This window comes from Calidris pugnax, unplaced genomic scaffold, assembly GCF_001431845.1.
Source record: "Calidris pugnax isolate Ruff unplaced genomic scaffold, ASM143184v1 scaffold107, whole genome shotgun sequence".
Taxonomy (NCBI): domain Eukaryota; kingdom Metazoa; phylum Chordata; class Aves; order Charadriiformes; family Scolopacidae; genus Calidris; species Calidris pugnax.
In genome coordinates this window covers 1,956,965-2,027,647 of record NW_015090901.1, presented here as the reverse complement: position 1 = coordinate 2,027,647, position 70,683 = coordinate 1,956,965, and the positions used below count along the sequence as shown (strand labels likewise).

The window sequence follows — 70,683 nt, the reverse complement described above, 5'->3', positions numbered from 1 at the left end:
CAGGAGGGCAATATGCAAAAGAAGGTAAATGGGGGATCTTCAGTAGGAAGTAGATGTCAAACTGTGATGTGTCCTCAGGGGCTTTGTAATCAAAATCTAGTGGTAGAATCTATAGTGATAACAGTCACCAGGTGACTTTTTTCACCTGGTTGCCACAGAGTTTGGCATGACACTTAAATGATAAAAGTAACCAATTTCCTTAAAACGGATCTTTTGAATGGGTGGGGAGGAAAAAAAGAGGCCTTTTTATGTGGTTCCTCAGAAATGTGGAAGGGAACCTGATGGGGAAGAGGAGGCAGGTAGCAGGAAAACAAAACTCTAGGAAGATGTGTCAAGGTGGACATTGGGCGTTGCCAAGGAAGCATGTTTGGAATAATGTGGGGCTTTTGGGAGACTCGTGAGGGTCACCAGAAACTGCCATCACCTGTCTGTCTCCTGCTTGTCCCATTATTTTTCCCAGTTCAGCTCCCTGGTTCATTTTTTGTGCTCACATTTTGCCCTTCTCCCTAGTTGGACTTTCATTTCGGGATGTGGGGCCTGGGGAAAAATAAGCTAAAGGCAAAAAAGAGACAGAGTTGTTGAGATGATACATCTTGAGGTTCAACAGGACATGAAATTTTCAGATAGAGAAATAAGAGGGGAGCGAGCCCTGATTTCTGGGTGACCTGTAAGTAACAGCATCCGGATGGAAAATGATACAGAGATTCCAGCTTCAAATGATCATTTATGGTGTGAAAAAAGCAGTAAGATTCATGGCAGTAGGATCTGGTTCAGCCAGATCCATCGGTTGGGTTGACTCAACTCAGCTTTCTGCTGAGTCCAGGAGATCATGAATTAAATTTCTTTTAATTGCCAGCTGAACAACTGATTTTTCTTCATCCTGTTCCTCTATGTGCCTTTCAGGATCCTTTCATAGCGTTTCATCTTGACAAGACACTAGTAAGAAAGTACATGAGCCCGCTCCTGATTGGGGAGCTGGCACCAGATCAACCCAGCTTTGAACCCAGCAAGAATGTAAGTATCTTAAAAACTTGGTATTTGGGTTGAAATGGTGCTATTTAAGTTCTCTTACTGCCAGCCGGAATTCCTAGTACATAAAGTGATGGGATCTCCCAGAATCACTGTGTTGGTCTGAAGCTTCCCCTTGAGTTTATGCCATTATTTTTAATCTTAGTGAAGATTTGTCTCCAGGTGACCTTCAGCTTGTCCCCGTTGCCACAGTAGCTCCTTCAGAGGGGGAACTGAGCTCCTTTTTGGGTTCCTGAGGCATTTTCAGACCAGCAGACTACTCTTGGATCTCCCCACAGAAAAAGCTGGTAGAAGATTTCCGTGAGCTCCGTGCGACCGTCGAGAAGATGGGGCTTCTCAACCCCAACCGTGCTTTTTTCCTCCTGTATCTGTGTCACATCTTGCTGTTGGATGTTGCAGCCTGGCTCACCATCTGGTATTTCGGAGCATCCACGGTGCCTTTCCTCTTCTCTGCAGTGCTCCTAGGCACCGTCCAGGTAAGGGGCTGGGCAAAAAGAGGCCCCAGAAACACCAAAAAGCCAACCCTTGGAGATTTGGGTGCTCGTTGCCAGAAGTAGAGGAGAAATCTTATCTTGGTGGACTTCCCAAAGTTCTGTTTCTCCCTGAATTCCACCCAAGGGGCAAAATTACAGTGCCCAGGACATGCTGCTTTGGAAGAGCAGGCTTTGCCTTGCTTTTTCCTTCCCGTAGTCTGTCAAAGCCCTCCTTATTCCCAGCCTTCTTCACGCGGGGAAAGCCACACTCTGCTTCTGAGGTCCCTTGTGCCAGAACTCCAAGGGGCTGTGCAGGGGCCAAGCCTCCCTGTTCCCATGGGAACTCTCAGCTGAGTTAGAGGAGAGGGCAGAGCAGGGCTCAAAGCCCCAGCTATTCCTCCGGTGGCCAGATGATCCCCTTGGAATTACAAGTACTCGGAGGAGGCAGCAGCAAGCTGCTCCTTAAAGGAGACACTGTTGCCGGTTTCAGTGCAGTTTTGTAAGAGAATAAATGCTGTTTCTGAGCCCTACGACTTCTTTTTTTATTATTTTTTTTCATGATTTTTTTTTCCTTCTTCATGAAAACAACTGTCTGGGACTAAAAGTCATTAGGCAAAGTCTGGATTGCCCTGTTATATAGCAAAAGAGAAGCGTTTGGGTTGGGTCTCAGCAGTGGAAGTGCTCTCAGTACCCAGTTGTGAGGAGCGTGGGAGTGGGAGAAGAGAAAGCCCTTTTCAGAGGCAGAGCCTCCTGACTCTTCTTTTTCCCCCAGCAGCACTGTTTTGTTTTTTTTTGTGTTCGTTTGTTTGTTTTTAATTCCAGGCCCAGGCTGGCTGGCTCCAGCACGATTTTGGACACCTTTCGGTCTTTAGCAAGTCCAAGTGGAACCACTGGGTGCACAAGTTCGTGATCGGCCATCTGAAGGTGGGCATTCGGTGCTGAGATGGGACTGCTAGAGCCTTGCTTGGGATGCTCTGCACTCAAAAACCAGGCTCAGTATAAGAAGAAAACAAATGCAAGGAACTACTGGGGAGGGAGGACCAAGGGCAGAAGATACAACTTCTTTACGGCACTCTTCTTCTCACCCCTTCCTGCAGGGAGCACCAGCCAGCTGGTGGAACCACCTCCACTTCCAACACCACGCTAAACCCAACTGCTTCCGAAAGGACCCCGACGTTAACATGCACCCCTTATTTTTTGCTTTGGGAAAAACACTCTCTGTAGAGGTGAGACCTGGTGAAGGCTGGGAGGTTGCAGCATTAGGATTCCAGTTTGGGAAGCTGCAGAGAGGTTGGAGACTGGTGACCGGTTGGTTTGGTCAATGAGTTGTCTCCGTAATTCAGAAATTTAGAGAAGGTGCAGCTTGGGATTAATGACCTTTGAAAACAAGAAGAAAAAAGATCCTGATGCATCACTAAATTCCGTATACTTAATGTTGCAACTGGTGTTTTAATGTTTTTCTTGCCTTAACACATTCTTGCTCTGGGTTGAAATTTTCCAGATTTATTCTGGAGGTTTAAACCAAACCACCAAAACAGCTTCTGTAAAATGTGAAGTGCATCCATGGTTTGACTTGCCCTGCCGTTTTATATACTGCTACTTTGCCTGCCAGTAATCCCTAATATTCCGTAGTAATACTCCAATACTTCAGAGATTTTCATATTCTTAAAATTTCAACGGAAGTTATTTTTGCCCTGTTTAAAAACAAAAATGAGTCATTTGTCACAAGTTCATATTTCTCTGAGGAAGGACTTGCAGCTGTGTGAAGATAAGATTGCAAGTGGTTCTCTTTACCAAGATCAGCTTTGACTAATTTTAGTGTTTTGGGAAACAATGCAGCGGTTGGCAAGCGAGGACTGACTGGAACGTTTACAATTTGTGATCAAAGAAGGTATTTTGGCGGTCTCAGCCTGACAGTGGGTGTCAGACTGCGTCCCATCTGGAGCCCAGCTCTGTTTCTGGTACAGCTCTGAAGTTAATTGAGTGGCTTTAGCGTTTGCCAGTCCTTTAAAAAAAAAAAAAAGTTGTATAAATTCATAGTGGCACCTGACTTAAATGCTCTGATTTGCATTGCAATTAAGGGAGGGCTGCTATGTGTAATTGGCTTGGACGTGTACAGGGGTATAATGGAGTTCCTCAAGGAAGTGAGTGATGTGATCTGTCATGTTTATACAGCGAGCACTGAAAAATTAGCAGTCTAAGAGGGAGGATAATCCATTCACTGCTGTTCCTGTGGACACAGTTTAATGCCTAGATGCTCCTTTCTCTGCTTTGGAGATTAACTGCAAGTAGATGGGAGTCCTAGACATCTTTATTAATAGTCTAGAAGGTTTTCCTTTGTGTTTTTCTGAAACTATTGGCAGCAAACTGTTCTGGGTGACTCATGTGGGTTTGGATTTAAGTGTTGTGAGGTGACTGTGCCCTCTGTAGGGAAAGAGCCTCCAGTGCACGTTGTTGTTGGTGGCTCAAGGGACTACCCAGCCTTTTCGGGCATCCAAGGCAGGGATGAAACCTTAGCTCAGCAGTCCTAGGTGGAAGTTCCAGGGGATGATGAAGCCAATGGCATGGTGGAAGCTGGTGTGGTTTGATAGGACATCTCTTTCAAAGCTTAGGAGGTCTCTTACGTACACATTTCTTCAAAAGCATAGGTAGGAGGGTATGCACAGATGGCTTTAGCTGTCTTCATGGCCTGAGTCATTTGCTTATTTTAACAGCTCGGTGTGCAAAAGAAGAAATTCATGCCTTACAACCACCAGCACAAGTACTTCTTCATCAGTGAGTAACCCTACCCTTCCACAGCTTTCCCCCAACCCCTTTCTTTTCCAGTCCGTCCCGCACAGGGACACAGTTCATGTCTCTGCAATCTTTTTCTCCTCTCTAGTCGGTCCCCCAGCTCTGGTGCCTCTTTACTTCCAGTGGTACATATTCTACTTTGCCATCCAGAGGAAGCAGTGGGTGGTAAGTCAGCTCCAAGTTGCCAGTGGTGACTTCTCCTTGATTTACAGACACATTCCAGCACAAGAAATTACTGGGAGGAACTCTGAGCTGTGTATCTCAGTGACTAGGGGCTGTGGGTAATAATGTCTCTAATGTTCTGCCTTAGTCCAGGGTGTGTGAGTGTCCTTCAGGTAGCATGAGAGTGTAGTTAAAGGTAGAAGTGGTCCTTCTGGCCACTGTGTTATATTTTTCCAAACCAATACAATAAAAACTTGTGGGCACAGAAAAAGCGGGAATGTAACAGAAATCAGAGGGGGGTGGAGGAGGATTTAGTTCCTCTCCATTTTACAAAATGATATATTAAAAATGGAGTAGCTTTCAGGTAGGCTGAAATCTGGATCCTGGCAGTTCAGTGTGAAGAGGAACAGGGGATGTGTGGTAGACTTCTGGAGTTCTTAGGAAGAGAGTTTGTCAGGGGAAAACCTAGAGCTTTGAGGAATAGCGTGGCTTTTAAAGGCTTTAGTAAAAAAAGCAGAGAAAAAGATGTCTGTTCTCTGAGATGTGGCGATTGGAGACAAGGCATCTTGCTGTTTTATTCTTGCCGGGAGGTGGGACAACCAGGAGAAAAAGCACATGAGGGAAAGAAGAGATTGCAAGAAATGTAAAAAAGAACAAAAATGAATGAGATGGAGGCAAACCAGAGGTCTTTATTCTCTCAGTTGGCTAGGTTTTTAGTTTTCTCACTGCTTGCTTTCTCCTTAGATCTGGAGGAAAGTGTGATGCTTTACAGCATGTCCTCTCCAGTGTTTGCCCTGGCTTGGGCCTATAAGAGCAGGACAATTCCGAGCATGGGAATGGCTGTGTGTCAGATCGCTTTGTGATGGGGCCAGGGAGGAAAACATCCATCAGTAGAAGATATTATGGGAGGTTTTAAAGGGAGTGCCACCTGGAGTGGATGGTAAATTCAGAAACCAGTAATTCTTCCTCTTAATGAAGTTTTATCTGTTCCCTATACCACAGGACCTGGCCTGGATGCTGAGCTTCTACATCCGATTCTTTCTCACCTACTTGCCCTTACTGGGGGTGAAGGGTATCCTGGGGCTTCACCTCTTAGTCAGGTATCATTCAACTCCTAAATCCTCCATTTTTTTGACCCATTTTACATCGATCCTTCACGTCAGCTTTTCTTCAGCCTTCTGGTTGTCTTTCTAATCGGCTCCTTATTCTTCTATCTCCTTACACCTTTCAGCAAGACAGTGGTTGTTGTCTGTCAAGCGTGTGTCTTTAGAAGGTGTGCGTAGGTCTGATCTGCTGCTCAGATGTTTGAGGTTCCTGGTGTTCATTTTGTCAAGCAAGGACTAGTTTGTGTGTGTGCAAGTGTTTTGTACTGACTTGTTACCCCATCGGTGCGAGGTCAGTAATGGTTTTGTGTGTGTTTCCGTGCACAGGTTTATAGAGAGTAACTGGTTTGTCTGGGTTACACAAATGAATCACATCCCGATGCACATCGATTATGATAAGAATGTGGACTGGTTCTCTACCCAGGTAAGACCTTCTTTCCAGACATCCGTGGCTTTGAAGGTGAGAAGTTACAGTTCTGGGTATATAATATCCAAGAGAGCTGATTGCAGAAGCGATGGGAACTGGGAGAGGAAAACAGAATCATAGAATTGTCCAGGTTGGAAGGGACCTTTAAGATCATCTAGTCCAACCATCAAGCTACCTCTGATAAAAACCATCACTAAACCATGTCTCTAAGCACTATGTCAACCCGTCTTTTAAATACCTCCAGGGATGGTGCCTCAACCCCTTCCTTGGGCAGCCCATTCCAATGTGCAATAACACTTTCAGTGTAAGAATTTTTCCCAATATCCAATGTGAACCTCCCCTGGCACAACTTGAGGCCATTTCCTCCTGTCCTATCACCTGTGACTTGGGAGAAGAGCCCAACCCCTGCCTCTCTACACCCTCCTTTCAGGGAGTTGTAGAGAGTGAATGTGAGCAGCTTGTCCTCACCGTGTGGAGTGAGTAATTAGTGCAAAGGCAGAAGGTGCAGAAGTAGGGTGGAGGCTTCAAACGCTGAGCACAGATGCCTCAAGGAAATTAATTAGCGATGCTCCGATGCTCTTCAGATAGAAAGCTTTCTGTGTGTGAAGGATGAAGATCTCTTGAGTGGTTTGTCTTTAGTTCTGAAGCCGTCACACAGTTTTTTAAGTGAGGGAGGCGAAAGTCATGATTGTTATGGCTTATCTCACTGGGGAAGTCAAGTCTGCTCTCCTAAATTATGTTCTCAACAATTGTATGTCACAGCAGGGCCATCTCGTGTTGACTGGAGATTGTTCTTGGAGTTGCTGTATTCAGCCAGAAGACATGTGATGATTAGGAACTTGTACCTGCTTACTGTTGTGTTTGGCACATAGAAGAGAAGGGATATTCCTAAAACAACACTTAATGTTACTGTTTTTTTTCTTTCAGCTCCAGGCAACCTGCAATGTTCATCAGTCCTTATTCAATGACTGGTTTAGTGGACATCTGAACTTCCAAATCGAGCACCAGTGAGTTGAAGCATGGATTGGGGATGTGAGGGAATTTCAAGGAGTGCTAGTTACACTGGGTCTGAAGAGCGTACGAGATCCCTGTCTCTCTATAAGCTAATGCAAGAGCAACAGATAATGTGGGTAAATGTTATGCTTTTTATGCTGGGGATGGAAGGGGAACCCCAAGTGATGGGTCAGAAAATTTTTGGAGCACCAGTGAGTACCAGAACCACTTCAGATGAGTAGCATGGCACAGGAATTAATAACAATTAACAATTAAATTATATAAAAATATTAAAAATTAATAACCAGGAGAATTCCCAGCCTCCTGGTTAGTTCAGGTACTGACTGAAGGAACATGAGAGGGACCACTACAGGTTGACTAATGGCTACAGGCACAAGGGGAGGTTGAGGCACTCCCAGGCTTAGGTGCAGAAGAGGGGCAGGAATTTTGTGGGGTGGTGACGGCTGCTGTTGAATCACCATATTCTTTTCCCACAGCCTTTTTCCTACGATGCCAAGACACAACTACTGGAAGGTGGCCCCTCTGGTGAAGTCCCTGTGTGCCAAACACGGCATCAAGTACCAGTGCAAGCCCTTGCTCACTGCCTTTGCGGACATTGTGCAGTACGTATCGACCCGCTGCGTTCCCAAAGGGAAAGGGTTTCAATATTACGGAGTGAACAAAGGAGGGGTGTGGGAAGGGGAGGGACAACCAGGTTGGGTCACAGAAGTTCTCTGGAGAACTATAGATTGTATAGTTGGCTATGAAAGGAGTCAGAAGACTGTCCAGCCATGGCGCTGGTTTCAGTAGCAGCAGAAGGTGTCCATAGGAATGACCTAATGGAGACCTCTTTTTCTTCAGCTCTGAAGAGTAAGAGGTCAGTAGGATGCCAGGTCTTGCTCCAGGGAAAGAGGTGTTTTCATAAAGATGTTTGAATTGCCATTCATTCTTTTTTCTTCCTTTCTTCCCCTCCTTCCCCCCCCCAGATATTTTTTTATTCCATTGAATAGTCACATGGTTCTCTTCTGCCATGCTTGTTCCTTTTTGTTTTCATTCTAATTCAGTTGTTTGCTTTAGCCTTCCAGTCTCTGTCTGATGTAGCCCAGTGGTTTGGTGGTCCTTCCTGTTTCCAGGGATCTGTAGTCTATATTCGTTTGCCTCTGAAGGTCTCCGAGCAGCCTGATCTGGTTGAAGATGTCCCTGCTCGTTGCAGGAGGGTTGGACTAGATGATCTTTAAAGGTCCAGTCCAACTGTCCAACCCAAACCATTCTATGATCTCCTTTGCTTATTATAGATGGGAATTCTTCCCACCAGGCTCTGTTCTCTGGACTTTCTATTTCATTACCTTGTGTCTAAGGAAATGTGGTTCTCTCTTGGCAGCTCTTTGAAAGATTCAGGGGAGCTCTGGCTCGATGCCTATCTGCATAAATAAGAAGCAGTGGATCCTTACAGAGGAATTCCCCACCCTTGTTGCCTCTTGTGGTGATCACCATGAAGACACTGCGCAGAGGAGAAAGAGCTGGCAAAGCCAGAGATGGGGAGGTGGCACCGCTTAATTCCGTTGATGAATGTGATTAATATGATTTTATTTTTTTTTTTTTTTAAAGATACGTTTCTTAATTCTTCTTGTGCTTCTTTCATTCCTCTTCTCTGGTGCTGGGTTACAGGGAAAAGCTGAATGGAGGAGGTGTTTTGTTCCACCAAGCTGGAGGCAGCTGTGGGACTGGGAACAGATTCCTTTCTGTCTGCTGATACGTGATTTGCTGAGTATCTAGGAGGGAAGTCTCTTCTCTAACATAGGCTTTTGCGAGGTGGCTCTCAGGAAGGTAGTAAGAAAGTTGAGACAGTATGAAATCAAAGAACACGGGAGTTAGTGAAATGTGGAAGCAATAAGGAATTGTGTAGGTAACAGTGTTTTCAAATACCTATTTGTAATTAACAATGGCAATAGAAGTGCCCAAACCAAGGGAGAGTGGGGAGGACGTGAGAGCCCAAACCAATTTATGTGTGCGTGGGTGAGAGAGAGAAAGGTGCAGGCAGCAGTTCTGTAGGAATAATCATGAGGAAAAATATACAATTAGAGCCCTAATTAAGGTAGAGAAACAGGAAAGTGGAGGTTATTCTGCAGGCATGTAGATGGGAGATCTCGGCATGCCATGTTCTGTGGCATCTCTTCTCCCATCTCTTCTGTGGTGAAGATGCTCGTTGGCAACCTCCCATGGAGTCTCTGCAAGGGGTTTCCACAGTGCCGTGCTTCTGGGTGTTACTGGACCCATTACTGAAATTCCAAAGGGAACAGAACTATGGCACGTCCATACTGGTGATCCCTAGAAGGGCGAGGAAGGAAGTGAAAGGGTAATCGGTCTGTGGTCACCTGAAACTTCACTCTTTTTGGAGTGGTTCATTAAGTGGAGAGAACTCATGACTTCTGGCCCATGAAGCACGAGCTGCAGACAAGTTTAACAAAGTTATAAAAGTGTTAGGGGTTGGGGTACAGTTTCAATGTGCTTGACTTCGATTGGCAGAAGTCAGCACACCCACAGGCAGCCATCAGCCAATACATTGCTGGTCTTCCTCTGTTGGATGATGTGCCTTCAAAGCACACCCCACGAGGGCCTGTACTCTGTCATTTATTGGAATGGGAATTAGCCTTTTTGCATTTCCTGGTGTCTTTTCATTTATTGCATCAACATTACGGGTGCCAAACAGAAGATAGCATCTGGCATAAGCACTAATGAAGACGGCTCCATCACCATGTCACCTCAGTGACATCAGGGGTTTAGTCTCCAAGCAGGATGGGTTGATTTTTGAGGAACATACAGTACTTTTTCTAAACGACATCCAAAAAGAGGGTGGCTTGTGAGGCAATTGAAGAAATGCATCTTCCCAGGCCAAGAGTGGTGTTAAGCACAGGGTAAAATTGTAATGGAAATAATAAAATAATCATTAAATCATTGATACCTGTTGATAAAGACCATGAAGAAAATGGGCCTTAGTTACTCTTTTACCTTCCTTTTTCCTGCTCTGTTTCTTTCCCTCTTATTATTTGAACTGTTGATGGAGGAAAGTCTAATAATAAAATTATTTGTCTTACCCATTATTGCTGTCATCAGAGTGAAATATGTGAGTGCAAGAGCCTGCACTCTCCAAAACCAGAGCCTGAGCTGCTCTGGTTGCTGGATACTCATGTCCCAGCTACGGAGATACTATAAAAGTGCAAACTTCCAACATATTTTGGAGGAAGACAGCGAGGCTTCAGCTCGGTTCATGAAGCTGTGAAAGTCCTTACCAGAGGGATTGTGGCACATGAGGTAAGCAGAAGAAATGCCACGTGTAGGTCAAGTGGGTGGTAAGTGTTCAGTGATGGTGAAGTGCTCGGTGTTGCCTGGTTTTTTTGAATGCCCAGAGTCAAAACGTTCATTATCAGGATGTTTAATATTGAAAATGCAAATAAATTTGAGGGCTAGGATGTCCTGACAGTTTTCTAAAAGAATAATGTGCCTAAGGCTTTGGAGAGTCTTGTGTTTTCTCTGCCACAGTAAAGAGGAAACAGCCACGATACAATAAACCAATTGCCAGTCTAACCAGGAGAAATAACAACCTGTGAACTGATTCACAGTCCTAAAGGGTAAGACTGAAAGAGGACCTGAATCAGCACAAGCAGATCTGCATCTGCTGAGTTTGCTAGAAGTTCTCCTTGTGTGTGACAGCTGCAGAGGAGAAATAAGCTGTGATGACTTCCTCGGGTTCTGTGGTTACTTTGGGCTGTTTATAATTCGTGGTGACAAGTTACTCTGAGACTTCTAAAATAGAAATTTTACAATATTATTCGAACACGAGTCCAAACCTCCTTTCGGGTTCTGGGAATGTGCATTGAGGTACACCTTTTTGGAACACCACCAGCCTCAAATTTGCCATTTTTTGGAAGTCCTTTGGCTTCACAGTTCAGCTTTAAAACGTGGAACATGAACATTGTGAAATGGCCACAGGGTGGCAGGCGGGCATCAGAGGGGAAGGAGGACATCCAACCTCAGGGGGAACTGGAGCGTGGGTGGTTAAAGGTTCCCATCTCCCTTTATCTTACTTTTCTGTTCACTTAAGGGAAGTAAATATGAAATTAATGCACAGCTCAAAGCAGCTTTTGGCTGATGTGAGAATGGAACTCCTAAAACTCACTAACCAAAGCGTTATATCTCCATCTCACCCACTGTGATGGGTAAGACTGAGTTAAGGTAAGTTTTGTCCACAGCTTGTTGGGCCTTTTGGATTTGGGTTTTTATTTTGGTTCAGCCTAAACACTAGTAAATGAAAGGTGTGCTAAATGAGCAGTACAGATTTAACAAATGTGAAAATTCATTCTGAAGATCTCTCAGGTGGATCAGATCGTGGCGTTGGAGAGCCTCATTAATCTTCTGCTGTTGGTAATTGTTCGAAGCCAGGTGACCCCTAAGACGGTAGTTCTGAAGTTTTGTGTGTTGCATTTACATATTCTGAGCTTAGATGCTCTTTTTCTGCCACAGTTGTGACCCATTAGGCAATGAAGTACTTGAATTACATGGTGTAAGGAGAGGTTTAATGAATGGGGGGATTGTTAAAAAAAACAAACCAAAACCAGCACAGTAACAAAGCTTATTTAGGGATGAAGACAGAGCATTTACACCCAAGGTGAAGCCTGTTAGTCTGTTAGTTTTCAGCTCTCCATGGGATTTGGGTATTGGGAGAGGATATAGTCCCCGAAGACGTTCAAAGGACAAAAAATTCATCAGACATTTGCATGGGGTCCTAAAAAGTGGGTCTGAGGTCCTAAGGCTTTGAGGATTATCCAGTTCAGTGGAGTATTGTTGGGCAAAGAGGTGGCTGCAGCCCAGAATAAATCACTTTTTTCAAATCAGGGAGGAACATTCTATGAATCTGTGGTTTTTCAGCAATGGAATTGTATTTTATAATATTTTTCAGCAACTGGAATTATAAAAACGTTAGGGTGATGTTAAAACAGATAAGGGTGATGGGCCAATAGGAAGAGGAAAAAACGCTGTAGTTTTCCCCTTCCCAACACCCACACGTTTTAACTTGTTAATGAACTGGCCTCACGATCCTTGCCCAACCCATGTGTGCACTTGCTTCCATTATCCTGAATTCCTCAAGAGGTGAACTGTGGTGTTTATAGAATTTTCTCCATCTTTAGAAAAGAAGGAGAAGTGAAGATGATTGTACATCCACACAGGATAGATAATGGATGCAGACGAGCTGCTCAGAAACAGGATGATTTGTTGCTTCCCAAGATAGGTTCTTTTATAAGGAATATAAAGGGATTTCTTAACAGGTCAGGTGAAGAGGACTAATGTATTAATGCAACACGACTCATGGGTGGGGAAAGAAAGAGGATTACATTACACTGGAAGAGAGTTCATTGGCATGAATGCGGTTTCTGTGTGATTTATGTCTGCTGCAGAGACTAATATTAAGTCTTCAGAAAATGGAGAAGAATATCTACAAAGAAAGTTTTGAAACAGCAATAAAAAATAATGCACCGATGAGTGCTTATTTGAAAGGTTTATATGATGGTGTCCTTTAGGCAAAATGGTTTGCTTCTGTGAGAAACAGCAGATTTGTAGAGTTGGAGGATCAATTGACACAATCCTTTTTTTTTTTTTTTTTCCAAGGGAAATTAGCTTAAAAATATAACACAATAAATAACCTATCACCTATGCACCTAATGTGCAATTTTAATTACTGGAATCCTTGTCTAAGGACAAAAGAGTCTTTAGAACATCACGTTTATGTGTGTTCGACACCTCCAGTAGATGTTCTAGGAATACTGTGGAGACATATTCAGTCATGGTGAAAATTGCCCTTCCTTTTTGGTTGCTGGAGGCTTCGTTTCGCAGGTTCTGCAACACAACGGTACCGAACGCGTGATGTTTGCCTGCCAGCGACTAAGTCTCTTAGGTCTTGTTGAGATGGGAAAGCTGGAAAAGGTCTCGTGTGTTGAAGGCAAACCAGCATTTGCTCCCCCAAGGCAAAAAGAGATGATGTGGAATCACTAAAATAGAGGAAGCTCTCAGGCCATTTCCAAAGGTCTGACTGATCCATAGCAGTCTACCTTGTCTTTGGTCACAAGAACTTGCTTAGCTCTTTGATTTTTGCAGCTCTTGCCAGTTTGGAGATTTTTTTTTTTTAAATATATATACATATATATGTTTATTATTTATGTTTTTTGGAGGGGCAGTCCTGCAGGCTTACAAAGAGTGCACGAGCAATTCAGTTTTCTACAACAAATTTGATTCCTTGCTTGTTCACAAGTAGATTTCTTCACTGAGTCATCCACCCCAAGAAACAAGGTCTCTTTGGATCCTCTTAATCATGGTCACTATGTCTTGAACGGTAGGTTATTGCTGTTAATGCATAAAAAGGAGGTCTAACGTTTGTACCACTAAAAATAGAAAGAAAAGTGCTTCATACAGCTCCAGTTGGTTTTAAGTAGGTTTGTCACTTGTCTGCTGCTCAAAAACCTACTTGATAGCTGAGCATGTGAGCAGAAGCACGTGGCCTGATGCTTCCCCTCTTAAAACAGGGGAATTTACCAGAATACTTTTTGTGATTGCTCCTTCAATTCCATCCAGAACTCCTTTCTGGAGGCTGATTTCTCACTGTTCTGTCTCTCCTGCCAATCTGGTCCCTTTTTTTCTACCTCCTTCTTCCCCCTTACACCTTTTGGGATGAACACGAGCGCTTCTAAAGCAATCGTTTCGATAGGTAGCCAGATAGAATGATAACTTCTTCTGGCAAGAAAAGATACAAATGTCTTAGCAATTAAGTCTGAATTCCTTTCCAAGATCATCTCGCAATCAGTTATGAAAAGGGAACAAGATGAAGTAATAAATACTGGATGTTGCCCAAGTGAAAGAAAAGGAGAATGAAGATGATGCTGATAAGCTCAGGTTATGTCTTGGCCATTCTGAGGTTCTTTTTATTTGAGTCACCCTCTTATCCCCTCATCCAAGAGGAAGATCAGAAACACGTGACTTCGTTTGCAACTAGAAAGCTACAAATATTTCTGTCTTGAGTAAAAATCCCAAAGTTACCAAACTAGGGGAATAAATAGGGGAAAAGGCCTACTGGAATCTAATTCAGGTTCAAGAATAGACATTCTGAGTAGCTGGTTCATGTTATGGTCTATGTCTTATAGAAAACTTCTAATTCTTGAAGAAAACTTTTCTTCTGAGAGAGCAACAACATCACTTTTACAGAGATAGTTGCAACCTGTAAGTGCTGTGAGGCAGAACATGTCAAGGCAGGGATAGACTAGGATAGATTCCTAAACTTTGTGTCATCAGATGCAAGACCAGAGGCAGAACATGTGATATTATTTTTTTTTTAATATAGAAAACTGAGAATTTTCAAAGTTGTTGAAGTCCTATCAGGCTCATCAGGATCCTCTTCTGTCTCTCCTCTTCTGTTCAAGATTTCTTGTACTGGAGGAGCCGAATTCATGGTGTACTCCAGCCTGTTGTACCTGCCAATGAAGGACTTGTCAAAGAGAACCAGGATGATGCCTGGCCAAGGAAGAGAAGGAGTTAGGACTTTCTGTAATATGGGAGGAAAGCAGGATTGCCTTGGCAATGCCTCAGGCCCCAAAGGCTATTTTAGGGGGGAAGAAATTTTTACTCATGCTTTTGAAGTATGAATAAGACTCGTGCTGGATCAGCCCATTTGCTGTAGAATTATCCGTACTTGGGAAGTTGACTACCTGACAGATGGATGTTCTAGTCTCAGAATTGAAATACAGAATATCTAGAAATGGGTCCAGAATTCATTCCGTCTTTGTCTGAAGTGGCAGAGTCACTTGTGGCTAGAAGTTATGATCTGCCACCAGAGAGAAAAGAACTGGCAGGTAGGAGTATATGTGCACCCACATCAGTGTGGAGGAGTCTTAGAGGATAGAAACTTTGTGGACTTACATCCTCAAGTTGCACAGGGGAGGTTTAGACTGGATATTAGGAAATTTTTTTTCACTGAAAGGGTTATCAAACACTGGAACAGGCTGCCCAGGGGAGTGGTTGAATTGCCATCCCTGAAGGTATTTACAAGCCAGGTAGACATGGTGCTGAGGAACATGGTTTAGTGGTGGTTTGGGCAGTGTTGGGATGATGGTTGGACTCAATGGTCTTAAAGGTCCCTTCCAGTCTAAATGATTCTGTGATTTTAAAGCAAGTAGCAAAAGCTTCTTCAGCCACATAAATGAAAAATATGACTGACTTCCTCATGGAGAGGGTAGGATGTAGAAGTTTAAGGCTGATGCACGTCTCCGAGTCAAAATGCTTGTGTTGCCCTGCTGGGAATATGCACCGCACTGTGTGTCTGAGGAAGGAGGGTGCTGAAGACAGATGGTGAAGCCCAGAGAACTGAATTAAGGTCAAGGAGTGCAGGAGGCAAGTCGTTGCAGGATCCCTGCCTTGTATGTTGCAGAAGTTGGAAGGCGGCCCAAGACCCACAGGAAGGACAGAAGGAAGGTGCTCTGTGTGTAGGCTGTGGAACCACCGTGGGAGTTTTAATCCCAGTTTATATCACATTGTTCCTAATTGGTGTTGCAAAAGTCATCTATTAAAAAAGCTTTCAAGCACGGTCACCTTTTGGGGAGTTTTTTGGGCACCATTTCAGATAGCCAGAGCATTCAGAAGTGTGTCTGTAGACAGTGAGTGCTCTCCACTGAGCACAGAAAATGCTGACTAGTCTGAAAAAAACCAACCTCAAATATATGACAGTGGGAAAACAAAATGGGTTTGTAACAGACATTTAACAATTTTAGCTTGAATCATGCTGTGTTTTATTTCTTGTTTGTAACAATACATATGTTTTGCTCGCGAGAGCGGCTTTTAAACAGCCGTTAAATTTTGAATTTATAATTTTAGATCAGTTGAATTTAGATCTTAAAACCACAGAAGAGCCCCTGGGATTCTGATTTCTGTGAAGCTGGAGGATTTGAAGGGTGTATTTCATAAGAATTGCAGGTTAAACGAGACCCACAAACCAGAAAGGTACTTGGTGACTGTTAAAGGAATTAATATTGGCCCTGTTTAAGAAGAACTTGGGGTGTGTGATTACAGGTGATGTATACGTGTGTGTGAGAAGGTCACATCAGAATTGCAAGAGCAAATCCTGTCAAGTTTTACAGCTTCATTGTGCAGCCGTGCAGCACCTTCTGTGTAGGGGGTTTACTAACTTACTCAGAAGTGCGACAGATTTATATAATATAGTCCAGTGCCTCAATGCAACTTATTGTTCTGTGGGGAATTTTACATAAGAAGGTTCACAGTGCTTATAACAGAAACTAATTTTACATCTCATTATTGTTAACATGGCATCCGTCTTGGTTCTTTATTGTTTACTCATAAAATGCAACCCAATGGTGGGAGTGAAAGCAAAGTTTGCTATTTCACAGGTGGTTTTTTTTCTCTTTTGCAAAGGATATTAGGATTGCTTGCACAGAGGAAAAATCCCACGTGTTAGTTTACTACTCATATCTGGATTAAGGAATGAAACAAAGTTAATCAAGACTTTTGATATCTGAGCAAATTCAAGGCAGTGAAGAAGAGAGGGCCTCCATTGCAAACTTGACTCTGTGTCATACAAAAAAGCACTTGGTTTTGATTTTGGTGGTTTTTTTCCCGTTTCTGAAAGTACATGATGTTCCTGAGAGGTAGCCCCAGCTGAGATATACAGGGTCATTTCCTATTCATTCAGAATTTATTAAAAAAAGAAAACCTGGTTCTTTTCTCCTCCTAATTGACATGATGTCTTTTAATGTTCTTATATGGCAAGTAATTACTGGACTTCTTTTTTTCCAAAACAGAATTTTAGAATCATAGAATTGCCTAGGTTGAAAGGGACCTTTCAGATCATCTAGTCTAAGCATTTGCAGTCTGCAAAAGTTATTGTTTCTTGAAAAGACTGAGGAGATGTTTTGGAATGTAGCCTAGTCCTGAATTATGGATTCCTAATTAGGTTTTCTGCTGGAGAGAAAATAATTTCAGTTTCCTTTGCTGTTTGGAAAGAGACATGTCATAGAAGAGCAAGTCTTGAATGAGGATCCCTGAAACCCAAGAAGGAGCACAGGCTGTGTCTACAGGAGTGGGAGCAGATGGATACAGGTCAGAGGCACTGTAGGGCAGAGCATCCACAAGTCCTCCACAAAGGCAAGGTACGCCAGGGGGGGTTCAGGTTGGATATTAGGAAAAATTTTTTCACCGAAAGGGTTATCAGACATTGGAATGGGCTGCCCAGGGAGGTGGTTGAGGCACCATCCCTGGAGGTGTTCAAAAGACGGGTTGATGTAGTGCTGGGAGATATGGTTTAGTGATGGTGTTGCTTTTTGTGTGTTGTGTGGGTATTTATTTTTGTCAAAATTAGGTTGACGGTTGGACAAGATGATCTTTAAGGTCCCTTCCAACCTAGAAGATTCTGTGATTCTGTGCTGTTCCAGCAGGGCTTCAGACCAGCCAGGGCAGGGCACAGAGACTCAGGTCTGCCTACATAGGTAAGTGCAGCTGTAATTGTAGATGCTTACCTCCAAGGTAATGCTTCTCCAACTCTCCCTGCTGTTGACATCTAACCCTGGAGACATGTATGACCCATAGTTGTCTGTCTTAGATACAAGTTGTCCTTCTGGGTGAGACTGTACAGCTCATAAAGTAGATGTTCTTCATCCAGTCTTGCTCAGGAGCCTCACTTGATAGTTAGTCTCACAGCACGTGTGACAGGCTCCATGCAAAATCTATTTTTTTGTAGAAAAGGTGGTCGAAAGAACCGTAGGTGGCATCCTGTATGACAAAGTTAGTCCCAACTTAGAGGACTTCTCTGGAACAAGAGGTTTTCTTAGAAACAAGATGCTTCAGTGTATCGTAGTGGTAGATTTTTTCTGGATCACTCTGTGCTGTGCCAGTTTATCTCCAGGGGATTAAGTGCAAACATTTATGCAATTATTTAATAATACTGGATAAAAATGTTGATGCCATAACTACCAGTTCAGCAGTCACGTACTGGCTTTCTGGAAATCTGGAAAACTGTGTCAGGTGCCTGTGAAAGGAGACTCTTAGTCACAAAAGCAGCGACGTAGAAGAGCTCTGTGCACGTGTACTACCTCCCAGATGCATATGACATGGATTTTGGCAGCTGTGTGGGTAGTTGTTGCAGAACACCGAGTATGGTGTAAATTCACGTTAACAGATTTCCCAATAGTTTCCCTGGGTAAGCATGACTGTGGCTTTCACTATCTATCTGAGCTTTTCCATGCAGCTCTGACATTTGTTTGGTGACCTGGATTGTGTAGCCAGACACAGCTTCTGCTTTCAGATGGGGAAAGGACTTGTTTGAGGCTTTTTTAATGTAATATGATATGGATGGGCACTGCAGCACCCTCTGGATGGGATCTGGTGCCGAATAAATTCAGCCATGAAATACTGTGCCCTCTGTTAATATGGAGGACAATTATCTTTGAATTCCCAAACTTAATTATCCTAAGTAACAAGAGTGAGTTGGTGGATCCTGGCACTAAGAGTGTGTCACAGTGGAAGTCAGGATTACTGACTGTGTATATGGGCAGAGACATCCCGTATTTGTTCACTCCAGTTTGTTCCTGGCTCTGTATTCTCCAGCTCCTTTAGAGCTCTGTATTCTCCATTTCCCAGTAGACCAGAATCTAAACCCAAATTTTTATCTACTTCTTTTCAGGTAGCTGCTGTGTTTACAGGTCTGCATATAAGGCAGTGGGAAGGGGTTTTGTACTTTCAGCCAGGTATGGAGTCTTGCATCTCTATAAAAAAACCACATATGCAGAAATTTGCAACAACTATTGCATATTTTATTACCAACACCTCAACACTGAATGAGATTTATGTAAGACTCTACACAAATTCCACGCTAGAACACGAAGGCATCATTAGACTGGACACTCATAACTTTTATTGAGAGCAAGAGAAAGGGTTACAAAATGCAGCGTGACAGCACAGCAGAAATTATTCCTCCCATTTTTTTATCACTGCCTTCTAATGAATACCAATAGCCACATTTCTCTTTCAGTGAGGGTGGTTCACCCATTGCCACATGTCAGGGACTTTAAACGGTTGTTTTGGGCTTGACTGAACGATTTGCAAGATGCTACACGATTTAAAGAACTAGAATTGCATAATTTATGGTTGTGTGTCAGCCAGAAAGGCTGCCCACTCCACGCAGGGCCAAGGGCAAGGCAGGTGTCTCTGCTGTGTGAGGTTTCACCTGTCTTTATCCAACTGGTTTTGGGCTACTGGTGGTTCACTGGGAAGCACAAGGAAGACAAAACCCAAGAGTTTGTTTGGCCAAACTTTTGCCACTGTGTTTGCAGCCTGAGACTTGAACAGTTTGCTGAGAAAAATCATTGTAAACGGAGAAGTTTCACGGTCACTTATGTCACAAATACCCTGCATTCCAGAGTCCCTTAGGGACAAACTCTTCAAAATGAAGTTATATTATGTAATTTAAATGGTGCTTTTCTCCTGATGCAGAAGCCTATCGGATCATTTCTGCTTTGATCAGCTCTTGCCCAGGTTTCTTGCGAGCCATCTGCTTGGGAGACAGGGAACACAACCATCATTTCACCTCAACCTGCTGCCATGCCTTGGTGAAAAGTATAGTTTTGTTTTCTGTCCTTCCTGAAACCTGCAGCTCCAGCTGAGTCTTTCCAGTCCTTCTCAGAACTGGGAGCTCACCACGACAACCCCTTTTCTTTTCTTTGAATCACATTATGTGAATTGTCTGCAAAACTTACCGTTACAAGGGAGAGTTGAGACCTAGAACTTGTGCAGGGACTGGGCATTGTTGTAGATGATATTTGTGATTGTAAACATAATAAGTTTATAAACATAAATATAAAGTTTGGGATAAGGTGGGAAACTCATGATTTGGGATTTAACTCGGTATTGCATTATAAAGGGATAGGACAGAAACCTAATGAGGATAGATTATTGTATCTGCCTACAGCTTGTACCTTCCTCAAAAGCACCCAAGGCTAGTAATTTTGGATTTAAAAAAAATAATGCAAGATTAAAAGAATCCTAAATCTGAAGTAGAGCAATGTTTCATATATGTGGGTTTAGTTTCTTCTGGGTCACCTGCTACATTGGTGTGACTTCATAGGAAAAGTGGCATTGCCTTCTCTTTGCTGTTTATTACAACTGAGAACTCTTACCTCTTTACTGCACAGCAGATCCTCTCTCAACATCAGAGATATTTAGACTTTGGCTCTACAAGACTAATATTTAAGTAAGGTTAATTATGTAAACAGTGCCGTTAAACATAGTTTTAGAAACTCTTAATCTACAGCCAGACTTGCTGTTAACATTTGTTGTTGTTATTACTATTATTATTATTAGTCTCAACCCCAAAATCTTTTAATGCCTGTTGTTGATTTATGAACGAATTACTTAAACAATGAGATGATTGAGTGATTGGGTTATACACAGGAAACTCTGAAAACAACCATATGCCAGTAAGTGTTGCCAACGTGCAAGCTAAATTAACTGGAGATAAAGAATATTGTCTTGATGTGTTCTTTCTTTACTCTCATCTGGTGGTATTTTGATCAAAAATGCTTTCAGTCAATAAAGACACGTGAATTTAGGCTGCCAGGGTGTGAACACAGAAAATTTCAAAGATCCAGGACAACCTGAAGTTTGGGAAGCGGCGATACTGTCAGAGATTCCTTGTGGAGAGATTGCAGACCTCGGGGCACTCTGCTGTTTTCACTCTGCTAGAGCACCAGGTGGCTCGATGCCTTGAAGGCAGGAATTACAGCTGAAGGAGAGGTGTTAGCAAACATAGGTAATAGCAGCTTTTGGCTCTCTGCAAAAACTCCTCTACAGCTTTACCTTTTGGCGCCGTACGACACGATAAAGCTCCCCTATACGGTAAACACAGGATTTTCTGACATTAATGCCTGATTAAAGGAGGATTACAGGATGCTTCAGCTTTCTAAGGAGGTCACTGAATATTGCTGCAGAAGAGCTGCCCACAGCCTTGCTCAGGCTTCTCTTCTGGCCAGCCCCTGTATTGACTCAGCAGTATGGAAGCAAGTTAACAGCTTACCTTATCCAGTTCCTAATGCTCTATGAAGGTGCTCACTTAATAGTCCTTTCTGTCATTTTGCCATCCCATTTAATTGAGTAACAGATAATCTTCCTAAGTTTTTCTATTTATGCACATTTGTAGTTCAGTGAAGCACTCTACGGCTCTCGTGAGACATCAGACCTTCCAAAGGCAACTCGGAAAGGACAAGAAGGAACAGGGCTTTTATTCAAGGGTGTGTCGAAGCGTCTGGTGTGAACGTGGAAGAGGAGGGAGCTGTGGAAGGGTGTGTTTGGGCAAGGGGAGCCAACCAGCCCTAGAAGCACAGGGAGTGGCTTGGAGTGGGACTGTATAACGGGCAGGCGGAGATGGTTCACCCTCTGCCTGGACATGGTGCGGCAAAGCTTAGACTAGTGAACCTCCGTGCCGACTGCGCACCTACCAGCACGGATGGCTCCACAGACCGGCTCCACCGAGAAGAAGACGCGACCTGTTTCAGCCTTTCCCCAGCTTTTCACTTGGGAAGAGATCAGAATCCACAACGGCCGCGGTCAAGGTCGGGAGCAATGGCTGGTGATCGACAGGAAGGTTTACGATGTCACCACGTTCGCCAAACGGCACCCGGGAGGCAGCCGAGTTATCAGCCATTACGCTGGGCAAGACGCCACGGTAAGATCCAGGAGGAGGACAGTTGGAGGAAGGTGGTTCCATTTGTCAGGGCAGGATGGCTTGGTGGGACTTGGTGGCTTGGTGGGACTCCAGTGGAGGGTGCTTGTGATGGTGCGGTGCTTGATGAGATGACGCGGTGGACATGCCTGTGCCTTCTGTAACCCTTCTGGTTACCTTCAGGGCCGGTGACCTGCTATGCAAATTGTAAAGCCGTGTTTTGGTTCGTCACACACCCTGCTGTAAACAAAGGACTATCCATGCAGGTTGTCTTTGCCACCAGGCATGATGGGGCAAGCTGGCTTCCAGATGCCTGGAAAGTGTCTCTCTTGCCGCAGTGTGGAAGGCAAGAGGGTAGGAAACAATATGCTCAGCATGTTTTTTTACTTTAAAGGCTGTTCTTTCTGCATAACAGGGATGTGATTCGGCATAAGCAAACGATAATCAAAGATAGAGCAAAGGTAAACAGATGAGATGATAGATAAGGAGGAGATATTACCCAAACATAAAGTAATTTGGGGGGTCAGTGAAGCAAGAGAAAGGGGTACTCAAGGAAGTGATGCTATTTTGTACAGGGGATGGAAGAAAAAGAGAGTCTTGAGCAAAAAGGCTATTTCAAAGGAGCGGAAAAAAGAAATAAAATACAGGGAAAATGGCTGAGAAAGCAGCAGAATGACATTTGGCTGCGGAAGAGGAGGAAAAATTCTACAAATAATCACTATTTGAAAATAAATTTTCCAGAGGTTCCTGCAAAACGCTTTGATTTAGGGGATTTCTTTAAAATTCTTTGTTGCTTGTTGACAGAAATAATAATTCTAAGCAGATCTTGCAGACTGTTTGCTGAAAGCAGGTCCTGTGTTTCTGAATGGCCAGAAATATGTGCATTAGAAACATGACCAGGATTAGGGCATAAACTTGTGACGTGGTAGACCCAGATTTAATTCTTGTCATGACAAGGCTTTTTGACTTCTAGGAAGTTGCTTAGCCCAATTCCTCAGCTTTTGGTTTGTAAAATGGGATAGCGCTTCCAGACTGACAGTCCTCTGTCCTCTTCCAGGGATTTAATCCCAACCAGATGTGTGCAGAATATTTTTTGTGTCATGATCCCCCACATTGATTTCCAGAGCCTGCCATTGATTTCCAGTGGCTGCTCAGACACTGAGGATTTTGTTTGTATGGTCAGCCTCTGTACCTTTCTCCTGGAAAATTCACGGAGGACATGAGCTAAAGAAGAGTTTTAGTTTATCTGGAATTTCATCCTTTATTCCATAGTTTATAGTTGATTTTGAAACTGGCGTTTCAAATGGTTCTTGGACAGACTCTTTTGAGTCACTAGTGTTACCCAATACCCCAAAACACCCAATTAGCCTCAAAACTTACAGGGAACTGTAAGGTACGCCGTTTAGTCCTGCTGTGTATGGAGCTTCAGTTTATGATTCCTATGGCCCTAGTGTAATAAAGACAGGATTTTAAAAACATTGTCTAAGCATGGCAAAGACACACCTCAACCATTGACATGTTTTCCTGCTCCTGGGTCCCATCCTTAGGGCAGGGCTGCTGGCTGGAGCCTTCTAGGGAAGGACTATGCCGAAACAGGCAGATGAAAGAGCATGTTTCTCTCTGCAAAGAGTTTTTCATCAAACACTTTCATGTTTATTACCAGCCTCGCCCAAGCACTTTTATGAAATCTAGTTTCTTGAAACTCCTCCAGCTTCCTTGGGCCGAGCTCCAGCCGATGGCAGACGACTACAGGAGCGACCAAGGGGTCAAAAATCCAAAAGTCTCTGGACAAACGAAACTGGATGATGTATTATATCAAAGATCTGGGAAAAGTAGAGGCTCAGCACTTGGTGTTCGGTCTCATACCCTTTTCTTATCCCCTTCCTTTGTGTGTTTCTCAGGATGCCTTTGTAGCATTTCACAGTGATAAGTCTCTGGTGAACAAATACTTGAAGTCTCTGCTGATTGGGGAGTTGCCTCCGGATCAACCCAGCTTTGAATCCAACAAAAAAGTGAGTGTCCCAGAATCCAGCTGTGGGAATGGCTTGGGGTTCAGCACGGGAGGAGAAGGGAAACAAGAGCAGAAATAGTTTCTGAAGCAGCGTGCCTGACACCATGCCACGGGCTGGGTGGTGGGGATGCAGCAGGCAGTAGTTGTGCATGGAAGCATGGGCTGTCCCAGAATCACTAAATCCACACCTGGGTGTAAGGAATGAGCCCCACAGCCCAAAATTCTGTTCATTTCTTCCCGCTGTGATGTCTCAGTAAACACAGCCTGCCAGCAACTGGTTTTCCCCTGTCAAAGTGAAGCCAAGGTCTGTTGATCTCATGCTCATTTTTGCACAGAGATCCACCTGATAGAATATCTCCACTGGCTTCCATGGCTGCTTTGGGATCTCTGGGTCTTCTGTGTTACATTTTCAAAGTAGGCAGTGCATTAATACTCCCTTTACCCACAGAAATCACTTTTAGAGGATTTTCGTGAGCTGCGCTGCACTATTGAGAAGATGGGACTTCTGAGGCCAAATTACACCTTTTTCTTCCTGATTTTCCTCCACCTCCTGGTACTGGATGTGGCATCCTGGCTTGTGGTCTGGTACTTTGGGATATCCTTAGTGCCGTTCGTGATTGGCATGGCGTTCTTCACCACTGCTCAGGTAAGCTGCTGACAGCTCCTCAACACTGCAGGCTTGGTTGGTGCTTCCAGATGGAGAGGATTCATGAAACGTTCATACCCCAATCATTGCTCTGCTGCCTCCTCTTACATCCTGTAATCTGGCTGAAGACAGCAAGGACGTTCCATGTCACAATTTTTATTGCCTCCAGCAAATCTCGTTCTGCTGATAAGCTGCTCGATGGGGCTGGTGGGGTGTTGTGGAACTGGCAGTTTCACAAGGTGGGATGAGCTGATCTAATCACTTACCCCAGCAAAAGAGGGAACATTTCATTCTCACCTCCGCTTTCAGTTCCATGTTCCTGCACTTCACTGACTGATGGCTCTGGTGTTTACTGGCTCCTTTGTGAGCCATTTATACTCACTATTCCCAGATAGTTTTCTGTTGGTTTAGTAAACTGAATAATAGAAGGAGATGATACATGTCAGGGTCAGTCTAGGGAAGAAGGGAAGAGGACTTTGCAACTCTCAGGATTTTCTTAGCAGCACTGAAACGTTAGGTTTGCTCAGACATCCATGGAACAAGTACAAAGTCACTCATTTTTTAAAATAATCTGTTCTATTTGCCTAATATCTGCTAAGGCAGATATTCCTCCAAGAGCATTCTTGTATTTCCATGGCAATATGAAATGCAATGAAGCTATGGATTTGGAAATTCGTGCACTTTCTAGCTGATTACTTGGAAATTATATCTTTGCAATGGGAGCAGAAGACTTCCATGCTGTAGCAGTCATATTAATTGTAGTGATGCTTTGCTGCTTTCCCTTTAGCTGCTACAATAAAATCAGTATCTGGTATTGAGCTTTAATGGACAGTAGCCTGGAAGGAAGTTCTCAGCACTGAACATGTAAGACAGCAGGTTGAGTTTCTTCCCCAAACCAGAAGGAAGATGCACTCACACTATGAAGTTACAGAGACTCCCAAAGCAAATCAATGCAATGCCACTGTCGCTCTGTTACCTCAGTTGCCCTTTTGTCTTCCAGATCCAGATGGGCTGGTTCCAACATGATCTTGGGCACTGCTCTGTCTTCAGGAAGCCTAAATGGAATCGACTTCTGCAGATCATTGTGATAAATGTTCTGAAGGTAATTGCCTTATTGTGGGAATTTTCTCCGGGGCTAATCTGGACTACGCAACAAATGGGAGTGTCCATAGATTCAATCAATATTGCCTTTGAGGGAAGCGTAGTGCAGCCATCACTAATAGATCGATAAATAGGGATGTAATTGCTGATACTGTTTGAGTTTGAATCCCTGGTCTTTAACTTCTCCTACAGGGGTTACCTGCCAGCTGGTGGAACCACCTGCACAACCAGCACCATGCCAAACCCAACTGCTTCCGCAAAGACCCCGACCTCAACATGCACCCTCTCCTCTTCAGCTTGGGAAAGACACTCTCCGTGGAGGTGAGCGAGGGGATGGCTGGAAAAGCAAAGATTTCAAAGACAGAAAGCTGTAGAGTGAGGTGTAACCATAACCCAGGTTGTGCCGTCCTGCATAAACTCCTGGTCATTTCCAAAGTGTTCCAAGGTTGGAGAGTCTCGTACCAACTGGTTATCATGATGCTTAGGCACCAGCTCCTGAGAAGCAAAGTCTTAAAATCAGTGCTTAAGTTCTCTGAGCTGCTAGAAGAGCAGGGTGAGCACCTTGAAGGCAGGCCAAGGAATGAGTCAGTCCACTTGCAATAGCGTTAGATGTTCTTAGTGATCCTGTAGATACTGAGTCAGATGTTCCCTCTGGGAACATACCTCTCCTTTTGGCTGTGGGAGCTGTTTGGCACCTAAATCCTTCAGGACCAGTATAGCTGCTATGCAGAAAACACAGGCGTAGCAAATTATTTCTTAATCACAAATGTTATGGCTTTCATAAAAATAAAAAACATGAGCAGGCCCTCTCTTTATCCTTATGATTTCTGATATCATCAGGATAGGCAAGGTCTCTTCAGCCTTTTCTTTCCTTCGCAATTCTTTTTACTCATGGGGTGATGAAACGGCCTCTTTACTAGATAACCAGCCTCTTAAAACAAGGTCTCACTCTCCTTTAGCTGGTAATAAGAAAAGCAATCACAGCTCTCCAAGGCATGTGGAAAATTCCAGCCCTGCTGTCTCAGAAAGACTCCTGCAAAGAGTGTTTGTACAAAACGCTTATTCATAGAAAACTGAGCTGTTACTGAGAAGGATTTTGTCAATGGTCTTCTGAAAGATCTCTCATGGCTATACATATATTATATATATTTTATGGCTGAAAGATCATGGCTATATATTAGGATGAGCATCTAGGGTGGGGTGGCTGCGCCAGATGGGGTTTGATGGAAGTGCAAATGTAGGAAATTAGTTCTCATGTCTTCCTGCTTTTTAGCAGAAAAGAGTCAGGATGAGTGACTGAGTCAGTGGATGAGCAAAATGGATTTCAGGGGTTTCATTTAGTCCAGTTCATTTGGTTTGTTTCAGTTTTGATCCAATGAAGGTTTCTTTGAGGATTTTTTCTCAGTAATAAGGGAGCTCTGGAAATAGCTCGCTTTATCTCCTTATTATTTTGTCCTTTGAAGAATCATAGACTACAAAATTTGCACATTAAGTTAAGAATTCTTTTGAGAAAATAGTGAAAAACTAAACTGTGAAGAAATAAACTTATTGTCCTTTTTGTAAATTTTTCATCTCTTTGCTGTTTCATGCACCTGAAAGCAAAGTATCCTTATAGAGTATTTACTACTTTGGTCTCATAGAAATCCAGTTACAGTAATTTTAGGATAGTATCCAAAGGCTTATTTAATTTCTGACCACTGTCTCCTTTATTAATTTGAGATGTCTGCATCCCATCTAATCTGATACAGAAATTCAGATGTAGTTTTCACATCAAACACATCCCGCATTCATCACCCACCAAGTTTTCTGTCTTGGTTTTCACGTTAATAACCTGTTCCTCCCTGAGTACCCATAGTCTCAGCACTCTGTGATGAATACATGGAATTGGTTGGATTGGACTTTCATTACCACCACTAGAAACTTTTCCTACAAAATTCAAATGACTTGTGAGCATTTTTGTGATTTTTGACCATTTTTGTATGAGTTTTAGAACTCTCCTAAAAAATGTCTCTCTTCTGACGTCAGCATAACATTGATCCCTGGATACAGAGCTGAAATGAAATCTGTTTCGCTTCACTACTTTGGAACTTCAGTACCTGCTTTTCAAGAAGAGGGTTGAATTAGAGAGATTAAGAGGTAGTTCTCAATTTTTTTAATTAGCCAGGAATCAGAAATGCTTTATGAAGATTCTCAGGTCTCCAACTGGACCGTTACAATGTCTTTTCATTTTTCAGCTTGGAAAAAAGAAGAAGAAGTTCATGCCTTACCATTATCAGCACAAGTATTTCATCTGTGAGTATCCCCACTTCCTTGTAGGGCTGTAGGAACTTCACCTACAAATCATGACTGTGTCTCCTCCCCAAAATAAAGGATGTAAAGCTCATCCCATTGAAGTGACAGCTTCAAGAAGCTTCCTTCACATTAAAGAAGGTTCAAGTGAAGAAGAATTGTCCCTTATGTCTCAGCGAGGATTATGTGATGTTAGGTACTAGCTAGGGGTGAATCAAGGGTGAGGAAGAAAGGGGTGGGAAAGAAATGAAGAAGTGGTGAGATGAAAAGAGGAAGAGATTATGTGGACACATGAAAATTAGTGTAAATGGAAGACAGCAATTTCTCTTCCATTGGAAAGAAGAGTCTTTCTTCTTACAGAAGAATATTCTGTAAGATTTATGACGCAAGATTTTGTAAACGTCTCTCTGTTTTCTTTCTCCCCTTCAGTATTGGCCCCACTTGCTCTCGTGCCCTTCTTCCAGCTGTCTATATTCTACTTTGCAATCAAGAGGAAAAAGTGGTTGGTAAGCACTACTTGCATTGTCTAGAAGACTTTAAAAAAAGGTCATCACTCTGTGGCTACATTAACCTTCACCTCAGGGAATTATGGGGTTTAAGATAGAAAAGGACATTTCTAAACTTGCTGCAACAGGAATGTAGTCACAGGGTCCAGGGAAAGATATTTATAAGAGGCTTTTTAGCCTCTTAGCAGCTGAATAAAAGTTAACAGAGAACTATCAAATGTAGGCAGATGTGATTACGGGGCTGTTTGCTGGTCTTTAATTGCTGATGGTAAAATGTGTGCTGTGGGAATAGTTCAGGGTACACTCAACTTAGGGCAGAATGGTGGTGAGGAACTTACTCTTTGTAAATAAGAGATCAATAAATAAAAACATTTTTTATGCTGCAGTAAAGGGGAGAGGAGGGAGTAGAGGGAATTCATCAACAAACGCTAATTTTCATCTTTTTTTTTTTCTCTTGTTTTGTTTTGGCTTGTTTTGTTTTTCTACAGGACTTGTTATTGGTTGTGTCTTTCAACATCCGAGTCTGTCTCATGTATATTCCTTTAATGGGATTTAACAACTTCATGGTGTACTACTGGCTGTCCAGGTAACACACTACATACCCAGAGTCCCCATGAGTAATATTTGTAAACAGTATTAAGCTTCAATGGAAATAGACGAAAACCAGTCCTACTCACTACAATTTGCTCAGAAATAACTAGTCAGCCAAGAAGAAACAGTATAACTTCAGGGTGGTGGTGGTGGTGGCTGCTCAGGGACATCTGCAACCACAAATTAAGTCCTTCTTAAAGGAAACTCCAGAAGTTAGGAGGCAAAGGGGTGGAATAAAAATCCTGAATTACGTAAAAGTGCTCTTTTACTTAAGATGAGACTCAGGAAAGTGTTGTAATGGTAAGCTTGGATGGGAATAGAGATACGATAAGAGTTTCTGTGTTTATCTGCCCAGGTATCTAGAGAGTACCTGGTTCATTTGGGTGTCGCAGATGAATCACATTCCAATGGATATTGATTATGATAAGAACAAAGACTGGGTATCTACTCAGGTGAGAATCTCCTTACTTATGGAAAAGTGGGTCTGCAGTTCTGAATTATAGGACGATGCCAACGTTGTTCTTCTCTTAGCTTTATTTATTAATGTTAATAATTTATTTATTTATGTTAATGAGGGTTGTCCTTGCTGTTTGTTAAATAGCCATGCATTTCTGTAGCAGTCAAAACATTTTAAATTTCAGTTGGAAAACAGGACATCAAAATTAAAAAAAAAAACCAAACACCACAACTATTTTTAAATACAATTTTACTCTCATCTATACTGCCTCCAGCAATACAATACCACATAGTGGCTTGTAAGCATTTTTCCTTATATTAAGGAAATATATATTAAGCCTGGTATTCAGCTGACCAAATCTGGATGTCTACATCTGAACACCTGCTACATTCATTGGAGAGAAAGAGCCATTTCTAGAGCATGATTCATCTTACTCTGAAATAGACATCTAAATCAGCTCAGATGAACAGCACCGTAAAATTTTCCAATTTTCTCCAGTGACCCTAAAGTCATGAGCTCAGTTGCAGATTTCAAACTAAAAGGGTCTAAATTAGGTGAGATGAAGTCCATGTACACAAATGTTTGTTGGCATACTTTTGCATCTGACTCCACTTGTACTAGTTGGAGGAAAACCAGAAGAATGTTTTTTGTTTCTTTATTGGGCATCTTTTTCCGTCCAAGTGCAAGATGTGAGGAGAACCTCAAAAGAATCACAGCTGGGGTTATGTGCAAGGCAGTGAAGAAGCTTTTCTGTCTGAGCAAAGAGCTAGCTAAATTCATGTATTTCAACAACCCATTTCAATCTAGACTTTGTTTCATTCTTCAGGGCAATGATGGCTATAATCCCTGATGCTAGACTACCTTTTATGCTAGATGAGGGTGGGTAATGATTGCTGGGGTTGAATTATAAGACTTTCAGAAAAATTAAAACTAAATCATGTATTTCTTTGGTCCTTTTTTCTCCCAGCTCCATGCAACATGCAATGTGAACCAATCCTTTTTCAATGACTGGTTTACCGGGCACTTGAACTTCCAAATTGAGCACCAGTGAGTATGACTGTGGAGAGAAGAGTGGGAATAATATGGGTCACTTAAAAGTGAGAAAAGCCATGTAGTCTCATGAAACCATCTCAGGAGACGCTTTGCTCTCCTTTTGGGGAAGGGCAGGGAAATATTTAGAACAGATGGAACAGAAAGTGGTGCAAGCAAAGTCTTACAACAACTCTCTCTCTCTCAATTCTCCAGCCTTTTCCCCACAATGCCTCGACACAACTACTGGAAGGCAGCTCCTCTGGTGAAAGCCCTCTGTGATAAGCATGGCATTGAGTATAAAAGCAAGACGCTACTGACAGCCTTTGTAGATATCTTGCAGTAAGTATCAATTAACAAGAAAGTTTTGCACTGCGATAGCACACAAGGGAGGGACAGAGGCAACCATTTTGAATCAATATCCATGGAGAGATCAAACCTAGAGTTTATTTAAGTTTTTCTAAAAGCACTTTCATTTTCAAAAATTTCCAAAGTTTCAAAGATACATTTTTTTCTTCTTTAAATCCTCTCAGCTCATTCTCTGTAGTCAGACTTTGCTATGAGATGTCCATGCATTTTTTAAATCCATTTTTTCCATTTACTTCTTTCTACATCTAAATTACAGTTTGCTTCGCATGAAGTTGAATATTGTCTCCCCATAAGTGATTTTTTACTTTTCTGTTCCTGCAGTTCACTGAAGGATTCTGGGGAGCACTGGCTTGAAGCATATCTGCATGGATAGAAACTGGCAAGTCTCAAATGGAACCTCTTTACCAGACAATGGCTGCAAAGAGTCAGCACAGACCATCAGTGTGTTTGTGTCTTCTGGTATAGAAACATGGGAAGTGGTCAAAGCTAATTTCAGTAAGAATGGGTGGGAAAGTGGGTTAAAGATATGTTTTTTTTCTTGTTCCCAGCCATGAACCTCTATTTTTCCTGCTCTCAAACTCAGCATTTAGAGGTGTGAGGAACTGGGCCTTCAAAACAGGGAGAAGTAGCTCTTGATAAATCTTGAATCAGCTTGATTGGTTTACTTCATTGGAGGTGCCAGCTCATTGCTTATGGAAAAAGTTTGAAAGGAAATTCTTCATAGAGTCATAGAATCATAGAATGGTTTGGGTTGGAAGGAAACTTTGAAGATCATCTCATCCAAACCCCTGCTCAAAGCCCCATCCATGCTGGCCTTGAACACTTCCAGAGATGCAGTATCCATGACTTCTCTGGACAACCTGTGCCAGGGTCTCATCACCCTCACAGTCAATAATTTCTTCCTTATATCTCATCTAAATCTACTCTCCTCTGCTTAAAAACATTGGCCCCTGTCCTATTGCTACAAGTCCTTGATAAAAGTCTCTCTCCATCTTTCTTATAAGCCCTCTTTCAGTATTGAAAGCCCACAATAAGGTCTCCTTCCTGGTATTTTTGGCTCAGTGGATTGTTGAAAATGGATAGAACAGAGCAAACTGCAGGAAGTCAGGACATATTAGGTCAGGGGGGATCTTTAGAGGATATTCTAGAGTAGATAATATAAGTGTGCAAAGAACAAGATGGCCTGGGGTATGTCCCCATCGCTATTGATCCTATGTACAGTACTTGCTCTAACTTTCTGATGCAGACTGAAGGAGTAGGTCCAGCCTGCAAGGGTATTTAGGGTACACTTGCTTTTATTGAGTTCTCTCTATATTAATTTTTATCTAAATTCTTGCTTCCTGGTGATTCCCAGGACCTGTGGGCACCTACGTTGGTTATTAAGGCAACGAAGTACACTTGTGGTTCTGTTCCTCTATCCAGAAAAGGAATTAAATCATACCTAATTCTGCCATCCCATACAGGCCTCTTTGGGTCTTGCAAACTTTTCTTCTCTTTTGGCATTCCCAGGAACCAGCTCCTTTCCTGGAACTCTCTCTTACAGATTTTGTACCTGGTACTTAGCTTTTTGGCTCCAGGAAGGACATAGCCTCTCCCTGCTAATGGTCAAGACAGTTTCTGCTAGTGGAAAGTGTAATGACCATTTGTGTAGAGGCACAGTAGCTCTCCAAGACCACCAGAATTCTTCTATTGGTCTTTGAGAGAGCCAAACAAGTGAAGAAACTCAGAGTGGGCCTCTAGCAGAATATCTTCACTGAAAGTGCTTTAAACCTTATGGGAAAGGTAAACTGTAAATGAGGAGAGATGGGCATCAAATAATAGACGAAAGAAATAGAGGATGTACGGAGGAACAAGGAGATATGTAGGTATTAATTAATAGCAGGGGAAAAAAAGAAGGGAAAAAAAGCTGAGTGGTGATACTATGGTCATTTGGAAAAGCTAGAATACAGGAAAAAAAAAAGAGAAATTATAAGAATATCAATAAAAGCTCCTCTTCATGATTTTTGGATTGAAAGTCAATCCCTGTTTTGGAAAGAGCGTATGACCTCTGGTTAATCTTGCTGATTTTGCAAAGGAATGATGATTCAATGATGACATTTTCTAATAAGATTTATAGCCAATATACTCCATTCTGAAGCAGCTGACCCGTACTGGCAAAACCTGTATTGTACTGTATTTCACCGAGCTGACCTAAGACCATAAAGGTAGTCTGTAATGGCAAATAAGTTGAAAATTTGTACATAAGAGCAAAGAATGTGTAGAAGAAAAGTGGTTCTTCTCCTCTGCTGTTCACATCCAGAAGTCTATGCCCCAGCTTTAGGTGGAAAAACCACCCAAAGGAGAAAAACATGAAAGATCTGAAAGTGAGATAACAGCACGAACAGTGTGACCCATCTACAACCTGCTGATGAGCAACTTAGATGTATTACAAGCTACAGACAACAATAACAGCCTTCCTCTAGGTAACCAATAACACCAAGGCTAACACACAAAAGCAGAAGGAGTTTGGACTTTTCTTTTTTGCCTTTGTTTTTTAAGAACATCTCCATTTATTCTTTTTATTTATATTTTTTGTGTGTTTGTGCAGGTACTAATAACACTGTTCTGCTTATTTCCAAATAATAGCTGGCAGATGTCATTGAAAAAGATCCTGTTTAAAAAAAGTAGTTATTCAAAAACTGCTTTGAATGTAATTTAAAAATCCCTTCTAACTAGTACCCAGAACAATTTGGTGTTCCCAAATCCAATGTTGGTTAGAATGGTGAGATCCACAATTATGTGGAATAATAGTAACATTTTATAAGTATTAAAGTGAAAGCATGTCTTAAGGTGAATGCAGAGATTTCAGTATAGAATGCTCTATTTCGTAATACATGAAGACATTTTAAAATGGATGTCTTGGTGAAGGTAATATAAATATTAAGGATTCCTACCTTTTTTTGCTAGTGAGACTTGAAAGCTGTGCTGATTAGATCCTAAGTCTCACTGAAATCCTTTAAATACAAGACTGACACAAAATGGTACTTTCTGGTGTCAGTGTCACAAATCAAGCTGATTATTTCTTGCCCTTAGTTAGCATTCTACTCATGTGAAAGTAGTAATTTATTGAGTCTGTCTTTTTGAAACCTCATTTTAATTAAAATGTTTCTGTTTCTTTAATTGATTCAAAAGCCTGCTCTGTGTGAATATTAATTTATTTCTTTATGTGTTTCATAAAGGTTATTAACGATTCAGCTGATTTACCTTTGTCAAATTCTAACACGGTTCACAAACTTCAAGGGGTGAGGGTGAGAAGCTGCCAAGCCACTTCGTTCCGTCTTCGCAGTAATACTGAGATCTCTCATAGTCTGATCTTAATGAGTAATAATTGCAAATTGCTCCAGCTGTAACACTGGTGTAGAAGGAGAATAAGTGTGCTCAGTGAGAGTTTGTTCAACAGAAAGCTTCAACATGACAGAGACTAAGAAGATTGAAATATGGGTTTTGTGCTTAAAGTCTTCTGGAGGCTGTCATCCTATGCATCATGTTTTCCTGTAATTTTCCCTGAAAGAAAGCATATGTAATCTGGAATACCTGGAAGAAACAAGGAAATGAAGGAAAGAGTTTGCAGGATCCTGTTGTATTACAGAGCTCTAGTATTTTCCTTTCACTTCTCAGCTTTTCTCTCACCCTCCTCCTGGATAATTTTAATCATTGCCTCCTTTAAATCTTTTCCAAATGGGTTTCCACCAACCTTTTCCTCACCTTCAACTCATGGATATTTCCTATCTCCTCGTGATCAGACTCAAGGCTTTCTACCCTGAAAAGGTTCTCTGAAAGATTTGAAGGATGCTGGCTGGGTGGCAGTTTGTATGGATAAGTCATGTCAACGAACCTGCAACAAATATACTTTCACAGCAAAAAAGAGAGTAGAGAGCTTTGGGGATAAGGACAAGCTTAGCTTAACAAAGCTTCTTTCAAGATGAAGGGAGGCACACATGGTTACGTCCCCTCTCCTAAATTTGTGTCTTCGCTTTTGTTCTTCACTCAGGCTCTAGATCTCGGGATGCAACTGGGTAAGATGGTTCGGGTGGATGCAGGCTGGAAGAATTTAGAAATGGAAAGAACAATCCCCGTTTCTACTGACGTCTTGCTCTGTGTGGCAGGACCCTCTCTCCTCCCACCAAAGGGAAAACCCCTATAAGACTTGATTCTTCTTCCCACTCGCCCCTGCAAAAAACTGCTGTAGTTCTTCAGCGTTATTGCATAAACTCTTAAATAATTGATTGGTGGCCAACTCATTTGTCGCTTGACATGAAGGAAATTACAATGTGTATATGTATATAATGTATATCCATTAACAGTCAATCAGAAATAGAAGCAATACCTACAATGCAGTCTGACCACACAGGTGGCTATATTCCAGTTTACCACCTAAAATGCCTTTTCTTTTGGTGTTGCCTTCAGCTGGCTCAGTAGGTGTGTTCTGCTGTTACTCTAAAGCTCTTTAAATGCTGAGCTGTGCTCCTGTGCGTGTACAGAACTGCCCCGGTCTGAGCAATTTTCATCTTATCACCCACTTAAGGGTGGAGCACCTTCGATTTTCCTGTCTGCCATATCCCCTGGAGGGTCTGATCCCATAGGCGTGCTTGGAACACACTTGACATATTGGCAGGGCTGCAGTTTTCAGAGACGGTTGGTGTTTGTTTTCTTTCTAAAATGGGGCTGGAATCCTCCACTTTTTCATAAGAGGGTGGTTATGCAGTCGTTAGGGCAGTAGAGTTGCCTCGGTTTGGTCCTCTCCCTAGCAAAAGTGACTCAAAGCTATAAGACCCACCTCTTGCCCACGTTTGGCTTGGGTGGTGACGTGTTCCCCTCTCCTTGGAAGGTGTACCAGAGTGCAACAAAGAATTCAAGACTGGCAGAACTGGCCCCTCCTTTATGGCATTTCTTGTCTGGTTCTCAGAATATTTCTTGGGCAGGCATTTGGTCTCCATTTTAGATGCTTTCTACGCCTTAGATTTAATGGCTACTGATTGTTGCAAGAGCAATTTCCATCCTTTGCAATCACATTCATAAGAGGAACAAGGTATCTTAGGCAATCTCAGCCCTTAAGTTGTACTTCCAAGCCTGTCCTTGCTCCACAAGGGACTAGAGAATGTTGTGCCAGGACCAAGTCAATTGTACAAATGTTGGGTTTTGGTATCCTTTTTGAGGAAACTGTGATCAAGGGAGATTTCCTGTGCACATACAGGGTCTGAGAAGCACCGTGATGGGGCTCTTGTAGTAGGAAGAAGCAATTTAGAATCATGATGGTGCCTCTCCTGTCCCCCTTTCCATACTTATTACTGCCACCTAGAATAAAATAGCAACGTGCCTTGAATACTAGAGGATGAGTAGATGTGAGTAGAAGCCCAGGACAAACTCGGAGTGAGAACTGGAGAGAGTGCTGGAGAGCCTACAGAAGCTTGTGCAATATGAAGTGGTAACTTGTATAATGCTGTTGTAAGAGCTGGTTGGAAGCATCTGTTAGGGTATGTGGTGTCTTCTGTTACCCAGCTACAAGTTAGACTTTGCAGGTACAAGTTAGACTCTGAATGGAGCCAACGTGCTAATTGCTCGGTTTTTCATAGTGTGTTTGGTGCTGAACATGCCAGCTCTGCCTTGCAGCATCTTCAACAGCCAGTAACAGGCTCTTTAGTGAACTTTTGAGTCTAAGTGGTCATCTGGACACAGGGGAATAAAGTGGGGAGGAGGCCAGTGTGGTGAGCCTACATTAATATGATACATCATGCAACGTAGGCATTCCTTTAGGACTGGCAGTGCTATTGTATTGAAAACATGTGTAGGGGTGTTGCCAAATGCACTTCCATGACAATAGTGTAATCTCTGAGCTTAATTTATGTAACTACAATAAGAACTAAAGATAAAGTCTGATATGCTCCCTGTAAGATCTGTAAGTGTAGGTAGCTTTTACTTCCTCAGCACTTTAATGTGAACTTAGGAAATAATCAAAATAGCGATAAAATGTAAATAGATCTTGCAAATGAAAACCTACTTTTGTCACTGGGATTTTGCATGTCAAAGAAACCAAGAAATATTACCAAAATAAAGGTGAAGGCACCTTTTCAGAAGGTGCCTATATGCTTGAGTTCTCTGCTTTTCATACCAAGAAATAGCTTGCAAAACGCTGCTCAGGAGGGAGAAATAATCAGAGATGATCTTTCCTTATGATTGAACCAGAAAAAGTACTGACCTACAGCAGTATTTGGGCCTCTATAAAATCCAACCCCAGCTGCCCCTGCTCCAATGTGGGTTATTCTGGAGAAACCAGGTAGGATTATTAAGAGGATAAGGTGATGGAAAGCCACATTCTTTCAGAATTCTGTCACTAATACTGTAATGACTACAGTATAATATAGTAATAACTACAACACAGGTAAAGGCTGGCCATTTGATAAGAAATCATGAAGCAATTCCTAACAAGTAAGAGTTTGTTCCATATTTTCAGACTCAGGTTGATCATCAGAACATTTCCAGCTGGTAGCCAGCCTAATGAACTTCTGCTGCTTCCAGTTAGACACAGAAGAATGTTTCTCAGTGTAATTATCTTCTCCTCTGTGGACTGGAGATTTCCATTGTGGTAGTTTTGTATCAGAATGTGAATTATATCACTGTGCTTCAAGTTTTCTTCTTTGATGAGTTGTGAAGATGTCCCACATTTAGACCCTTGGTCACTTGAGGGTATTTATAGCTTATCAGAAGGCGATGTGTCTGTTATGGCTGAGGACACAGGAGGAAAAATGAGAATCAAGTGAAATAATCTTGATTTATTTGACTGGCCACTAAACTGAATCAGGTAGATATGCTCTGAAAAAAATTGTTCTCCCCTGAAGGACCCACATTCCTTCTTGGAAGCAACAATTAACATTTGAAAACACATTTGAAAACACATATACATATGTATGAAAATACATCTTCTTGGGATGGTTTAGGTTCCTAGGGGATCTAGTTCTCTCCCTGTTGACTGCCCTATCCTTAAAGATGTTTACCACTCAAGTAACACTTACCCTATCTGTATATTTTATCAGCAGTGCTGTTATACTTAGCATAAATCAATAGGCTTATATATGAGCTTTTGTTTTTGTGATCTGTTGAAACATTCCAGAGGAAACAAGTGATTCCAGTGATCCATACTATCTTTTCATGCCAATAATCAAGTTTAGTGGCTCAAGGGTGTCCACTAGAGCTGTTATTCTCATCTAGGATGGGTTCGAAGAGATTCAATCTGCATGTATCATTGAAATAAAAATAAGGGCATTTTTTTAGAGCACTATTCCTTTTCTTTTGTATTTTTTTTAATTACGTACAATGTCTTTAGAATGTCCAGCATCAGACAGCAGTGTGAGTTAATTTTATAATTTTATATATATAGATATAAAATTGAGTTTTATAAGCCTAGTTTCCTATGGCAGCCATCCCTGTAGGGTGACTGCTGGTTGTCGGGTTCTCTCACACACAGGGTTGTGTTTACTGCTCTGTATCAAACTGGGCAGGACAATAACAGCATCAACAATTGCTGTCTTAAAAAGTGTGTGAGAAGTGCCAGTTGAGCACAAAAGAGACGTGTGAATCCTTGTGTAAAGGAAAGCAGCAACTGGAACTTTGTTTCTTATGGGTTGTGGTGTCAGAGGGTCGCTCAGATTGATTCCATAAGTGCCCATTTGTGACAGCAGTGTCACTCTCCTTTGGTTTCAGTATCTAGCATAAAAATACGTTATGTATTTCAGAATCCCCTATTTACCACTGAACAATTCTTGTGCCAGAAGACATAGTGTGCTGATACATTCAGTTTTATACCAGCACAGTATGGAGAAAGTTGAGTAAGAGCAAGCTAATTATGTAAATACAGCCTATATGCTCTGCAAGAATTGCCGCAGACAGAAATCTACAGGACCTTAATTTTCATTCTGACTCATAATTCCATTTTTGTGAATAGAACTCTTCATGGCAGTTACATACCAAATGGTAAGTAATTGGATGTACTTACATGGGCATTTCCACCCATGTACAACCTCTTACACCAGTGTCACACAGACTGGTTAAAGCTTCAATTACCTGTGTCTTTGGGGTTGTCTGGAACAAGAAATGGGTGTGAGGTGGCATAAGAGAGACCATGTTAAATTAGAGCAATATTCCAGCCAGTCCAGTGTCCAAAATGTAGATGCCTAAAGAAGGATAAAAAGCATATTCAATATGGTTTAATTACAATGTCTATTTTATTATCCTTTATGCACTGAATATGCAGTGACTTATCTGGTGTGGAAGGAAAATAATAGCAGCTCTGACCACTGAGACTGTTCAGTTTAAACCACTGGCAGTGATTTAAAAGGTAGCTGTTCTCAGGAATTACTCATTCCACTCCCACTGACCTACCTTTGAGATCCCACTCTCATGCTAGATATCCCAAGTATTCTATTCCTCTTGAATTATGAAATAGCCTAAGACACGTTGGCCTGCTGCAATAGAAGTGGATTTTCCAGGCTGCAGCTCCTTTTTTAACATTTGTTGAAGTGGACAGTAGAGCTACCACACCATTAGAAAAAACAAACAAACAAACAAACCCAACAGTAATAATATATATGAAAAATATATATCACTGCTTTGTTTCTGTATGTTTTTTTCTTCCCACGTGTTCAGAGAATGCACCCTCTCAGCTATAACTCACAGTAGGAGCTTACATAAAAATAGAGAGCTGTGCCATTAAAGAAATTGTTTCAGACTAAGATTCCCTGTATTATTCCTGTCATGTCAGGGTGAGCAGTGTCAACCAATTCTGGAAGGTTGTATCTTGCTTTCTATCAGGGCCTGCCGGGATTTCTGATGCACTGTTTCAACACCCCATTATGAAGCTCCAGTTTGCTGAATCAGAAAGGCTTTTATACATCGGCCATGTACTTGAATGAGCAAAGCAAAGCAAAGCAGGCACGTACTGCCCGTAAAAATACTCATTATATTGGATTTAAATGTCAGCTGTGGGACATGAGCTATAAGTTTGATATTGCAGCATACCAAATTTGCTCAACGTATGGGATGATGTTGTAAGCTGTGGGTGTGTGAAAATGAAAGAGAGGTTCTCAGGGTAGTTTTTAATCCTTTTTTTATTATCTCGCTTCTTCTTTTGACGGCCCTTACCAACTTTCCAGTAAAAAAATACCTTCAGTGAGAAGCTGTGATGTGCTGACAGCCAGTGGGACAAAACTCAGCCTTCAATCACCATGTATAATTCTGTGAAGAGTGTAAAACATCGGTGTCAACCACACTACCCAGCTTGGTGTCACCTGCAAATTTGATGAGAGTGCACTCAATCCCACCGTCCATGTTGTTGATGAAGATATTGACCGGTACTGGTCCCAGTATGGAACCCTGAGGGACACCACTCATCACTGGTCTCCATCTGGACATTGAGCCATTGACCACTAGTCTCTGGGATAGCGATCCAATAGTCTGGATGCAACCATCCAACCAATTCCTTATCCACTGAATAGTCCATCCATCAAATCAGTCTCCAATTTAGAGAAAAGGATGCTGTGGGGACCATATCAAAAACCTTTACAGAAGTCCAGAGAGATGACATCTGTAGCTCTCCCCTTGTCCACTAATGTGATCACTCTCACTGTCTACTCATCCTCACTTGCCAGCCTTATACATCACAAATTATTTAGTATTTCTTGTTTACCACTTATGACAAAAAGCTGCTATTGACATAAGCAAGACAAAAAAACTTCCAAAAGGCAGCCTGCATTATTGTAAAAAAAATAAACTCATATGTGTAGCTTCTTTTACAGCTTTCTTAACACGAGGTTGGTTTGGTGGTTTTGCAACAGCATGGGTTGTCCCACTATTTGCCTGCTGGCAGGTTTAAACTCGCAGCAGTCATGTTCATTCTGATTAATTAATTGTGCCCTACATTTATTTTAGATTGAAAAAATAAAATGAAACGTTAAAAGCTTCCCATTGAAATTTTATTTACGCCCCTGCTTTTTGATCCTTTGAAGTACGTGGAAAGCCTCCACTTTCATTTGGTGGTCTCTAACATACGTTGGGTGAAGGATGAAAGAGGAGGGGAAGGTATGCTGACCAAGAGCATGCAAGTCCAGCATGGACCCTCACAGGTGCTGCATGAAGTTTGCATTTTATAGCGATAAGTTTTTAATCTAAACCATGTGTGTGAATTTTATTTACTGTGCAGGAAGACTTGTAAGCAGGGTTTTGTGCAAGTCAGTAGTCCACAGCAATTATTTACTGTCTCGTGCACACAGCAAATGGCTGGAATCAGTGTGATGTTGTAAAAGGGACTTTCCGTTGCCTCTCTCTGCTTGTAGCCAAAACTCTGCACTATTTCCTCTCCAGGTTGTCCTTCTTTGCTAGATTTCTCCTGCAACAAACAACTGAGATTGAGAGCAAGGCCCAAGTGCTGCTTTCTGTTTTGGACAGACTTTGTGAGCAGGTAAGGAGGAGGGGTTGGAGTTTGAAGGTCAGCCACTTTTAATTAGAAGGAACATGTGCTTTTTATCCAGGGGATGTGAAGGCAGAGGGCTGGCAGCACATCCTGACTTCTGTGCTCTCTGGCATGAGATGAAATTTAGAAGTTTATAACAACATAGTAGAAAAAATACTGAGGAAACTTTTCCCTGACTCAAATAATATGTTCTTTGGACTGTGATTTACAGTTTGACCATCCCTCTAAAGTCTGTCCTCTCCAATGAGCCAAGAGACTTGATCCATTTCGTGTTTCATGAAAAATCTTAACTCCTTTTTGTTCCTTTAATCCTTTTAATTCTCTGTAACATGGGCATGGGTTCCTCATTTTAACTACTTATATTTTAAACATATTTGGTGAGTAAAGGCACTGTGTTTTATTTTTAAGTAACATGCCCTTTTTTCCTGTATGGACTGTTAATTTGCACCCTTGCTGCCCTTACCAGTTCAAAATCTGAATATCCCTAGATAGTTTCACTGGAGTTGTAAATAGGACCTGTGTAAGTTATCTTGCCACCTTCATCTCTTGCTAATAACAACTTGTGAAGGGATTTACCTCTGGGCTACCATCTCCAGTTTTGTTACTCCTGGTGTTTTGCCAGTCTTTCTTCCCACTGGAAGTTGATTTGGTATAAATACTGGTAGAATATCAAGTATAATGCCTGGATTAAGGCAGTCAGACCATTTGTGTGTGAACTGTCCTTCTCTAGAAGAGTATATTGTTATTTCTTACCACAAGTCCACCCAGTGCCTTATGTGCAGCAGAGGAGAAGAGATCCCAGATAATTTATTGCAAATGTATTGAAAGTATGCCAAGAGCAACAGAGATAATGGTAACAAATCTTAGTTGGCTCTTCCAGGGAGCTGTGCAAGAGCCCTGTTCCTTAGCCTTGTATTGAGATGCCTTTCAGGCCTTGATCAGCATCGATTGCAGTCCTTTTATGTTGCCTTCTTCATTCTATTGGTTCTTCTCCACTCACCTGCTTGTTGAAACAAGAGAGAGAAACCCAGGTTTGGTTCTACATGCCAGGGTGGTTTCTCCTTTCTCACCAGAGTTCTCCTTGAGGGTTTGTTTCCCTTGGTCATGCTTCCTAAGTCTGTATTGTCACAACCTTTCTGTGTCCACCTCAGGGATCCTGGTATCTCCTTTTCTCTATGTGCCTGTCCAACACCATTCCTACCTGGTTCCCTCCAGCTCCAGTCCTCCTTCTAGCCCTTCATGAAGGGCAGGGCATGACTGGAGGGCACTTGACCATGGCATGGATCAATTGCCCAGTGCCAGTGTGGCTGGGGCTGGTCATGGCAATAAAAGCTTGCCTTCCATCTTTTTCTTAATGAAAGTGTGACTTTGGAAAAAAAATCTGTGGAATATAATTTCCTTTGCTGCTGCTTCATTAGAACTGCAGCTCTTGTGGAGCAGAAGATTCCTGGAAAAGGAATAAGCAAGCTTTAAATATTACTTCAGATATCAAAAGCAAGGCTGAGGCAGTGCTGCCTTGTTTATACAGACTATTTTATTGCCTTCCATGAGTGTGTTGTCAGTGTTTAGTTGCATGACCCAGGGTGTGTCTTGTGTTCTTCTTGCTGTGGTGTCTGAATCTGCTGACAGCAATATAATTTCTCTCGTCTATACAAAAAAAACCACCCTCTTAACAAGTTTCCCACTGGTAGAGTTACCCTGGAGACAGGGCAAGGTTGCATGGGTTTTAAATAAAATTTATGGCAAGGCAATTAGGGGTTGTCTCTAAGCACAGAATGGTTTGGATTGGAAGGGACCTTTAAAGATGATCTAGTGTGACCCATCTGCCATGGCCACTAGATCAGGTTGCTCAAAGCTCCATCCAACCTGACCTTGAACATTTCCAATGACGGGGCATCCAGAAGACTGTTAACTCATTTTTGTGCCCAGACCACAGACTTTGGTTTGTTAATAGGAGGGTTTAAAGGTAGGAACTCTACAGACAAAGAGAAAAACTAAAGCAGTGATTAGAAGCTTGTGTAACTCCACAACAGCAGTATCTGATCTTTTTCATGTCTTTTTCATGTATTGAACTTCATAATCCTTTTAGGAGCTGGGAAAGTGCCATATCCATTACAGGGAGAGAAGTCTCAACACCTGCCTCTAAATGGTTTGTTTGAATGATGAGAAATCTCTTTTTATAAGAAGACTGTGGTGGAAAAGGTAACTAAGTCCAAATTTCTTGCATCACTGGACTCTTTGAGAAAACAAATGCCCTATAGATATGTTTATTAATACAAAGGGGAAAGATTCAGATATACAAAAGATGAGAAAGAAATGCAAAATGACCAGTTAAAAGTAGGTTGGAGACCTTTGAGCATGAATGTTTGCACTAGAAAGAGAAGTGGGCTCAATCTCTTCTTACCTGTCTCTACCTTAATTTTGGGTCTCAGTACCATGCAGTACTTCTATCATCTATTTTCTCTGTATGCCTTTCAGCATCCATTCACAACATTTCATTGTGACATTAATGTTGATGAAAACGTAAACGAACTTGGTGCTAACTGGTGAGCTGACACCTCATAAGCCCAGTGCTGAGCCCCCCAAAAATTCTACCTTTGTGTTAATGAGAGCTTGCGCAGTGGGACTGCCAGGAGGACAATAGGACCCCCTTCTATTTACTGGCAATTGAATCTTCCCTTTTACAGTGCCCTATAGTTTGGTCTCACTCTCCACTGAACTCATCTCCAAGCTGAACTTGTCCTTGGGGTCACTGCACAATAGTTTTAGCATCACCCCCATCTGGAACTGGGAGCAAAACCTGCTTATTCCAGGTGCTGCCTAGCTCATGTGCTTACCCAAGTCAAACAGTAGCCATGGCAATCTGCTCCCCCCAGTGGCAAACACATCAGAATTAAAAAGAAATGCATGCCAGGCCTCTACTTTGTTTTTTAAAACCAAAAAGACAGTCCTTAGTTACAGAAAAATGAGGTCAGGGTGCTTAGTAATTTCAACACAGTTGTCCATGTGGTATCAGTTTCTTTGTAGAGATAAGCATTTAACGTGTGTCTGGGAAAAGGCTCCTCTCAGATTTTCAGGTGTAAATTCTCAGGCCCTTCCTTGAAGAGACTACTTCTAGACAATATGTCTAATATGTGAAATTACTATATTTTGGAGTAGCACCTCGGCTATTGGGTGCATTTTACCTCCATTCCAGAGTCAGTTTTTAATTGATTGATGTTGGGAGGAAGAAGGCTATTGCAGGGACATCTTCAACTAAATGAGGTTGCTCAGAGACCTGTCCAACCTGACCTTGAATGTTTCCAGGGATGGGGCATCTACCAATTCATAACCTCATAATCATAAAAGTCATCTCTTTCTCTGTTCTTTTTCTAAGAAAATTACAACTATGTCAGGGCCTTGAGTAGACTAATAGGTCTTAAAGACCCTGACCAGCCTCACCTGGGACCCACACTCTGACCAGGTTCCCCACATAAACTCCCTGAGCTCAGCAAGGCCTGGCAATGGACACTTTTGACCCTAACATGTGGACCTGCTTTATCACCACAGGCTTTTTCCTGGTTTTTGGGATTTGGTTGAGCCTGGCTGCAATCCCAGGCCTGCCCTGCCCAGCTCTCAGGTACTGTGGGACAGGCCCTGGCTGACATGGCCTGTGGCCATCCCACTCTCCATCTTGTGAGGAGCTGCCCACCTTGGCTTCATCCTGACAGACTACTCCTGGTCTGCAGCTGTAACTTGCACCTCGAGTGCCATCTAGGCCTTTCTGTGACTAGCCAAAGAAGCTTCCCAGAGCATTTGCAGACTTCTGACCTTCTGTGTCCTGCTCATTTCACTTAGAATAACAGAATATCTTGAGTTGCAAGAGACCCATAAAGGTCATTGAGTCCTAATCCTTGCTCCTCACAGGACTGTCTAAAACTAAACCACACAACCAAGAGCATCGTCTAGATGCTCCTTGAACTCTGGCAGGCTTGGTGCCCTCATCTCTTTACTTGTTGAAGTACTAGAAGAGGTGGAAGGTCCTGGCCTGATTTCCACAGGAGGATATTTATTTGCAATTCAAATAGTTCAGAGGTATAGCTTCTCTCAAGGAGAAAAAAAGGAAAAGATTAGGAAAAATAATCCAAGTTTGCCTCCTTGTGGTACTGTCCTGTTGCTACACCTAGAAATGGACTGCTCTTTTTTTTTCCTTTGCAGGAATTCTTCCCTGTTTGCTGCTGAGACAGTGACAGAAGTGTTCATAACAGATTGCTTAGAGCATCCCCAGCCTTTTGACACTTCAGTTGTGATTTTTGGAGAACGTCAACACTAGCCAGCATTGTTCAGTCAGGACAAGGACAGAATTCAGTTTTGCCTGATAATATCTGATACTACATGCTCCTGCACTGAAGTCCTGGGTGCGTAACACAGAAATGTTATCAAAAGAAGTGTAATGACAATATAAAAAACTATACCTGAGAAACAGGTAGGCACCTCATAAATCTCACTTTCTTGGAAAACTAAGCTCAAAAGCCTCAAGGAGGTGTTTGTGACTTACAAACTGTGATTTATTTTACAAATTAAACAGGAAAGAAAAGGGCAAAAAACCCAGTCCTTTTCACTCATGTTCAGCCAAGGCAGTGGCTGCTCCTTTCGGGCTGTTCTTTCCTCAGGACACTCCCCACTTGCTCTGTTTTAATGTCCCTTGCAAAATTACATTACTTTAATATCTGTGTCACAGCTTACCTGAAGGCTCCATCTGGATAATGAGTTAGTGCAGCAAATCCAGAAGTAGCTCAGGGCATGAGCAACCAGTGTGAATTCCTGGGGGGTCCATGATCATTTTCTATCCACTTTCCACAGCTAATCCCTGTGTTTAAGCTCTGCACCTGCAATGGAAAAAAAAAGAAATAGGTGAATATTTTGAAAACTCTGAATAGAACTAGAACTACAAAGGGAAGGGAAGGGAAGGGAAGGGAAGGGAAGGGAAGGGAAGGGAAGGGATAGAAATTCTGCAAATGGATACTTAGATGAAGGTCCTGTTTGAGTCGAGGAGAATGGGAGGTAAAGGGTTAGGTGACGTGGGGCTGGGTCGTGTTTGGGTCCACAGATTCCCTAAGGTGTGACACTGGCAGGGCATCAAAGCCTGGTCCGCTGTGGAAGACTGTTGGCAACATCACAGTGACTGCAGTAGGTGTTTGCTTTCAGGGCTGGTGTGGTAAAACTGTCATTTCTTAACCTGTTTCAAGCTGGTTTATGACTGATTTGGAAGCCAGGGGATGTTCCTGTCAAAAGCGGGTCCCACTTCCTTAGGGAGGATGAATGAACCTTTTCTAGAATACATCTAAAAACAGACTATCGAACCCCAAAATTCAAGTTATGGAGTTAAACTAAGAGAATAGGGCTTTTTTCAACCTGCAAACACCAACAATATTTTAAAAATTAAAAGAATGTGTTAAGAACTTAACAGGAAATGTATTCTTTCCCCCTCTCCCACCCCTGCCCCAAGAAAATCTTCTCCCAGCACTCACCGATTTCCAAGTTGCTCTTATTGCACAGAGGTCAAAGTTTCATGCTTTTCTGAGAAAGGATAAGGCAATTTTTTTTCTCCTTCTTCTATCCACTCCATGAATACAGGATTATTGGGTTTTTTTACTTCTGTAACTGCTGGGAACAGAACAGTTAAGAAAAATACCCAGAACTGTGGGGCTCACAGTAGAGCAGCAAGTGCTGATACCACCACTGAAGATACATCCCAAAAGCAAATATCATAGGTCAGCATCTTGGGGCAAATACCAAGGCATTAGAAACAGCAGAAGTGTTTAAACTCTCTCCTGATGAGGTTATGTCTAAGGGGAGAGAAGGGACATGTTGTCATGGCCTAGGATTAGTCTTGCATCTCCTTTGCAATATCCCATGACACACCAGCAATGGTTGGGATGGACTCCAGCAGCCTAGGCTAATGAAGCTTGTTCCTTTGCCTCAATCTGCAGCTCACAAAGCCTTTCTACACCTCCTACAAAAGGAAAGGAAATTGCATTGTGTCCCTGATATAATCCCTTTAATTTCCAATTCATTTAATTACGTTGCTCTTAGCCTTTTGTCCCAGGACACCAGGAGATCCTGCTGTATAGAAGGTCGTATTTTGAGACCTAGAGCTCCCAGGCATAGTCCCAGCTGCTGTCAAGCTTTATGTTCTGTGGCCAAAAGACAGCCCTTGCAGCACTGGGCCAGCCAATGTATTGTGTAGTGGTTTGTGCATCTGCCATCGCTGCCTCCTTTGCTTTATAATCTGTGAGCAATCAGTATACAAACAACCAGTACCTGCCCAGGGCTAAGATTAAACAATTAGTACTCCACTTGGATTTTCAGAAGTATCCCACAGGCATAGTCCAAAGCCTTTGTTTGTCTAATCAAGGATTAGGAGCAATTAGGAGAAGTAAAATGCAATACCTGCGTGGTATCCATTAATATCCATCATGCTGGACTGGCACAAAACGCTTAGGAAACATGTTTTTAGAGTGCAATCTATTTCCTCACGAGGTTAATCCTCCAGGAAGATCATGGTACGTCTAAAGAAAATACCATACGACAGGGACACACAGCAAGGGAATGTCTGAGGACAAACTGGATTCTGTTAGGCATGTGTTGTTTCTCCACAAACATTTACAAGGAAGCTCTCAGAATCCCTTGTCTCCATATGGCAGCTATCTGGGGAATCTCAGGAACTGGGAGATGGGATACTTCAGATGTGACTCACCTCCTTAATCACAATCATATCCATAAATCTTCACATCATTTACCTGTTCTTATTGGGCATTATCATTTTCCCAGTTCCTTTGTTGAGCCTGGGCAGTACTGACCTCAGCAGCTGCTTTGCCTGCCTCAGTTGTAACATTTCTTTATCTTTTAAGAGAGTTTTTTTTTGCTTTTTACCCAAACCTTTTTCCCTTCTGTTTTGCTTAGATACTTGTAAATTATGCATACTTCGAATAAACTCCTATTAACAGGTTCTCTCTGTTACCCTTTGCTGACCTTTAATTTGTAAAAAATGAAGTAAAATTCAACTGGGAATAGTTGAACTCCTGTACTTTTGCCAACTTCTCTTTCAATAATACAGGTCAGCTTTTCTAACAAAAATAAGCAAGCATGAAATAATCTGGTAAGCATGAATAATCACAAGTAAGGTTCTTAGACTTTGAGCAACAGAGCATCTACGTCAAATAATTGGGTTCTTGAGCTAAATGATCTGATGACATCAGAAAAGAAAAATAAAATACTGTGCACTTTATCCGTGGAAGTTATGCAGGGATTGTGCAAGCAAGTATAAAAGTATTTGTCATGATTTAGGAATGTTTTTATTATTGACTGTTTGAGTCCTGCCCTCATATAAAAATATTTCTAATAGAATAACCCTCTTAAAGGAGGTACTGCAATGCAACATTCATTTATCTATGCTAAACTAACACCACTTATATTGATTTATTGACTTATATTATCCGTTCTTTGTATGTTTGACAGCTACACTTCTACAAAGGAATTATAACTACATAATTATTTTTATGGTTCCTTATCAACATGTAAGAAGCTTTCAACAGAAAGTTATTATTGTTATACATATTCAAAGGCAGAGATGAGGACCACTTGTCTGTGATTTACATGGCACCGACTGCTTGAATTATAGCCTTGTTTTACAACATTCAAGTTGCAGTTCATAAATCCATGTAATTTCCAGAACTAGCTGCACTTCTGGGCCTGGGGACATGGAGTAAGTTGGTGTGCATCCTATCTGTACATCCATACAACTTTACATCTATACGACTTTACATTTCCAAATGCAATTGCAAGCCAAAGTCTCTGTTAACCTGACAAATTCTGTTTGGCAAGCAAGAATGATTTGTGTGGTTTGGCTGAGATAGCATTAACTTTCCGTTTCTGCTTCTTTCACCTTAGTGGGGAAGCAGAAGGAGGAAGATCCTACAAGAAAGGAGGGATTGTGATGAAACGTGGATCCAGCCACTTGAGGTGAAACGAGAGAATTAGGTAACCTGGTAGGTGTTGGGCCCAGGTTGTGCAAGGAACCAGTCTGGCCACAAAATACAGATCCTCCCTTCTCATCTTGATAGTGGTTCCTCCCTGACAGAATGAATTATACGGCCCTGCTTTGCTCCCCCTCGTTTCCCTCAAATAAACGCGACTAAATTGTTCTCACAGAGTGAGTGGGCGTCTCGGGTTTTGTAAGACAACTCAAAGTGTGCAAGGTGCCAATTCTCAGTTGAATAACATCGCTGTGATTTTAATATTCTGTCTTCTTTGGGGAGAATAAAGAAGAATCATGTAGAGTCATGAGGGATGGTGAATGCACATTGGTAATTATAAGAGATAATTGCAATAGAGTAATTCTGTAAAAGGTTATTTTAATTGTTTGATTTTCTATTTCAATTGCTTCTTCAGAATTTTTCTGAAATTTGTTTCAATCATTCAAAAAAAAAAAAATAGAAAAGGTGGTGATAAGAGCTGAAAGTACAATTCATTAAAGAACTCTGTTATTTCACTTAGGAAAGAGAAGCTGGAGAGGTAAGTTGGTCACTGTCCATAACAAGTAGAAGGAATTCAAAGAAAACATCTCAAGTTTCTTCAGTTTTCTTTATGTCTTAAACTTGTGTTGCCTCCAGCAACGACTGTTTAGAAAAAGAATGTTATCAACCCTCACACTAAAGGACTCATTAAAGAGGCTTCATCTTGCCCAGCTTTACAAAGTTAAGCATCTAGTCTAAGCTAGTGTCTAAGTTCTCTTGTCAATGAAGCGAGATACCCATCTCTAGGTGTAATTCATGCTGTCCACTTTTCTCAAATTATTATAGAGCAAGAATAAATATATCATTTAGATGATGCCTTTTTAGACAGCTAAAGCTAAGCGCATGGATTTACCTGAACTGTTCCTTGCTCACATCATCCTTTTTTGAGACACGGAGCCATGGAGCACTTTCTATATCTGCTCAACCATACAGTACAATCCTTAAATCTGCAGATGATAAAAAGAGGTTAGCTTGTTAAAGGAAATAATCTACTTGTAATAGAGTGAGTTAAAGACAAATTAAAACCACTTGCTTACCTACTAATATGTTTAAGTCTTCCTTTTTTTTGTTCTGATTTTGCAGTTTTTCCATCCTTTCTTTTCAGGTCATTCTGTTTCTGTATTAGTCACAAACATGCTGTTTTGATTAATGATGCTTTGAGAGGGACAGTGCTGCTGTCTGATAATCACCTACAAGCAGCAAGGAGAGGGAAAAGCCATGGGAGAGCAACGATGGCTACAAGTCCATGCCGTGGTGCACCTCTGAAAAAGAAAAAAACCTAAATTTTTGTTAGTCAAGAAATTATCAGTAGTGAGAGAAAAAATTTAGCGGGCTTGTACAATACTGGGAGAATCGTTTCTAGCTGACTGTGCAAAATGTTGGTTGCCCATTCCACAGAATGATTAATTCAAAATTAAAGAGGGAGGGCTACTTGGGAGATTGGAGAAACGCTGTCTTGGTTGTATGATGGGAAGCTGAAAGAACCCAGCAAATTTTCAGGTGATGTTTCCAGTATTTTTCTCCAAATGAAAAGTCAAGAACCAATACAACTGTAATTCATACATGTCTGTTTAAATTTGGGAGAACAATATGATTTTCAGTTGTTCTTTGTAGGAGCCTAGTAGGTGCAAAGAAATACTATATTTGCTCTCCCTGATGTAATGCTTAACTAGAGGAAGTCCATTTCATGAGATCTAGTGATAGAAGCCCATATTTTTATAAAAACCACTTCTCAGGAAGGTAATTTATCGCGTTGTGCAATGTGTTTTCACCTGCTATTCGATGTGTCTGTACCTGTTGACATACCTCAGATGGGTGGATCTTTGTCTCATGAGGCAAGTTGTAATAACCAGTTTTCTCCAAATATGAACATAGAGAAAGCTTTCTACAAATTGTATCTGTGAGTCTACGCAGAGTGTGGACACCTTCTATAAGCTCCACGTGCAGGAAATCACTGTTGGCTGCTTCCTCTCTTGAAATGCACAGTTCCTGTCCTGTATAAGAAAAAGAGAGGGTGCAGTGGCATATACATAAAGAACACCCCTCTCCTTGTCTTTCTTTCCAGGAGAACATGTGTGAATACTGTGGATTCTGTCACAAGTTTCCCTCAGGATTTACTTTAAGGTTATGGAGGTGATTCCGAGCTTTCCTGCACTTCTCCATCCTTGCCTCTGGTGTGATGGCAACATAATCACTACCCTTACAAAGTCCTTCTGCTGACTTTCCATCACCAATGTGTCATAGTTTCAGCTGGGATGGAGTTAACTTCCTAGCAAGCAGCTGGAGTCATGCTATGTTGGGGTTTGGGATAGGAATAGCGTGACGTTTCTGGTTGTTGTTGAGCACTCAAGGCCTTTTCTGCTCCTCAGGCCTCCCTGCCAGCGAGCAGGCCGGGGGGGGGGAACAAGAAGTTGGGAGGGGACACAGCCAGGACAGCTGACCCCAACTGACCAAAGGGATATTCCATGCCATGGGAGAGTCACGCTCGGTATATAAAGCTGGGGGAAGGAAAGGAAGGATATTCAGAGGGATGGCATTCCCAAGTCACCATTATGCGTGGTGGAGCCAAGCTTTCCTGGAGGTGGTTGAACACTGGTCTGTGATGGGAAGAAGTGAATGAATTCCTTGTTTTTCTTTGCTTGTGTGCACGGCTTTCGCTTTACTTATTAAACTCTCTTTATCTCAATCCATGAGTTCTCTCACTTTTACTCTTCTGATTCTCTCCCCGATACAGTGAGAACCATGTTTCACCTTCTGTACCACATCATTTGAGTTGGTTATCTTCCTTGCTTTTCATAATTCCAAAGTCTTTTGTTGCTTTTGCTACAACATATTCGGGGTTGCCAGGCTGTTTCTCTGGCCTTCTCTAAGTACTGTCTTCATCAGAACACCACTCTCTGAAGATTAGGAAAGGGAGTAATTATGGTTATGACATATTTCTGAAAACCAAGGACCAAGAAATGAAGAAGTATGCAATCTTAATCCCTCTCTCCCTCACAGATAGGCAATGTAAAGCAGAAATTAGCTGAGAATATTCCAGGTACACCTGCAGTAAGCAGTTAATGAACTGGATGGCAAGAGGTCAGTTTAACAATACTGTGATACCGGATTATCTGGAAGAACCAAGAATTTCTGAGGGATTTCAGCCTCTCTCTGACTCTTTTGTGTAGAGAGGACAGTGTTACATGTATTATTTCAAACACGTAGACATAACTTATATCTGTGCTGGTTTGCATAGATTATATCAAGTAGCAGGAAATAGGGATCCTCTTGCTGTGGAGATTACCCTGAGTAAAGCAGCTACTGTTTGATTTCCGCGTTAGATGGTAGGGAGGTGAAAGTGTCAGGATCCTGGCCAAGAGGCTGAAAGCATCCAAATTTTGAGACAGTGCAGTAATCTGTATGGGGCAAGTTATGGCCACATAAAGTTGGATCGTCCACTGAAAGTGGATATCTCATTGCACTGGCGAGGGAGAGTCTAACTGGCCTCAACGTAGGCAATTACCTGAAGTTAGACACTTATAATCAGGTATGATGATCCTAGACCTAAATATTTGGCCTTGTAGGGAAAATGTAGACAAATTCTGCGATTCTAAAATAAAGCAAGAGTGTCTGTGTAGGCAGGGGGAGAGGCTGGAAGAGAGTGACTGGTAGATTAGGGCATCATTCAAATAGTGTAAATATCTGGGCATAACTGAATTTTCACTGAATTTCACTGAATTTTTAGAGTTGGAAGGGACCATAGAGATCATCTAGTCCAACTCCCCTGCTGAAGCAGGATTGCCTAGAGCTTGTCAGCTTAACTCCGTTTTCACCTCTTCACATGACTGAGTTTGAAATACTTTTACTGTTTCCTGATTTCCAGGTGTTTGAGTTTGTAGAACAGCTACTCTCTAAAGGGAACAGGATAGCACAAGGGAAAGTTTTGTAGGCTGATAAAGCTTTCAGTTGCTGAATTTCCTATTTCTTGTCCTAATAAAAGAATAATGTTTCCTGTGGGAGTCAGTGATCATGCACTAAATTTTATGTGTGGGTTTTATATAGAGGTGGCATGTGACTATTATGTCTTCCCTTTTGTACCAAGGTAATTGCTGTCATTGTAAAGTTTGAGGTGTGAGAAACAAGGCTGATGAGAGAGATCACATCCCCATTAATGTTACAAAATCTCTTCTATTATGCAGCAACTTTAAGCATGTAAGTACAGACATCTCCATAACTTTTGCCCCCAGCATCTTTCTCTGCTTATCTTTCATTTATCCTATTAACAGCAGGAGAAGTTATTCCATGTTAACACACCCCGAGAAGAAGAGAGTTAGATTAATGCCTATTTTCTTGGCTGTTTTACCTGAGTTGGAGACAAACTTGAAAAAATTCAGTCAGACTGTTTGGGTACTGAATGAGCTCTCCTTCCCCACTTGCGACACGTGGTATTAGTTCCCACAAACTACCATGCCACAAAGAATATACATTCTTTGCATATTCTGTTGGTGTTCTTCTCTTCCCTATTCTTGTGACATAGTATTCATAGCTTGGCTCAAATGACTTGCAAATATGTTTTGAGTCTCCATGGCTCTGGGAGGCTTCTCTTTCATCTCGACATCCTTACCTGCCTTGTTCAGACACGCAGAGTCCCATATTTAGTGCCTCTTCAGCACTGGGTTTGTCACAAGGAACTTCTGGTGTGATTCAGATAGAAGCATGGTCATCTGGTTCTTTGCACAGCAAGTTGGAATGAGGTAAATGGGAATAATGCGAGGTTTTCTCAAGAGTTTAAGTTGTTATAAGTGAGGAAAAGTTGTTGGGAGAATGCTTCCATACTTTTCCATCATTTCTTCAAGGGGTTAAGGCATCCACCCCATGGCTGTGGGTGCAGTTATCACCAAAACAGGGCATAATAAGCAGTACTAGCCAGAAAGGGTGTAACATGGTATGAAAGAAAATAGATTGTATCACTCTTTCTATTCAGCAAGTCTGTGCTGCAAATTTTGAGTCATACCCTGATGCTTTTTGGGGGGCAGTAGATAAGATCTGCTCTTAAGAAAGAGCACATTACATCATATGAAGATGCAAGGATACAATTCTGTCAATGCCACCCTTCCATTCATACTGTAAAACCTTGTGTGTGTATTTCAGCATGGATATTTCATGCAGACACAGCAGCCAACAACCATTTCCATGACCATTTTGAGTGCTGTGAAGCAGCAAGTTACTAAGCATGAACATAAGAAATATTTTGGTCAAAATACAGTGGTTTTTTTCCCTCTGAACTTCCAGCTCCTTCACACGTTTTGTTGTCTCTCTACTGACCTCCGCTGGGCTATATTATTTAATCTTTCAGAAATTTCTGCAAAGTAGCACAAACAGAAACCACCTTTGCTGTCGTTATCGAGAGGACCTCTCAACACAGCACTAGTCAACTGGTGGAGCACACCCAGATCACAGGGAACATCTGGAAAGAATATGCTTAGCATCAGCTCTGCGCCGCACCAGAGGCTCCACTAAAATGCTATTTATCAGAGCCTTGCTCAGCTCAGTCTTTTCCAGACCGGTGTTCAGGACCATGAACAAAGGGCAATGAAGAATTTCTAAAGATTTACTGCAGGTCCTTGCCAGCGTTGTTATTGCTCCAACAACACGACTCTGCCGTCTGGCTCTAGGGGAAGTGTTCAGATTAAGCTGTGCACCACCACTGGTCTCTTCCCTAAAACATGATCTTCGATTCATAGCAGAAATGGGAGAGTTCATGGTCATCAAGTAGTCCCAGGAAGCAACAATAGTTGCAGCATTTTGAACTGGAGAGGAATATGGGTCAGCGTGCTCAAGATTCATTTTTTATGTGTATGGTGTGCCACCTCTAAGGACTTTTGCAGTGTTCTTGTAATCAACTTTTATGAAAGCTATAAAGAATTTAAGAGGTGTTCTGTTACACTTTTACATGAGTTCATTGCTATTTACATTTGCCAGCTTGATCCAACCAATTAAAACGATGGGGCATTCACAATTTCTCTAGGCAACCTGTTCCACTGTCTCGCCACCCTTACAGTAAAAATATTCTTCCTTATGTTCAATCTAAATCTACCCTCTTTAGTTTAAAACTATTGCCCCTTGTCCTGTCACTGCAGGCCTTGGTAAATGTCTCACTACATCTTATTTATAAGCCCCCTTTACATATCAAAAGGCCATGCACAACATCCTGCTAGACTTGTTGACAGATGCCAACCTTGGCTTCATAACACTGTGAAATGAAGTCAACAGAGGAGCAGAAAGACTCAAGCATATTTTAGGCACAGGCAATTAGTGTGAAGATTCACAGGTATGTGCACCAGGAGGTCCAAAATTCCTTCAGACCCATGTGAAGAACAGTGTCTTATCCATAGCACCCATTTGGCTGAAGAGTCCCACATCAGGAGTCTGCGGTAAATCATTAGGACCTTTCCAAGTCCCTACCGTGGCAGCCTTTCCTGCTTGTTGCCATAAATCCCAAGAAGTAGCACTGATCCAACTTCTAATTCTTCTAACCACATGCTTTGAAAACTCTATCTTAATTGTGAGCTCCTCCACCTGGGTTGATGCTGATGTGGGCTTTAACGTGTGTTTTTCCATGGTACAAAGAAATTGTTGATTCAGTTGTGGTTTTATAATATTTTTGAGGCTTTGTGGCTTGTTTTGAAAAGAGAAAATTACTTGACTGCTAAGACTGCTTTAGAAAGATTGGAAAAGCTGAACCAAGCAGTGTTTTGCAATTAATACTAATTTCCTGGAGTCACCAAGTCAATAGTTTGCTAAGTAATTTTACAGACAAGAAAGGGGCAGGAGGAGGGGAAGAAAAAGCCATTTCACAACCTGCCACCAGGACCTGCTATGACATTTTGAGTGTGACATCCCTGGCTCATCCTGGAAAACAGCAGCATCGAGCACGGAGCTCTGAGGAGGGGACTGGGACTGGAAAGGGCACAATGAAGCCTCCTCCACCCTGCCCCATTCTTGCTGTGTGTGCTGGAGAACTGGAAATACAGAAATAGGGGATTTCAACAGGTTCTAAATATAATAAATATAATATTGAGTCCTTAAGAGATTGGTTGGTTGTGTTTTGGTGTTTGATTTTTTTTTTTAAATTGGGTATGAGAATGTGTATAACTTGTGTTTCTTCCAAATGGGTTTGTGGACTGCTACACCTAAACTAAGCTACAGACTGATATTATTTTTCTAGTTAACAGCAGGTTAATCAGAGGCTTATTTAAATGCAGCTTTCCCTGAGTGTCAGAGCCCAGTAAACCTGATTTGGGAATGGAATGAGCTACCTGAGGAAAAAAAAAAAAACCACCATGAAGTGGTCAGATACTCCTTACCTGTAGTTGCTTCCAACAGACAACAGCAGGTCTGGACATGGACTTATTTTCTCCTGTCTTCTGTTTGCTGTTACAACTTTTGGCGACTGGAGGATTTTATCTCCCAGCGAGCAAGGTTTCTGTCTTGTACAAGACCAATTTCTACGGCGTCCAGCTGCAAAGGAGAAGATGCTTTCATTCTAAAAAAGAAATAATAATAATTTTTTAGGGTTGTTTTTTTTTCTTAATGAGTAGTTGATATTTTCTTCACGTTTAAACCCATGCTTGGCTTGCACTGAGGGTGAAGGAGCGGTTTTGGGGTGAAAGCCCAAAAGGCAGGAGCTCTCCCAGGGATGGGGAGAGGAGGAGGGCGGTGCTGGGGTGTGTCCCACCATTATATCCCGTGGCTGGAGAGGAAGGAGAGAGGAAGAAGGGAGGAAGGAAGGAAAGAAGGATGGCACCTCTGCGGGGGCCTGGGGAGATGCGTGAAGAACGGGCTGGGGACCCCGCATCCAGCCCGGCGCTGCGGTTCTTCACCTGGGAGGAGATCCGGGAGCGGAGCGGGCGGGGGTCTCCACCACAGGAACACTGGCTGGTGATCGAGAGGAAGGTGTACGACATCAGCCAGTTCTACCGACAGCACCCCGGGGGGGCCAGGCTCATCCACAGCCACGCCGGGCAGGACGCCACGGTGAGTGGTGGGGTGGCGTTTGGGACCAGCTGGCTTTGGGATGCAGGGAGGAGGAGGAGGCTGGTACCCGGCAAGAGCTTGGGAGGTGACTTCGCTGGGGACTTGGGGGGTGTTCAGGGACAAACTGCATGGTGATGAGTAGGACGTGGACCTGTTGGAGCAGGACCAGAGGAGGCCACGGAGATGCTGGGAGGGCTGGAGCCCCTCTGCTGGGAGGACAGGCTGAGAGAGTTGGGGGGGTTCAGCCTGGAGAAGAGAAGGCTCTGGGGAGACCTTAGAGCCCCTTCCAGTCCACTCCAGGAAAGCTGGGGAGGGACTTTTCACAGGGCATGTAGTGATAGGATGAGGGGTAATGGCTTCAAACTGGAAGAGAGTAGATTTAGATCAGATCTCGGGAAGAAATTTTTCACTCTAAGGGTGGTGAGACACTGGAACAGGTTGCCCAGAGAAGCTGTGGCTGCCCCATCCCTGGAGGGGTTCATGGCCAGGTTGGATGGGGCTTTGAGCAACCTGGGCTGGTGGGAGGTGTCCCTGCCCAGGGCAGCAGGTGGAACTGGATAAGCTTTAAGGAACTTCCCAATGCAAACCATTCTGTGGTTCTAGGATTCTATATAGCATGGCTGGGGGTATATAGCGTCCTCAGGGGGTACGTGGTATCATCACTACGTGCAAACTTTCCAACCTCATGCTATGGAAACAGGCAAATATAGAGGCTCAGGTTGCAGTGAAACCATGTTTTCCCAATTGATACAGAGTCAAGATACTTGTTTTACTCCCATTCTGAGCAGATAAGGTTGCGAGGTGATAATTTACAAATCTAGCACACCTTCTGAGAAATAAGCTGGGTCTCATATTCCAAAGGAGTGAATGCCTGACCAATCATTTCCTTTACTGTACTTTCTTCTAACTTTACATAAGACAGCAGAAACTTACTATTCTCTTATCCTGAGACTCTGTTTGGTTCCACTAAGATCTGATGCCCTGGGGCCGTCTCTTCCTGCCCCCACTCACCAACTACACAAGCTCATTTGGTTGGAGACCTGGAATTTTTTGTGACTATTAACTCTTTTCTTCTGGCAACAGCCAGACTGTAACCGTGTATCTGGCTGAAGTCTTTAAGATTACTCTTATCTCCTGATCTCACTTTTGCAGCTACTGTGGACTGCAGTGATTGCTCACAGTCAGGGCAAAGTAGGGAAGTTGCTACAAGCCCTGGCAATGACAGTAGCTGCTTCTAGAAACATACCTTTAGGAAAGGTATTTCTCCTAAACGCCACCCAGCATAACTTGGATGGAGAATAGGTGTTCAGCCTGGAGAAGAGAAGGCTCCAGGGAGACCTTATAGCAGCCTTCCAGTATCTGAAGGGAGCCTACAAGAGAGATGGAGAGTAACTCTTTGTCAGGAAGTGTAGTGACAGGACAAGGGGTAACGGTTTTAAATTGAAAGAGGGGATATTTAGATTAAATATGAGAGAAATTTTTTACTGTGAGGGTGGCGAGGCTCTGGAACAGGTTGCCCAGAGAAGCTGTGGCTGTCCCATCCCTGGAGGGCTTCAAGGCCAGGTTGGAAGTTGGAACTCAATGATCTTCAAGGTCCCTTCCAATCCAAACCATTCTATGATTCTATAATTTGGGCGTGGAGATCTCTACCTTGTAAGTAATAGGAAACACATTTTTATTTAAAGCAGATTTTAAAGGCAATTTTCTCTTTGGACAAATTGCACAACAAAGGAGATTCTGGTCTGTGAATAAGGAAGGTTCTTTGGGCACCTGGATGTCCAGGAAGATGGAAAAGTCACTAATATTGTGGTTGAGAAGAGGGGGAAGAAGAAGGGCAAGGGAACTAGACCGAGCTTTAGGCGTATGATGGAGATTTATTCAATTTTGCATTATGGAGCTTGCATACCTGTAGTAATTGCAGTAGTGGAAGTCAGACCTCTTCCTTTTGCCATCTGAAATAAGATCTCATGTAAAAGCATAGGACAAACACGAGAAGAAAAAGGCCAACAAAATCTTGCGGAGACATAAGGGTAAGCCAGGCATCTTTGCTATTGCGGTTCCTCCCCAGTGAATGTCTTGCTGTGCAGAGCAAACTGAGGTCACTAACACAGAACTTGTTTTTCTTACCTTTTTCTTTACTTTTCTGCATTTGCAGGACGCCTTTGTAGCTTTCCATGTTGACAAGGTGCTGGTGAGCAAGTACCTGAAGTCACTGGAGATTGGGGAGCTGGCACCGGATCAACCCAGTATTGAGCCCACTAAGAATGTAAGTCTATCCTCATAAAATCAGATCAAAGACAGAATAAAGGGAAATATTCTGAGATTAGACCTTGTTCTTCTGTATCAGTGTAGCTCCTGGAAAAATGGGTTCTTCACAATTTTTTGTGCTACTGCTTAGAAACAATACATGAATATTAATCTCAATCCACGTTCTGTGTTTGAGATTCTTGAAGATGGATTTTTACTTTTGACAGCAACTCTGCATAAATGGCAGAGCCTTGTTTTTCTCTCATGAATTTCACAGCTCCCACTTCTTTCCCTTGCTTAGAGAAAGAGCTAACCAAAAAGGAAGTCATTCTTTCCAGTTGATAGTAAATTTTCAGTCTGTACTCGCTTCTGTACTCTGTACTCAGTCTGTACTGTGCTGAGAGTAGACAGTCTGGTTTGTCAAAGAAAACCTCATGAGAGAGGCACAGACAACAGAACAGGAATAATTTAAGAGTACAAATAATCCCTGGGCTGTATGGTCCTCATTGCTTCCCACTGTCCAAGACTCTCTTTTCCCTATTCCTCTAAGCCCATCCTGACTTGTCCTTTGCGTAGTCCCACGCTGCCTGCTGAAGGGGGGTAAGATGATTCATGGCCCCATGTAAACCAGCCATTAGAAACACAATTCAGAGCAGTCTGGCTGTCCCAGAATGGCATGGCCACGCTTCCTATGTAGGTGGGAACCCCCTGAGCCCTCTGACCCACCTGTGGCCATGCCTTGCCTATTTCTCAATCCCATAGCTGACCTGCAGCAGAGCCTGTATGTGCCTTGCTCCATGCAAACTCCATTTCCCCAAAACAACTGGGAAAGTAGGCCAACTGTTGTGGGTTGGAGACAGGAATCAGGCTTGAGAGGCACCTGCAGAGCTGGCAAAACCGAAGGTGGGTTGGTCGAGCCCATGTAATGTGCTCATTTCTTCTTCCACCCTTCTTCCACCAGCCTGAGGCCAGCTGAGCTGTACATGCCGTTTTCATACAGGTATTTAACCCTCCCCTGTTAACCGTGGGAAGGGTAAAGTGAAAACATGTATTAATCCATCAGAACTAGTGGCAGAAGAGGAACAATTTCATTCCAAAGACCTACCACAAGATGGCAAGCTATGTTCATGAACATCCAGCATACCTCCACCAGACACAACTTCCATCGGAGCCCTGCCAAAAAAAACGATGAAAGAAGCACCAAAGACACAGTCTTAGGGATTGGGGGTACAGACATTGTGCTCTGGCTGCTGCTTGCTCCTCTGCTCCATGGACCTTATCAGGCAAAGACACAGAGAAGCTGTAGGAGAACGATGATAAAGTTTACCAGGGTGCAAGCCCAGCTCTTGCCCATTTGGCCAGGTTCTTTGCTCTTTCTTTCCTCCTTTAAAGTGGTCCTGGGCTTTTGAGGCTGCAGTGCTACACTCTACAAGCAGGGAACATGTAATGCTGGTGCTTCCCACAGAAAATGCTGGTGAAAGATTTCCGTGAATTGCGTGCTACGGTTGAGAAAATGGGACTTCTGGAGCCAAATCAACTCTTCTTCTTCCTGCACCTCGCTCACATCCTCCTGTTGGATACTGCTGCTTGGCTCATTCTCTTCTATTTTGGGACATCCTTAATGCCCTTCATTGTCTCGCTGGTGGTGCTGACCATTTCCCAGGTAAGCAATGAAGTCCACAGCCTGTACACATGGACTTGCACCAACTTTGTATGTTGCAGTTTTCCAGTCCTCCATTTCCTTACTTGGCATAGTTCTCCTTTGTCACAAGAAGACACATATGGCATGTGTTTATAGAAGACATAAAGAAGAAATTCTGCATGTGGTGAGCTCCCACCAAACCTAGTCTGGGATTCTTTCAGCAAGGTATATTCTAGGGGAATCAAAGAATCAAGAATGGTTCAGGTTGGATGGGACCTTAAAGATCATCCAGTTCCAACCCCCCTGCCCTGGGCAGGGACACCTCCCACCAGACCAGGTTGCTCAAAGCCCCATCCAGCCTGGTCTTGAACCCCTCCAGGGATGGGGCAGCCACAGCTTCTCTGGGCAACCTGTTCCAGTGTCTCACCACCCTCACAGCAAAGAATTTCTTTCTGAGATCTAATGTAAATCTCCCCTCCTACAGTTTAAAACTGTTCCCCCTCATCCCGTGGCTCCACTCCCTGATCAAGAGTCCCTCCCCATCTCTCCTGCAGCCCCCTTTGGGTACTGGAAGGCTGCTATAAGGTGTCCCTGGTGCCTTCGCCAGGCTGAAAACACCCAAAAGCCTGTCAGAAGCCTTAAGAGTATCAGGATTTCATAGTTCCTTTACGATTGTGACTTTGGAGCAGTGTCTGAAAAATAAATCTTGGTATTTCAAAGCAGGTGTTTCAAAGGACAGGTGTTACACCCTTCTGGTCTTAATTCCCGTTTTTGTCCCCTCCCAATGTCTATTTGCTCTTTCAGGTCCAGGCTTCATGGTTACAGCATGATTTAGGACATCTTTCAGTGTTCAGGAAGCCCAAGTGGAACCACTTGCTGCACAAGTTTGTGATGTGCCATTTGATTGTAAGTACCTGAGCCTGGAAAAACTTAGACTCGATGGCTTTCCTGTAAAAGCCTGTGTTCTGAAGACTCCGTGGAGGAGCGTACTAAGCATTGGGCAAAGGAAGGGAGTTGGAGAGAATCTATCTCTGAAAGCACTGTACTTTTCATACTGTGTTCTTCACTAAAACAGGGGGCATCAGCCAAATGGTGGACTCTCCTGCACTCCCGGCACCATGCCAAACCCAACTGCTTCCGGAAAGATCCCGACATTGATATGCACCCTTTCTTGTTCACTTTGGGGAAGAAATTCTCTGTGGAGGTCAGTGTGTGCCTGCATGTGCTCAGGAACCAGGAACTGGGAAGGACAACCTAGTCAACAAAAAAGACGCTGTACCATAAAGATCTAAAACTAAGCTGTGATGACAGTTCCTGTAAAAAGTAGACCTGTGTCTACTTTCTTCAGCCTTAGTAAGGTGGTCACAGTGCACATTAAGTTCCTTTAAAAATGTCTAGAAGTGTTGACAAGTAGTTGTAAATAAATTAGAGATTATGTGTATGCATCATATAGAAGGTGGAGAATCCATCAGGAAAAAGACTTAATGGTTATAGCAACTTAATGACCTGGCAGAACAACTCGGTAACTAATGATTATTAGATAACTTGTAAACATTAATATAAAGCATAGTTTTTATCACATCATTCTGTTCCAATCCAGAAAATGGTTGGTATCTGTGACAGCTTTTTCCTTCCTACCACAAACCAACATAGTTTTTTCTTGTGGGCAGTTACTTCTCTTTTGGCTGGTCATGAGGATATCTAAAGCAGCTTTTCAGCAATCACTTAGTTAATTTATTTTCCCCTGCTAGAGAGAAATCTTATGCTTGCTTAATAGTTTGTCTTTGAAGGACTTCACAAAGCTGTAAGTAATTAAAGCCTTACATTAATGGAATGAAGGTTTAGAGAAAAGGTGTGTAGTGTATGAAAAGTAATTGGACAGGTAGACAAGAAGGAGATGGTAGGAGTGAGGGTTGTGAGAAGTGTGCAAGAAGAGTGCCTCTGGGGAAGAAAGAATGGAAGACAGCAATTTACCTGTGCAGGTTGCTTTGTTTCCATTCAGTATGTTTTTTTTGCCGTTTCTGTTCACAGCTTGGGATCAAAAAGACAAAATACATGCCATACAACCACCAACACAAATACTTCTTCATCAGTGAGTATCTCCATTCTCCTGCAATACCGTGAGGGGTACCAATGGGGCTTGTAGACCTTACTTTTGACCTGTAGAACTTCAGCAGGCCTAAGGTGCCTGCATCAAAGAACATAATCATCAGTTTGTATCTAGTTTTTGGAGGAGTTGGAAACCTGACTGGATAAAACCCTGGGTAACCTGGTTTGTCCTCATAACTTATACTGCTCTGAGATCCTGAGGTCCTTTCCAGCCTGAATTATTCTATGATCCTGTATGAGGTCAGGTTTCTGTGCCCTTCTTGACTTGAAACACATTAATTTGGTTTGAGAATTTCTATTCAAATGGCTTAAGTTTGTTCCAGGGTAGAAAAAGTAGTGGGGTACACTTATCTCAGGTCATCTTAAAACTGTACTGCTTTGCAAAAACAATTCTACATGTAATTTGGGCAGAGAAAAGGAGAAAGACTCTTAACTTATTAATTAAGGAACTTACCTGGATGAGTGTGGTGAGGGCTGTGGAAGCCACTTCTCAAAATATTCCCCTGTGGCTGTTCCTCACTTAAAAGCCTAAAATGAAATCTCAGCTTTGCAAGCACCATCAGATTAATGGACAGAGCTAGAAATGTTTAGAGGCACTGGTAGAGCATCCTCACCAGCATCAGTCATTGCTTTCTTGCAAAGTGGTTACTGTGATAGTCAAAAGGATTGTCAAGTTTCTGGCGTCTTGTCCTCCTTATTTTTCAGGATTCAACACACCCCTTTTTTTCTTCTCCACTCTTATAAATAAGCTCTCCATGAGGAAAGGGTAGGCAATGCTACCTGTGTTGGCAGGTGACATCAGCAGTAGCAGGCTCTTCTGCTGAAGAGCAGGACCTGCCCTCAACCAAGCTTCAGAGAGCTTCTTGTCTTACCTTTGTTTCACCTCTTGAGGTCAGCAGGCTCCCAGGTTGCCTTGGTGCATACTGATATCATCCAGAAAATTCTGCAGCCCTAAAGCTTCCCAGACTATTCTCTGTATTGAGCAGCTCTTCGGAGATCCTTTGCTTGAAGTTTGATTATGTGTCATTTGGTCCATGACATTACCAGTGATGATTGGTTCTCCCTTTCAGCTCTTCCTCCACTCCTGTTTCCCACCTACTTCCACTGCCACACATTTTACATTGCCTACACCAAAAGGTACTGGGCGGTAAGTGTTGCTATTTGTGAGGCCAAGAGGGGGTCAGTTGTGGGTCTTCAACCTTTCTTCTGAATGTGGAGCCACCTTCTGTCCAGAGCTCGGTCCCTGCTGTGTGACACTGTGGGCCCTTCAGTCAGGGCTACTACGATGGTCAGTTTGGTGGAGTGTTTCCAGTGGTTCTGTGTGCTTTCCTGCTAAACCCATCGTGTTCCTCAGCTCGGTGATAAGGGCCTGAAAACACGCAACAGGCTGTTGGGCTTCTGCTTTGCTTTGCCTCATTTGCAGAACCACAAAGTATACTGTCTCCTTTGGTGTGGGAAGCTAATTGGAAGGTTCATAGGGGTCAAGAAGGGGAGGATGTGGATTTATAGGAGCTCCTGTTGATGATCTGTTAGCAGTACACATGCGCTTGGTGTTCCTTCCTACGCCAGGCAGCCACAACGAGTGCTTCATCCTTCCTTCTCCTGCCTGTGTTACGCCTTAAGGAGGACAGAGCAACTTCCAGCCAAGATGTCATCGTTGGTCTAGCACTTAATTCACTGTGAAATCCTGGGAAATGATTTGATACAAGACTCCAACTCATGTTTCTGAATGCATACTCATTTGCTAATATTTTAATCTCCTTACTGGGCGTGAATGCTCAGATTCATCTTCGTGAGAGCAAGCCGTGAAAAGAACATGTTATTAGCTGATGTTAACTTGGATTGCTCCAGATGATTCCATTTAGCAAAAAGCTACATAAGCTGAATGCAGACTGTTTTCTTGTATGTATAACATGAAACTGAGCAAAAGATTTAAAGGAATGTAACTGATAATTTATTTTCTTCTTGTCTCTGGTTTTGGCAGGACTTGGCCTGGATGCTGACCTTCTATATCAGATTCTTTTTGACTTACGGATCACTGTTAGAAATAAAGAGTCTCCTGGCATATTATTTTATATTCAGGTGATATCTCTTTAGAAGGTTCTTCAGCCTTCCTCTACGTATACTTTCCATCTGGACCTGCTTGCCTTTCTCTGCCTTTGCTTATCTATCCATGCTCTCCTTTATGATTTTTTTTTTTTTTTTCCTTTTGCTTAGTTTTTTCATTCCATAAAGTTAAACTCTAAGACTCTTCTGCTGTCTCTCTGAATTGCCAGTTCAAGTTTTATGTCACCTCACTGGCTCTGGCACCAAAGAGACTTCACCGAGTGCTGACCAAACTGAGAGATACTTACCTTAGACAACATTCAGTGCTTTGGGTGTCGGGTCTGGTACTGGTTAGAGAAAGAGAACTTGGAGTTAGAGAAAGAAAACTTAGCCTGGGCTTGCAAACACCCAGGCATTATCCAGCAGCATTAGCTTGAATGGACAATACACTCTCCACTTGGATCATTTTACTGGATCTAATCAGTTTGGTCTTTGGATACAGATAAAACGAGGCGAGTATCAGACTCCATCAGTTTCATCACAGAACATATTAAATAATCATGAGTTTCATAAGGAAGTATGAAACTTCCAGGGTTTGGAAGTTCTTCCAGGTGCTGGATTAGCAAAGCTGGTGTTGAGCCATGTATTTGGAACTCCAGCTGTGCTGTTATTTCAATGGCTCAGCACTGACTTCCTTACCTGTTACTGACTTCTGGCCTCTTGTCTGGTTGTGCAGGATGCTCGAGAGCAGCTGGTTTGTCTGGGTTTCACAGATGAACCATATCCCTATGGATATTTACTATGACAACAATTTGGACTGGGTGTCTACGCAGGTAAAATATTTTCTGTTCTTAAGAACTGTGGCCATACAGGTTCAAATTCCAACCATAGGACAAGCAAGCCTCTATTGCATTAAGGGTGAAAACATGTTGGTAACTGGGAAGTGCAGGTTAATAGGAGAACGGGATTCAGTTATGGTAACAGCAGAGGAGGACAGCAATGACAAGTTCATGGGCAATCTAAAATCAAAGCAAAGTCCCAGCTCTCTTTCCTAAACATACCCATCTCCCCACGTATTGCATCGTTCTATGTTGGACCTTTTCCACTTATGCAGAGATGGAAGCTTGTGTCCTGCTCCTGCTGAGTAATTTCACGCTACTAGAACACCAGCGTGGTGTCTCCTCTTAGCAGAGAGACTTACTGGAGTCCAGCAGTAAAGTGTGGCCACCAGAGAAGTCCCCTGCCATCTCTGCTTTCTCTGCAGAGTTGGTTTGAGAAGACCCAGGAGGAGCTTTTGCCTGTCTGTTCACACGTATTCACAGGAGCACGGAGCCAGCTCCTAGTTTTACCATGATCCCTGGTAGCCAGTCTGTGCACAGCTGCTGGCCCACAAAGCCAAAGGAGGATTATGATCCCTGGCTTGAGGTAGCTCAGCTTAGGCTAACAGAAACCAGCAGAGCAGAGTAGCACAGTGCACTGGGCCCTTTAGCCAAACGAGAAGGGCTGCAGTCACCAATCCATACTGACTTTTGCTCTCCTTTCCCCTCCTCTAGCTCCAGGCAACCTGCAATGTTGAGCAGTCTCTGTTCAATGACTGGTTTACTGGGCATCTGAACTTCCAGATTGAACACCAGTGAGTACACACCCTGAAAGAGAATTTTCTTCTCTCTTCTTTTTTTTTTTTTTTTTTTAAATTTTCTACCTCTACAGCTGTAACCACAAAGGTCAAGATCACAACATTGTCATATCTCAAGATTTCATCCTGAACTTCATGATATTTGTCTTCTTTTTTTTTTTTTTTTTTTTTTTTTTATAAATTTTTTTTGCTTCCCTTTTCTTCCCCTCTTCCCTATTCTTCTTTCCTCTGAATTTTACAAACAGTCATGGGGGGCCAAAGAGTTTATCTTTAAACAGAATGAAAACCCTAAAGAGAATCATAATCGCAAACCTTCACTGGACCCCCAGGAAGGTGAAAACAATGTGGGCAGGATCTCTGAAACAATATAGACAGCAACAGGATCTGCCCAAAGTAGCAGACCCACATAAGCATTAGTGAATATATACGTGCTAAGGCATCTTCTTCATAGTCTGACACAGTATTTTAAGATTATCTGTAATAACTATTTATGCTATTACTCTAGAGACTGAGCTACGCAACCGAAGGATGGGCTCATCTCCTTTTCCATGCTATGGAGATGGTTACTTCTGGAGAAAGGGGAGGGGGGGAAATAGTTTCTTCCAGTTTATGGCATCATTTTAATTAGGAGTAGTGTCACTTCAGAGGTGCTGTGGAAAATAACAGAGAGGGAAAGCAGGAAAGTCAAAGAGTTACTCGTGCTACAAGCACACCAAGGGGAAAAGAAGAGCCAGGAGCAGCTGGAGACCCTCCTCACAGTGAGGGAGGTGGGTGATTCCTCAGAAGTAATAATGAAATGTGAAAGCTATTATTATGGAGCTATGCTTATGAAGCACTTGGAGAGACTCTGTCTGTCTCCTGTTCACAGCCTGTTCCCCACCATGCCAAGGCACAACTACTGGAAGGTGGCTCCTCTGGTGAAGTCCTTGTGTGCCAAACATGGCATTGAGTACCAGTGCAAGCCCTTGCTCACAGCTTTTGCAGACATTGTGCAGTAAGTAACAACACACCAACAAAAAATTGCTGAAGGATGTAGGAGAGACTGGACTCCCTAAGAGCAAGAGTTGGCTTGTTCTTCTCTTAGAAATCAACACACAGAAAACCCTCATTCCCCTTGTCCCCACCATCACTCCCTTAAGCAATCCTGCATAATGTGGCCTCTTGCGCTCTCTCTTGCAGCTCTCTGAAGAATTCAGGAGAACTCTGGCTTGATGCCTACCTGCACAAATAAGATGACAGGGCTTGATGGTACCATTCACAGCCTGCCACGTCTTTGCATTCCAAGATGAGGAGCAGGCATCACAAGGGTCTCTACAGCAGAAGAAAATGAGTAAGAACAGAAGGATATGATTCCAATAGATATGAAGCTACCCGAATTTTACTTCTGGTCATTCTTGGTGTTTTGGTTCAGATGTGTTAAGAGTGGATAAGGCAAACAGAAGATGGCCGGTTAGAACAAGAGAACCTCCTTGCTAGCTGTCTGTGAGGAAATATGGCCAAGAGCATTTCTAAGCCTGAGTATGTGTTCAAGTCAGATTAGGGACTGGTGCAGCTGCACACACAGAGTCCTCAGACCAGTATTTTGGGTTGGTTTTGGGTTTTTTTGGTACCCCTCATGTGGGGGGTTTAATGCTTAATAGAATGTTTGCTCATTTGAAGTCATTCAAAATTGTACCGGATTTTGAATTAACATGGTTTTCCAGCAATGTGCTGAAATCATAATAAATTATAATAAAGTACATATCACACAGAGTACAGCAACTGTAGTCTGCAGCTGAATAACACCACAAATGTGTTTCCCATTACTGCTCTCTAGACCATCTTCATCCTCACAGCGCCAGGCATCCCCAGTTGTCAGGAAGAAATACAGGGGTTGAAACCAGCTCAAGTCCACTGTTCTCTTTAAGTTTTTTTATTCCTTATACTTTGTGTTGGGCTGAGCCACGTGTATTCTCCCCAGGTTGGTCTGGCTGAGTTTTTTATAACCATCATGTCTGTAAATCACCGACTATGCCATCCTGTACCTTTGGGAGATCCAAATGGACCATGACACGAAACTCTAACCTGAAACTTAATAGGCTCAAACCCTACTTTCTAATTGCCCTAATCCTGAACCCAAACCTTAATCCTAATAGCCCTAACAGGCCATAATCTTAATGCTGACCATAATTCTAACCCTAAAACCTCAAACACCAGTAGGCCGTAACCACAGCACTAACCCCTACCTTAACAGCCCTAACTCTAATATTAATAGGCTCTTACCCAAACACCAATAGGCTCTAACCCTTACCTTAACCCTAATTTTACTGTCCCTAACCATAATACTAATAGGCTGTAACACTAAACATAACTCTCACCCTAACCTTAACGCCAACCCTAATGCTCATAAGCACAAACCCAAACCCTAATGGCCCTAACCCAAACCCTAATAGTCCCTAACCCTAAAACCAACCTTAACCCTAATGGCTCTAACACTAAACCTAATCCTGGTCTATTCAAACAAACTGATTTGAAGATTTTTTTGACTAAATGAAGTAACATGCATATTTTACTTCCTATGCCTTGATACATAAGGAAGAGTTTACATTACAATTTTTGGAGCTCACTCACGCTCTATAGTTACAAAAAGTCCCATCCTGTTTCCAAACACCCTAGGAAGTTTTGGTGGGGCTGGAAACTTCCTTGCTTCCCAGTGAGGTTTTAAAGCTCTGGAAACAAACCTGAGAGTTTGGATAACAAATAAAATCAGGTGATGAAGGTGGGACAAGAAAGCAGGGAAAAGGGTAGAGTTGGGTAGTGGCTTATGCAAGTTTGGCTTGCAGAAATGGCAGCCACGTGAACCTACCATGATGCAAAGCTGCTCTTGCTCCAGAATACATCCTGGATAGTTATTTAAATTGGCACCACACAAGGTTGAGTGCCAGCCATTTGGACTCAAGCACTGGCTGTATACTGTAAGGGAACAAGAGTCCAGGATCCAGCAAGGCTTATTATTAAGCTCAAGCTTATTACGGTAGTTTTGAGAGTTCAAGAGTAAACTGAATTACCTGAGTGGACTCAAATTTTGGTTCTGCCAGGCACAAGGTGAGTGGAGAAAGAGGCTCATCTGGGTCCTTGAGAGGAGTAAGAGTCTGTACTTTGGAATGGGTACCCTCCCGAGTACATACTCAAACCCTGAAATAAAGACTAACTTTCAGAAAGGAATCTTTGGGAACAAAAAAAAAAAAAATTCATTTGAGTATCAGCAGGTAAGAACGCTTTCTTACAATAATGAACGTGATGAAGTGAATAAATAGAGATCACACCTGGTAAAAAGAAAGATATAAGAGAGCCTCTGATTAGATAATGAATGGACTTTGTATTGTTTGTGCAATGATTGTCTGAATTATAGGTACCGCCAAGCACTGACTTTTACTTTGAAACCTTTAACCCAGTACAGCCAGCCAGAACATGTAAAAGATTTGTTATTAAACCATTTTCTGCCTTGGAAGATGTGCAATTATGTTTAGAGGTTAACGGCACGAAGTACAATTCCTGAACCATGGGAGTAAAAGAAGTGATTCCCGAAAACTCTGTGGGAGCAGTAAGGAGTAAAGCAGGACTCAGAACACTCTCAGCTATTCATAAACACATTTCCACTATTTTATAAAGCCTTTTGAAATTACCTTTAGTAGTCTTTGAAG

General features: G+C 42.5%; 3 protein-coding genes across 3 annotated transcripts; all 3 read left to right on the top strand.

Annotated features, from left to right (window-relative positions):
* Positions 1–872: 872 nt before the first annotated feature.
* FADS1 (fatty acid desaturase 1) lies at positions 873–10,081 on the top strand. The gene is made up of 11 exons (XM_014948877.1): positions 873–1,014; positions 1,308–1,505; positions 2,325–2,426; positions 2,600–2,728; positions 4,217–4,277; positions 4,384–4,460; positions 5,460–5,557; positions 5,888–5,984; positions 6,915–6,994; positions 7,478–7,603; positions 8,362–10,081. Exons 1-11 carry the CDS (start codon positions 952–954, stop codon positions 8,411–8,413), a joined length of 1,083 nt encoding a protein of 360 aa, XP_014804363.1. The 5' UTR covers positions 873–951; the 3' UTR covers positions 8,414–10,081.
* An 11,447-nt stretch (positions 10,082–21,528) lies between these two features.
* Positions 21,529–31,390, top strand: LOC106892011 (fatty acid desaturase 1-like). Its single transcript, XM_014948876.1, has 12 exons — positions 21,529–21,747; positions 23,646–23,756; positions 24,204–24,401; positions 25,402–25,503; positions 25,695–25,823; positions 27,737–27,794; positions 28,221–28,297; positions 28,786–28,883; positions 29,244–29,340; positions 30,313–30,392; positions 30,591–30,716; positions 31,065–31,390. Exons 1-12 carry the CDS (start codon positions 21,529–21,531, stop codon positions 31,114–31,116), a joined length of 1,347 nt encoding a protein of 448 aa, XP_014804362.1. The 3' UTR covers positions 31,117–31,390.
* Positions 31,391–57,110: 25,720 nt separating this feature from the next.
* Positions 57,111–68,231, top strand: LOC106891907 (fatty acid desaturase 1-like). Its single transcript, XM_014948737.1, has 12 exons — positions 57,111–57,320; positions 59,476–59,586; positions 61,033–61,230; positions 62,014–62,115; positions 62,285–62,413; positions 63,241–63,301; positions 64,389–64,465; positions 65,303–65,400; positions 66,101–66,197; positions 66,918–66,997; positions 67,869–67,994; positions 68,180–68,231. The coding sequence occupies exons 1-12, from the start codon at positions 57,111–57,113 to the stop codon at positions 68,229–68,231; spliced, it is 1,341 nt and encodes a 446-aa protein (XP_014804223.1).
* The last annotated feature ends 2,452 nt before the right edge of the window (positions 68,232–70,683 follow it).

Bases quoted from the DNA above. Each gene is read 5' to 3' on its own strand.
- FADS1 (XM_014948877.1), top strand. From the start codon at position 952: ATGAGCCCGCTCCTGATTGGGGAGCTGGCACCAGATCAACCCAGCTTT. The intron at 1,015-1,307 runs GTAAGTATCTTA...ATCTCCCCACAG, and splicing joins GCTTTGAACCCAGCAAGAAT to AAAAAGCTGGTAGAAGATTT. The intron at 1,506-2,324 runs GTAAGGGGCTGG...TTTTAATTCCAG, and splicing joins TGCTCCTAGGCACCGTCCAG to GCCCAGGCTGGCTGGCTCCA.
- LOC106892011 (XM_014948876.1), top strand. From the start codon at position 21,529: ATGGCTCCACAGACCGGCTCCACCGAGAAGAAGACGCGACCTGTTTCA. The intron at 21,748-23,645 runs GTAAGATCCAGG...TGTGTTTCTCAG, and splicing joins ACGCTGGGCAAGACGCCACG to GATGCCTTTGTAGCATTTCA. The intron at 25,824-27,736 runs GTGAGCGAGGGG...TTCATTTTTCAG, and splicing joins GAAAGACACTCTCCGTGGAG to CTTGGAAAAAAGAAGAAGAA.
- LOC106891907 (XM_014948737.1), top strand. From the start codon at position 57,111: ATGCGTGAAGAACGGGCTGGGGACCCCGCATCCAGCCCGGCGCTGCGG. The intron at 65,401-66,100 runs GTGATATCTCTT...CTGGTTGTGCAG, and splicing joins GCATATTATTTTATATTCAG to GATGCTCGAGAGCAGCTGGT. The intron at 66,198-66,917 runs GTAAAATATTTT...CCCCTCCTCTAG, and splicing joins TGGACTGGGTGTCTACGCAG to CTCCAGGCAACCTGCAATGT.